The 70,639-nt window shown below is 33.1% G+C and overlaps 9 protein-coding genes, 1 long non-coding RNA gene and 1 other non-coding gene across 21 annotated transcripts; 6 read left to right on the top strand and 5 right to left on the bottom strand.

Annotated features, from left to right (window-relative positions):
• Positions 1–2,908: 2,908 nt before the first annotated feature.
• On the bottom strand, positions 2,909–4,168 carry LOC122608224 (dehydration-responsive element-binding protein 3-like). The gene is made up of 2 exons (XM_043781310.1): positions 3,758–4,168; positions 2,909–3,401 (listed from the first exon to the last, which is right to left on the bottom strand). The coding sequence occupies exons 1-2, from the start codon at positions 4,074–4,076 to the stop codon at positions 3,031–3,033; spliced, it is 690 nt and encodes a 229-aa protein (XP_043637245.1). The 5' UTR covers positions 4,077–4,168; the 3' UTR covers positions 2,909–3,030.
• Positions 4,169–17,938: 13,770 nt separating this feature from the next.
• Positions 17,939–25,519, bottom strand: LOC122607941 (A-kinase anchor protein 7). 5 transcript variants are annotated; one of them, XM_043781019.1, is made up of 14 exons: positions 25,269–25,519; positions 25,102–25,165; positions 24,122–24,263; positions 23,819–23,928; positions 23,433–23,470; positions 23,215–23,294; positions 22,860–22,927; positions 21,872–22,211; positions 21,195–21,310; positions 21,056–21,121; positions 20,298–20,388; positions 20,097–20,164; positions 18,962–18,999; positions 17,939–18,317 (listed from the first exon to the last, which is right to left on the bottom strand). In XM_043781019.1, exons 1-14 carry the CDS (start codon positions 25,283–25,285, stop codon positions 18,119–18,121), a joined length of 1,437 nt encoding a protein of 478 aa, XP_043636954.1. In that variant the 5' UTR covers positions 25,286–25,519; the 3' UTR covers positions 17,939–18,118. The 5 variants fall into 5 exon arrangements, with proteins under 5 accessions (XP_043636954.1, XP_043636955.1, XP_043636956.1 ...); XM_043781020.1 differs by having other exon boundaries at positions 21,195–21,307; XM_043781021.1 differs by lacking the exon at positions 25,269–25,519 and adding an exon at positions 24,907–24,953 and having other exon boundaries at positions 25,102–25,124.
• A 2,270-nt stretch (positions 25,520–27,789) lies between these two features.
• LOC122607223 lies at positions 27,790–32,527 on the top strand. The gene is made up of 4 exons (XM_043780159.1): positions 27,790–28,232; positions 30,695–31,139; positions 31,584–31,699; positions 31,985–32,527. Exons 1-4 carry the CDS (start codon positions 27,893–27,895, stop codon positions 32,404–32,406), a joined length of 1,323 nt encoding a protein of 440 aa, XP_043636094.1. The 5' UTR covers positions 27,790–27,892; the 3' UTR covers positions 32,407–32,527.
• Positions 32,528–33,645: 1,118 nt separating this feature from the next.
• TRNAS-CGA lies at positions 33,646–33,727 on the top strand. The gene has a single exon. It is a non-coding gene; the product is annotated as a tRNA-Ser (tRNA).
• An 81-nt stretch (positions 33,728–33,808) lies between these two features.
• LOC122607228 (protein THYLAKOID ASSEMBLY 8, chloroplastic) lies at positions 33,809–36,121 on the top strand. The gene is made up of 2 exons (XM_043780162.1): positions 33,809–34,251; positions 35,563–36,121. The coding sequence occupies exons 1-2, from the start codon at positions 33,849–33,851 to the stop codon at positions 35,865–35,867; spliced, it is 708 nt and encodes a 235-aa protein (XP_043636097.1). The 5' UTR covers positions 33,809–33,848; the 3' UTR covers positions 35,868–36,121.
• A 1,641-nt stretch (positions 36,122–37,762) lies between these two features.
• LOC122608718 (protein NRT1/ PTR FAMILY 1.2-like) lies at positions 37,763–40,694 on the top strand. The gene is made up of 4 exons (XM_043781812.1): positions 37,763–37,856; positions 38,381–38,598; positions 38,689–39,239; positions 39,821–40,694. The coding sequence occupies exons 1-4, from the start codon at positions 37,763–37,765 to the stop codon at positions 40,692–40,694; spliced, it is 1,737 nt and encodes a 578-aa protein (XP_043637747.1).
• Positions 40,695–41,154: 460 nt separating this feature from the next.
• On the bottom strand, positions 41,155–42,522 carry LOC122608412. The gene is made up of 3 exons (XM_043781518.1): positions 42,248–42,522; positions 41,727–41,867; positions 41,155–41,520 (listed from the first exon to the last, which is right to left on the bottom strand). Exons 1-3 carry the CDS (start codon positions 42,398–42,400, stop codon positions 41,356–41,358), a joined length of 459 nt encoding a protein of 152 aa, XP_043637453.1. The 5' UTR covers positions 42,401–42,522; the 3' UTR covers positions 41,155–41,355.
• A 664-nt stretch (positions 42,523–43,186) lies between these two features.
• On the bottom strand, positions 43,187–44,913 carry LOC122608375 (50S ribosomal protein L7/L12-like). 2 transcript variants are annotated; one of them, XM_043781472.1, is made up of 2 exons: positions 44,736–44,913; positions 43,187–44,003 (listed from the first exon to the last, which is right to left on the bottom strand). In XM_043781472.1, the coding sequence occupies exon 2, from the start codon at positions 43,894–43,896 to the stop codon at positions 43,354–43,356; it is 543 nt and encodes a 180-aa protein (XP_043637407.1). In that variant the 5' UTR covers positions 43,897–44,003; positions 44,736–44,913; the 3' UTR covers positions 43,187–43,353. The 2 variants fall into 2 exon arrangements, with proteins under 2 accessions (XP_043637407.1, XP_043637408.1); XM_043781473.1 differs by lacking the exon at positions 44,736–44,913 and adding an exon at positions 44,090–44,197.
• Positions 44,914–45,357: 444 nt separating this feature from the next.
• On the bottom strand, positions 45,358–54,015 carry LOC122606595. Of its 5 annotated transcripts, XM_043779438.1 has the most exons (10): positions 53,663–54,015; positions 52,229–52,415; positions 51,810–51,906; positions 50,749–50,906; positions 50,601–50,660; positions 49,477–49,536; positions 48,793–48,846; positions 47,798–47,857; positions 46,893–46,946; positions 45,358–46,143 (listed from the first exon to the last, which is right to left on the bottom strand). In XM_043779438.1, exons 3-10 carry the CDS (start codon positions 51,851–51,853, stop codon positions 45,476–45,478), a joined length of 1,158 nt encoding a protein of 385 aa, XP_043635373.1. In that variant the 5' UTR covers positions 51,854–51,906; positions 52,229–52,415; positions 53,663–54,015; the 3' UTR covers positions 45,358–45,475. The 5 variants fall into 5 exon arrangements, with proteins under 5 accessions (XP_043635373.1, XP_043635371.1, XP_043635376.1 ...); XM_043779436.1 differs by lacking the exon at positions 52,229–52,415; XM_043779441.1 differs by lacking the exon at positions 52,229–52,415 and having other exon boundaries at positions 50,749–50,838.
• Positions 54,016–59,394: 5,379 nt separating this feature from the next.
• On the top strand, positions 59,395–60,806 carry LOC122606554. Of its 2 annotated transcripts, XR_006324940.1 has the most exons (4): positions 59,395–59,427; positions 59,946–60,027; positions 60,146–60,281; positions 60,691–60,806. It is a non-coding gene; the product is annotated as an uncharacterized LOC122606554 (long non-coding RNA). The 2 variants fall into 2 exon arrangements; XR_006324941.1 differs by lacking the exons at positions 59,395–59,427; positions 59,946–60,027 and adding an exon at positions 60,036–60,052.
• A 2,086-nt stretch (positions 60,807–62,892) lies between these two features.
• Positions 62,893–63,381, top strand: LOC122607076. Its single transcript, XM_043779995.1, has 2 exons — positions 62,893–63,054; positions 63,130–63,381. The coding sequence occupies exons 1-2, from the start codon at positions 62,893–62,895 to the stop codon at positions 63,379–63,381; spliced, it is 414 nt and encodes a 137-aa protein (XP_043635930.1).
• The last annotated feature ends 7,258 nt before the right edge of the window (positions 63,382–70,639 follow it).

The following is a 70,639-nucleotide window of genomic DNA, read 5'->3' as shown; positions in this document are numbered from 1 at the left end:
CTACCTTTTTTGTGGTATTACCTTTGAATAAATATCTTTTCATATGTCAAAAGTTTTAACAAACATATATAACGACACATCATCAATAACAAAACATAATTGTTTTTAGGTTTTCAAACAATACATTAAAAACTTTTATTAATTTTTTTTGGGTATTATCTTTGAATAAGTATATATTTTTTATGTCAAAGTTTTTAGAAACATAAAATAGTACTAATTGAAACCGCACAATGCATAGACGGGAATTATTGTAATTTTGTTTTTAAATAAATTAGTTAAATATATATTTGATGTGATAAACTTTTAAACAAACATACCTATGACAGAATTTTTGTTAATTCAATGCAAGTATACTAAATAACACAATCATTTTAATATGACAATTGATATTCCGCAACGCGGGACCGAAAATTTCCTTATTAATAATAGTATTAATTAATAATCAAACACATTAAATTATTATGCAAAATATAAACCCACCAAAGGTGAAGGGTATAAAAAACCCATTCTCATTCCCTTTGAAAACCGAAACCCAGTGATATTAAGTTTAAGTGAAATGATAAATATAACCCTTGATTCTATGATTATTAGTTATTACGGTATCATTTTGACAAAATTAAACAAACATCCCTAAATCTTTGAAATGTTTCGAATCCAATGTTTTTTGCAACAACACACGTTATGCTGCCTTTACATTGCTTTATTATTATTGTATTTTTTTGTTCATTTCATCAAATGTTACATCACTAGGAGCCTTGTTTTAAATTTCATCAAATGTTTACATCAAAATGGAGCCTTTTTTCAAAAAAAAAAAAAAAGAGAAGAAAAAGTTAGTCATTAACTGTTACATCACTAGACATTGACGTTGAGTACATCACTAACACGAATTACAACTAAAGGTTGAAATATATTCTTTTAAAAGTGGTTGATATATATAAGAAAACATATTAAGGGGGAAAGAGTACAGACTCAGGTAAGGATCGGGTAGAAGGACTACAATTGGCTACACCATTTTCAGGCTTCGGCTAAGCTTCGGGTACTTCAAATCGGGTATGGATTTGATTAGTGAAACTGAGCTTGAATTCAAAAATTTTGAACGTTGGATGTGTGGGGCCCAGTTTTACAACGGCTACTTTGAACAATAATAAAAAAATTTACTTCCCTCCTAACTGCTTTCTTCTTCATATATATATATATATATATATATATAGGGGAACAATCAAATAAGAACAGTCTTAAAATAAGAACGGTGAGAACATTTAAAAAACATCATTTTGATGCATTAAAAGTCCATAAAACTAACATAGTGCATAACTAATTATCATTATTTAAGTGTTTAACAACACATTGATCCGTCAAAATCTAAAAAATCACATTTTTTGGTGGATGCATCGTTTTGAAAAATATGCATCCAAGATGGATGCACAAAACAAAAAACATGATTTTCTTGATTTTGACAGGCTAATGTGTTGTTAAACACTTAAATAATGATAATTAGTTATGCACTATGTTAGTTTATGGACTTTTAATGCATCAAAATGATATTTTTTAATGCATCAAAATGATAATTAGTTATGCACTGTTCTCACCGGAGTGTTACCCTATATATATATATATATATACATACGCATGTGTGTATATATATATATACAAAGCCACCACCACCCTCTATATACATACCAGCCACCACCATGAAACCACCTAGAGGTAACCAACGAAACCACCACCAAGGTTATCGTCAACCACCACCACCGAATCAAGGTTATCTTCAACCACCACCGAATCAAGTTATTTTAACTATATTTATGTAGTTAAAATTGATGGTTTTTTATTTTAAAAATGAAACGAAAATGAAATTAGGTAAATTTAATGAATTTTGTATGTATTGTCAGTAATTTGGGTAAAAATTGAGTAGTTATAAATTGAAGAGTTTTGATTTGGGTAAGTTTAACAATTAGTGTATCATCCCCTCCCCTAAGGTTGCTATGACTCTATGTCTCAATACTACTCATTACCGTACGTACCTTTTACCAAAGAAAATTGACATTTAATGACACATTTAAAAATATCTATATATTAAAATATTGGGGTTTGCTAAATACAGTTTTTAGGACTATATTTAAAGTGCATAATTTGTTTATACATTTATCATAAAATTTAAAGGATAAGCTTTTAATATGAAAAATACAAGTTTTCTATGTACGTTAAATATAGCCCTTAAGGCTACATTTATCATTTCCCTAAAATATTTTAAACACAACGAAATGTGAGGAAAAATCATTTACCCAATACATTGAATGGACATTCATTTGTTTTTTACTCGTATTTGTGATTGAAACTTAAATTTAGTGATATTTATGACATGTCGCCAAATCCATTATCATTTGGGCAGGACCCCCGGGTGTCTCTAGATGTTCACGTAAACCACATGGTTTTTGGTATAAACTTTTATACACATTCTGATTTTCATAAAATGTACCGAGTTTAAATACAGTGTATAAATATTGTATATTGTACTAGCTAATTACATGAATAACAGTAAGAAAATAGAAAATAACAAAATTTTAAATTAAATTTTTCATGTAGTGATTCAGAAAATAGCATACTAATATTCCGGGAAAAAAATAAAAATGATAAATAAATTTCAATTCATTTTAATTATATATATACTAGTCAGAAGTATCTTCTAAATCCACTATGTGAGCCCCGGGGGTGAGTTTACCCAAAGTCTCAAGCTCGAGTCTTGGGGTTCTCATCTCAAAGGAATTTTCCACGAAGAGTGGGTTGGAGGTCCAGAAAATCTCTTGGTTAAAATTGTCTCCAACACGTCTGAATCGAAACTCACATTACAAACAAGAAAAAAAATAATAATAATAATTACATACAAAATGGTGACAAATCATAAGAATGAAATCAAGGTCAAACTAATGTATATATTGTCATAATATATATTGACATAATGAAAAAAGTGTATATATATATGTATATGTATATAAACAATAAACAATATTATATAAAAGTAGTAACTAATTAACAATCCCATGTAAACGTATTACCACCATTATCCACCACTTGATCGGAAATATAATCAAGAAAACCATCAATGTCCGCCACTGCCCATGACGGATACACCCATTCATCCACTACCGAGTCAATCATCACTAACTCGGTAGACGACTCGGATGAGTCCAAACACCCTTCTAAACTTGGCAACTCAATAATCTCACCAAGTTCTTCTACCGTATTTGACTCGGCCAATGTTGCTGGTTGTGACAACGGTTTTGGTGGTGTTTGCATTGTCGCAGCTTTAGCTGCGGCTTCTTGAACGTCTCGTGGCGATAGAGACACGGGACGAGGTAATGTGTCTTTGAGTTCGGGGAAATTAAGAATAGCCGCATGACCTATTGCCGAACAAAGATTTTGTTTTGAATTATTATGATATGTCGAATAGTTATTTTCTAATACAGGTTTTGTTAACTGGTTTAAAATGTGTCCGCTTACAAAACCTGTATAGAACATTTAGTTATATATATATATATATATATATGAATAATGCAGGTTTTGTTAACGGGTTAAAATGTTTTAATATTTTAACCCATTAACAGAACTTGTATTCAACATTTTAGTTATATATGTGAATAACTAGGTACTTTTAGTTTTATTAAAATGTTTCATTTGAGAAAATATAAGTTTTGTGAGTTTATACAAAAGTGAAGTTACCTTTTATTGACAAGAGTTTTTACAAAAGTGAAGTTACCTTTTATTGACAAGGCAGCAACATCGTGAGCTCGAGCAGCCATTTCAGCAGTCGAAAACGTTCCAAGCCAAATGCGCGATTTTTTTCTAGGTTGTCTTATTTCGGACACCCATTTTCCCCAACTACGCATTCTAACTCCACGAAAAACAGGATGTTTGTAACTAACATCTTTACGATTTCTTTTATTCGTCTTACGTTCTTCACACGGTTTAGCCTCGGGTTCTAAAATGACCGGTGTACGAGATGCGAGAGAACCAGAATATGAAGTAGAAGAAGAAGATGATGAACCGGGTTCGGAAGCTTGAGGAATGGAAGCCATTGATGGAATACAATTTAATAGAATGCAAAAGCTTTTTTGGGGGTTATATGTAGGGAATGGGTTACTTACATAATTGTATGGAATATTCGTGAGTGAGGTTTTCTATGAAATTATTTGTAATGTGGTATTTATATTGGCTTTTATTATTGTTGTGGCACGTTCATATTTAAAAGTAAGTTCCCAATTTAGTTATTTTTGTATTAAACTTGGAAAAGTGTTTTATTTATGTCCCTTTTATGGATAAGAGAATGTATTTATATGAAATAACCATACAACTTTTCAAATTGAATATTTTGATTATATTCAGTAATTCATATCACTTTAATGTTAGTTTTTAACAATATTACTTATTATTATGTTAAAGTAGTTGGGAAAATCCAAATACATAGTGTTTTAATGTTTTTCATAAAATGAAACTTTTGTAAATGTAACTATAACTATAGGATTTATGATAGTGGGTGTTTTATACTCTAGATTTAAATGAACTAATTATTATTTGGTAACAACCGTTATGTGTCAATATGATGGAGATTTATGTGCAAAATTAAAAAAATATCTAGAAGGAATTTTGAACTATAAACACGGTTATTATTTGATTAGTATTATAAATATATATTTTGTATAAGTATTATTTGTATCTAGTAATGGATAAACTTTTGAATTAAAAAAATGTTGTTTGGTATAAAGTTAGCATTATAGGAAGTTTAACACGTGGCACAATCTAATGGGCTTTTCATATATATTGGAGCACCAATAATTCATATAAAAATCATATGTAGTGTGACTTTGTCTTTTATCAATTCAAAATAAATGGCCGTTGAGACAACCAACATCTTTTGTTTTATCCTTTTTTTTTTTTGCCCGTTACGCCGTTGAAACTTTCAGACGGGTTTAGATATCGTTAGGTAATGGCAAGGTGGGCTAGAAAGTTTAAAATACGGTTTTTTTTAATGATCTATTGACACTTCCCTTTCTCAAATACACCCTTTAGAAAACAAATAACTAGACTTGCATGCACATCATACAGATAAAATTTTACAAACACATTTAACATACTAACATATAATATATACCAATACCAATTAATAAAGAGAGAAAAAAAATTGAAAAACAACTTGATTTGATTGATATATGTATGATGTATTTCTAAAATTTTGTTTACTCTTAAAAAAATTAACTAGTCGTCTAATTGCACTAAATATATTCTTAAATGAAAGAGTATTTAGGAAAACGAGCATAGTCCCCGCGCGTTGCGGCGGCTAGAAAGTGATAACAATATAAAAGGGAGGCGGTAGTGGAAAGCGAGGGAGGCGGTGGAGAAAGGGGGCGGCAACGGAGGGTGATAGAAAGTCGATGAGAGTATGTAATGATTAAAGTGAATGGGGAAATGATGGTATATAAGGGTATTATGTTTAAGTAGGGGTATTTTAGAAGAAAAAAAATGTGTTGAATTAACATATCCAATACTTTTATAAGGAAGTATAGATAAAAATGACAATAGAGGCCCCCAAAATGGTTGCTAGGTTTAGTTGTATTCTTGAATCTATAAACCATTTGTTAAAAACGTAAGTAGTTCAAACCGTTAGATTTATCACCAAAATTGGCAATCGTTTTACAAATTTGCATGAATTCCATATATATATATATAGGCTAAAGATCCTGGAAGAAGGTGTCTTAAGGAGAGAAGGGAGAGAAGGTCCTATGAACCAATTAGAACGCGACATGTGTCAAAATGAAAAAAAATGAGTGGTGGCATTTTGGTAAATAAACCAAACTTTTCTTAAGTGATCAGTCTTGGTTCCGATTAGCTTGGGTCTGGGTCAGCTTAGGTTTTGATCAGCTTGGTTGGTCAGCTTGGTCAGCCTGGGTTCTGATCAGCTTGGGTCTGGGTCAGCTTGGTTGGTCAGCATAATCAGTTTGGTCAGGTTGGGGTCTGTTCAGGTTGGGTCAGCTTGACACAATTTACACATAATCTACACAAATGTAGATTGTGGGTTTTGGGTCAGCTTGGGTTCTGGGTTGGGTCAGCTTTGGGTCAGCTTGGGTTTCGATTAACTTGGTTGGTCAGCATGATCAGTTTGGTCAGATTGGGATCAGGGTCTGATTGGGTCAGCTTGGGGTTAGGTTGGGTCAGGTTGGGTTAGCTTGGGTTGGGTCAACTTGGGTTCTGATCAGCTTTGTTGATCAGCATGATCAGTTTGGTCAGCTTGGGGTCAGGTTGGGCCAGGTTCAGTTAGATTGGGGTTGGGTCAGCTTGACATAATCTACACAAATGTAAATTATGGGTTTTGGGCAGCTTGGGGTCAGGTTGGGTCAGCTTGGGCTTTGGTTCAGGTTGGGTCACGTTGGGTTGGGTCAGCTTGACACAATCTACACAAATGTAGATTAATCTACACAAATGTAGATTATGGGTTTTGGTCAACTTGGGGTCAGGTTGGGTCAGCTTGGGGTCTGGTTAAGGTTGGGTCAGCTTGGTTATCTTGGGTTGGGTCAGCTTGACACAATCTACACAAATATAGATTATGGGTTTTGGGTCAGCTTGGGGTTAGGTTGGGTCAGCTTGGGGTCTGGGTCAGGTTGGGTCAGCTTGGTTAGCTTGGCTTGACATAAAACTACACATAATCTACACAAATGTAGATCACAAGCTGACTCAGATTCCAAGCTGACCAAGCTGACCCATAACCCAGGCTGACCAAGCTGACCCAACAAAGCTGACAGACCAAGCTGATCATAACCGAAGCTGACCCAGACCCAAGCTGACCCAGAACCAGGCTGACAAAAGTTTGATTTATTTACAAAAATGCCACTGTGTTTTTTTTTAAATCCACATGTCACGTTCTGATTGGTTCATAAGACCTTCTCTTCTTAAGACACCTTTTTATTTGATCTCTCTTCTATATATATATATATATATATAATCACAACGGAGGGTTTAGATTATGTTGTGTTAATCGATCAACACTTTAAAAAGTCCCCTTACCTAATACATACTTAGTAAAAAGAAAACCACTTAATAGTCTGTCCAAAGACACGATAATATATTAGGAGAAAACTTCAAACATTCATAAAGGATAGTTTAAGTGGTTGTCCTCGTATCAAACACACGCTCCATCTTACCTACAGTTCCATTTGTTTCATAAATAAAGTTTCTTAGATTGGATGAACCAAATTTAGGTGGGTTTGCAAACATTAAAGCCATCTAGCTTAATTTTCCCACGATCAAACACATGTTAAATAAGTAAACTTATGTGAATGGTCCTTTTCTTTTACAAATATATATATATTTTTTAAAATGTTAGAAATTTTTTTTAAAAATGTTTTCTAAGTTTATTCATATGTAAAAAATCATTTGAGAACAAAAAAAAAAATCTGTTTATAAAATTACATATAGTTTGATATGTTTCTATATAAATGGTATATATATATATATGAACAAATTAATTTACATGTGAATATTTCAAGTTCAAGTTATACGTAATTTGATATTTAAGTTTATTTATTTTTGTTCATATGTCAACTTTTATGACTTTTACACATGAATGGACTTGAAATCTTAGTTATATCTAATACATCATTTAAAAAATTCTTATGATTCCTGTAAAAAAAAAAGTTTTATAAATATAGTGAGTCTATATATATATGGAGAATTTGATAACGGTAAGTGTTTCCTATTTATGTGTCTTGGTGACAATACATGAAAATATCATGTGAATTCAAAGGTGATAATTCAAACAATAACTTCAATTCGTCTGATCATAAACAACGTGACTTGCACTACATCTAACTAAATGAACTTTTATAGAAAGTTGAATAAAATGTTCATTTATTTGCAATACATATTATCCCCCTTGAGACATGACCATTCAATCAATCGACATGCATGAAGGACGTTGAAAGTTACTTATAAAAGAGTTTTTTTAACCAATCATAAAAATGACCTAAGTTAATTTTCATTTGTAAAAGAATATCATATCATATGTGTTATTGTTGTACAAGTGTGAAGGGTCATCATCATCATCCAATAATAGAAACTAAATAAAAAATCATTTTGAAAAGTCATGAGTTATGCAATAATCATTGAAAGATTTAAAATTAGGGCCTTTATTTTTTCAACGATTACTTTGATAAATTGAAAATAAATTGGGCCAAAGGGTACCAAACGAACTTAAATCAATCATTTTTAACCCCTTTTATTATAACAAATCTTGTTTATTAAGTTGGGCCAAACAAGCCAAATATAAAATTTAGCCCAGTGGGTTATCATTAATTACTAAACTAAATGAAAATTTCCAGATCTGTAATTAACAACAATTAAAAGTACATCTATAATAATCCTCACTTCAATCTTCCTCAACGAATGAAACATGATTATGTATAACATAAAATATTAAGGTTTTCTTACTTTGGTTAATTTTATTAAAGAGACCAATCCTTGAAACAGACGTATTTAATATTATTTTAAGATTATTATGTAGGTGTGTTGTAAATAACTTGTTAAAATATACAAAATTAATGATTATGGCTCCAATTAAAATAAGGTTTTTGCTGTTATATAATGTATCCATTAATACGATCACAATTATTGATTGCTTCTGAAATTAGTGAAGGTGTTAAAGTTGTTAACTTTCTTATGCCTAATTAGGAATCCTATTATAAGATCAAGTGCTTTGAATGTGGCTTATTAGTGTCACTTATGACTTATGAATTCAGCAGTAATTCAGTACACAATCAGGTCCCAATAATTTTATTTCTTTTAAAACTTGGACCTAATGCTTTCCAAGTTAGAGACGTAAATATGATGTTATTTTTAAGATGTTTAGCTCCATAAGATATCAAATATATTCAAACACATTTCAATTCTCATATGGCAATATATATCATCAAAGAAAGTGTCTGTTCATACCGAAAAAACATAACTACATTTACAAAATCCTCTCCCAAAAGAAAAAACTACGCGCGTGAGGATTCGTGTCAAAATTGTAGCATGCTGAGTTAAACCTTGATCTTTACAAGAAACTAGCCTACCTTTTTACGGTTAAGTTAATCATCATATGTCTACCTTTCCACAAATAAAATTTGCATTATACAACACAACACTGAATGCATTATACGACACTGGATACATTATACAATTATACAATACAATCTTATAATGCATATATTTATTGTGAATGACTAAAAGATGTAGTGTAAGGATCACTTCTTCAAAATTATATGTTACGGTTACTTCAACTCATAATAGTGAAATTTGCATACCCCGAAAAATGGCCTAAAACGAGGCGGGAGAAAAGGGGCACGTCTTAGTGAATTTAAAGATATAAACAGAGTTCCTAATGAATGAAGACTAATGTTTACAACAACAATAATTTATAATCATAACAAGTTCATAGAATGAGATTACTCATTATTATTATTGTAATTGTTATTTTAGGTCTAGAAGTGATTGAATATTTATTTACTTAAAAATGAGTTGGACATTATATTTTTTCTAAGGGTAATGATCAATCATCCCAAGTTATTAGTCTAAAAATCCTCTTAATTAATAAGATGGTGACATGTGGAAAATCAATGGGTAAGATTACGAAAGAGAATTAGTGAAATCCACATGTCATATTTATATAGTTTTAGGATGATTTTTAGGCTAATATTTAGGAGGATTAATCATTTTCCTTTTTTTAAACAGCAAACCTATCTATGTATCTTTTCTTACATCGAAAAATATCAATTATGTTTCCAAGCAAGTTTGACCTCCATCTACCCAAAAAGGATGTTTGGTTGGATAAAATGAAAATGAGAGAAAAAGAATGAGAAAGATTTTTTTTATTTGTTTATGATAAAGAATGGGAATTAAGAAGTTGTAATCAGTTTCATTCTCTTCATTCTCTATAAATTGTAGAGAATGGTTGAGAATGGAAAAAAAAAAATTAATGATGATATATGTATGAATATTATTATTGTTATTGAAAACTTTTTATATTTTTTATATTCATTATTTGTTCATACTAAATAGCATAATTCATTATCTTTTTAGATACTTATTATTTTTTCCACTATTTTCATTTTTTATTATATTTTCATTATCTATGATTCTCTCCTATCAAACATCCCCTCAAAGGTCTGGATATTGGACTTACATCATAATTGAACCATTTAAAGCTTAAAAAATAATTATGTTTACTGTTTATATAACTTTGAATCAAAATCATAATTTTTTTTTTCTTTTTTTACTTCCATAAATAGAATATAATAAATACAAATATATAAAGAATTTTGTTATAATTTTTGTGCCCAAAAAAATTTGTACACGAGACGGAGGTCGGGTTAGCTCCTCCCTAGAGTCACCCATGCTTTTGCTTCATATCCAAATGTTGCCTGAATATCAAAAATGACTGGTGTATCATTCCAAGCCACCAAGGAACCAAAGGAAGTATATGTTCCTAATACAATTAGTCAAACCAATCTTAAATGGGACTATCAGTTAGGTACGTTTAGTTGACCACAATGCACATAGTTCTTTTTGCTTTTGTTTGTTGTTTTATAATTAGGGACATGAAGTGCATTATTCCCATATAACAATCAATCATTTTCCTTTTGAGGTCTAACAATATTACTTTATAAACATCAAAATAAATTGATGGCCTCCTAATGTTTTTGGCAACTAGCTAGCTTCATTATCAATTGTTAGTTTATGAGATTTTGATCTTGAAAGTTCAATGATTTAGGATCTTGTTAAGATGACATTTTGGAATAACATGACTTTTCAGAACCCAAAAAAAGAAGTGAAACCTTTAATTTCCGAGTTTGCAAAAATACATCTTGTCATATCTTAGCCATGCATACACATGTATATTATTTTGGAATAACATAGTAAACATATTGGTCCAAAATTTGAGTCGACACATATATAGTTTTCTTGTTGAGGTCTTAAGGACGCGTTGTGTTACGTTGAGACGATTTCATCTAATGCTTATGTAATGCTGTAAGTATTATAGTATTATGTTTGTAGGTTGAAGCTCAGATGGCTCAGGCGGGCAAGGTAAACAGGCCAAAATGGGTTATCGACAAAATGGGTAAAAATTTGTTTGCCGGTAAGGCGGTAAAATCAGGTCGAGTTGGGCTGGGCCAGATTTTGTCCATTGCTTGGTATTTTGTGAATGATATATTAGAGAAAAGTAATAAGATAATTATTTTAGAAAAAACGACTTAGGAGATCTTATGTACCTTTTAAATAAGGGAGATGATATTAGTACCGCACAATTTGATAAATATAATACACAATTACACAGTATAATTTCTATAGTATGCATAATTGTCGTAAATTATATCCATTATCAATTCCCTTTGAATAAAAGTGAGATTGCTTTAGACACGTTTGATCAACTGCATTGTTAGCCATATGTTTTTTGATTGCTATAGTTTGACCCGAGCCCACAAACATCACAGACCCGATATGACCCATTAAGTATATATGGGGTGAACTTGAACCACCTCTAACTTATTAAGTCCTTGTTGCGTACACATTAATCTCAGTTTCGTATTATTATAAGGGAAGTAATAAATCTACAACAAGTTTTTGTCATATACAACAATGCACGCTTTATACAATAGTATACTGTGTAGTATAATATGTACATTTGTCTATTTGTTGTAAATGATAAAAATTTGATGTTGTTTATATGAGACGTTAGTTGATCCTTTCAAGGTGTACGGTTTCATCATTTGGAAGGAATAGAGTAGCACTCATTTTCCTTGTCGAATCATTGGAGCCTTGGAGGTGGCAATTTCAATGTATTCTATCGACGGGTCAATTCTAGCTATTTTTTTATCCTCATGAGTGAAATATAAGAAAATATAGCTATAGACGAAATGGGTCAGAAATTGGCCCGAATATATTTCTAATGCTTACACCCTACTATACTAGATTCTTACTGTGATGTGAAATGATAATTCCGTCTTTACCGTCCAAACAAAAAAAAAAATCTCTTACCGTGATAATACATAGTCTAGTTTTCATGTACAATATTAGTGAACATGTTTAAGAAAATAAATAAGTACTTATGATTTGTATGGGCTTTTTTTTTTTATATAATTAAGTACTATATCTACGATAACTTTTTTTTTTCTTTTTTTTGAAAATTATCTACGATAACTAAGCCAAGCTAAAGACCCATTTTGAAAAAGCAGTCTAACGTACACTTGTGAACTGTGATCATATATTCATACTTTCATGGTTTTTAACTTTTACCTTTACTAGTTGTATTTGGCCACCCGTTGCACACTTGCACAACGTCGATTTGTCTCAATTATCATTATTTATTAATGTGTTTGTTTTTTTTTTGTGCTAGTTATAAACTGAAGTTACATTTATTTGTAGAAAAATATAAATAAGCTATTCGCATGAAATACATTTTTAGAAAATATTTTACTACAAAAACAAAAAATAGTATATAATCTCTAAAAAAATGTAAATACATATTTTTATTATGCAAAATAAAAATGACATGCTTTGCACATATTTACAAAAACATAAGAGAAATTGCAACAAAAATCTACTATCTAATATGATTAGAAAGTGCAGCATAGTTACAAACAACATAATTAAAAATTATAAAAAAGAAAAAGAAAACAAAACAAAAAAAATACAAAAAAATTAAAACGAAATTTGGAGTTCATATAACTTAACATACATATAAAATCGAAAAAAGTTTTCTTTATATGAAGAAATTGGAGTTTTCTATTATAGAGGTATCTAAGATGGATGTGATGTCTCTTTGTCCTTTTCTCGTCTCCTTTTTTTCTTCGTCTCCCTTTTATATGTATACAGATGATGATGATGGATTCACAACATTTATCTGTTCATAGACCAATTTCATACAATGCATACAGAGTAAGAGAGACTCAAACCCCTTTGGCATATTACTACGCATATTAGGTGAAACCCGTGCGTTGTACCGGACTTTCTTATTTTCTATATAAGTCGTAAATCACGTGTAACAAAAAAAATATTATAACGAAAAATGAATACAATAATGTTGATATTAATTTGGATTGAACACCAAAATAGATTCAGTATTGAGATGTCTACAAAATGAAGGTATTGATATAAATTATACCGAAAGTATAGCGAAAGTGATTGAAACGAAACAAAAATTCAATATAAAAACATTGATCTACAATATATATTATATAAAAAAAAAATACTTGAAAGATATGTGATATATTCACTTAGCACCTCTTAAAATAGTTTCATTTACACTAACCCGTTAACATTAATGATTATATTACACTATCGATCATTTATCTTTTAAAATATCTCCATTAAACATTTAAATCAATTACTTTTACATCAATTATTTACACCGATTAACGCCTCATCTACCATCAACAGTCACCCTCAACACCAAATCGTCATCACCACGACCACCGCCGCATTGCCCGGGTAACGCGTTAGTATAATATGAGGTAAATAGTTATATATATAATAAATAAGATATTCTCCCGACTTGATTAATTTCTTTGTTGCCATATTGTAGATTGGATGAAAGCAAAAGTCTTGTAAATGCTGGTACTTTACATAGTTAATTTCTTTGTAATCATTGATTTCAATATTGAAAGCCCGCGAATATTTTTCATCCATAGTTACTTCAGGAACCTAACGTTTTTGAAAACATTATATAATTGATATCACTTCATGAAATAGTTAATTACTTTATATAGTTAATCCTTGATTTCAAAATTGAGAGCCCGCAAATATTTTTCAACAATAGTTACTTCATGAACCAAACATTTTGAAAACATTATATAATCGATATCACTTCTTGATGAGTTCATGAAATAGATACAACCTAATAAGGAGTGTAGTAATTGAATAGTTCATTTTTTAGATGTTAACAAAATCCTTCATTTGTGCTTCCCTCTGTTGGTGCTCAGATACAACCTAATAAATCTAAGTATATCCAGTTAAGCCTATTGACCAGCGTAACATGTCTTAGAATAAGGAGAATAAGGAGTGTAGTAATTGAATAGTTCATTTTTTATATAAAAAAAGTACCATTAGACAGTCCTTGAACTTCCACCATGTTAAGAATTATGTGGTGTTCCTTGATGTCCCTCCGGGTTCATGTATGATTTCTGCCCAAAAACTCCTAAGCACCTTCTAATAAACTGTAGGGTGCATTAGATGTTAACAAAAACTGATGAAATAGCTATTAAAGGATGTAGAAATTACCTTCTCGACATCATTTGCTGATAAACTTTTTCATAATCAAAAATGTTCCAAGACAACATGCCTCGATAATGAATTCACCCTTAGATTCACAATCTACATAAGTGTACAAATAAAAAATTTCAATGCAATGTTTAACTAAAAACAATCAGTAACTTCTAATTTAAATTAAAAACATCATATATTGAATTATTGAACTCAAAATATATAAAAAACAACCAACCAAATCAAGATATTTAACGATCTGCAACTCAAAGTTGGACTCTTTAATTTCTACACATAACCATAAACAATAGTATTCCATGAGAAATTTTGGTACATTCAATGCTTTCAAATTTGCAGCAAAACAAAGAAAAAACAACTAAATTAAAAATGACCAAAAAGATACTCGTTGAAGCATTTCATTAAACACCATAGTGCATTTGAAAATCTACATATATTTTGTCTTCAAATCAGTGCATAATCATTAAATACAAAAAGGTTTTTCCTTGAAAACATATATCATCAATAAATCCCTACACATTGGTGTCGAAACATAAAGAATCGAAAATATATGATTAACAGTGTAAATAGAAAACCTTTGAATGCGGATGATCGATATACATTGATTAGATCAATCCTATTTAAAACCCTAAAACCTTAAAGTTTAAGGATTTGAGGATATATTAGGAGCGAAATTTATGGATTCTAATTTGGGGGTTTATAAATAAACATCCGATTTAATTCATATTTAGAGCTTATGTGTTTGATGGGAATATGATATTAAAACAAATAAAACAAATAATAGCTCAATGGTTGGTGCGCATGCGTGAAAACCCGGAGGTCGTGGGTTCTATTCCCACTTCCGACAGTTTTTATTTAATTAAAATATGGCTTTGCGATAATATATCTGCTTAAGTGGACGATGACTCAGCAGAAAAATTGCCCATGTGGTTGCTTACGTGTCAATGGAATCGTTTTGGTGACGCCACGTCAGAAAAAGCTGACATGGCGGGCTCAGAGAGCACCACCCGAGCGCTTTCTGATAACCTTTTATATATATACTAGGTCTTTTACCCGCACGATGTGCGAATTTTTTTTAAAGCAGTATAATAATAAACTATATTATGAAACATGAAAAATATAGTGACATCTAATCCTTGGATGATAGATTATGTAATGTGAACTCCATGCATAATGTTTTAACATACAAATAGACCTAAATTCAGGTTGAAATTTGACATTGAGGACTTTGGCTATACTTTAAAGAATTGTTATAGTTGGTCGAATACCCGCAACATACAATTAGGTCAACAAAATAGAACAATAAAGTGTAGTGTAGACCAACATGTAAAGTTGAAACACGCGAATTTGATTTATTGGAGTGCCCAGAGTATATGATCAAGAATTAGGTGAAGATGTCTGAACTCTGAACCAACCTATTTTGATACATCTATTATCGTCTATTAGTTCATATAGAGTATATTATTTCCACATCTTGATGATTGAATCTTTTGACTACATAGAGCTTGATGAATGTTTAACTATTTGTTAAATAGCAATTATATACATACACAAAATAAAGCTTAAAAAAACCCTTTTTATAGAATTACTAATGTGATTAGATTATATTACCATTCATCCTAAATACATACAAATGAAATCAATAATAAATGAATTTATAATCGTAGGTACAATTCTAACAAATATAAGGATTTAGTAATATAGAATTTGTAATCGTACGTACAAAGTGACGATTTTATTAAAAATAAAAATAAAAATAAATAATAATAATAATAATAATAATAACAACAACAACAACAACAATAATAATAAAGGGTATGTAAGAATTTGTGGATTTGTAATATTCTTGCCAAATTAATGTTGACCAATCTCATAATTATATTGTTTTTCATATACGATAGATCCAATTTTATAGTTTTTATATTCTAATTTATACTATATTTTCTATAAAAAAAAAAGATTGATAATTTAAAAAAAAACATGGAGATGCCACATAGGATAAATCTTATGTGGCAACATTTAAACATAGCTTTGATTTAGAGAGGATGACTTAAAAGGCTAAGATTACATACAAATGGAATCAATAACAAATGAATTTGTAATCGTACGTACAATTCTAACAAATATAAGGATTTAGTAATATAGAATTTGTAATCGTACGTACAAAGTGACGATTTTATTAAAACTAAAAATAAAAATATATATATAAATAAATAAATAATAATAACAACAACAATAATAATAAAAGGTATGTAAGAATTTGTAGATTTGTAATATTTTTGCCAAATTAATGTTAATCAATCTCATAAATATATTGTTTTTCATATACGATATATCCAATTTTATAGTTTCTATATTCTAATTTATACTATATTTTCTATAAAAAAATGATAATTTAAAAAAAAACATGGAGATGCCACATAGGATAAATCTTATGTGGCAACATTTAAGCATAGCTTTGATTTAGGGAGGATGGCTTAAAAGGCTAGGATTCTTACTGTTTTAATATTTATATAGATATATATATATACTAGGTCTTTTACCCGCACGATGTGCGATTTTTAAAAAAAGTTGTTTTAGTTATATGAATATTTATAATAACTTTTAACAACTATACATTATTTAGGCATGTACATATAAATCTATATTATCATTAAATGGAAATTTTTACATTTATTGAAATAGATAAATTCAAAATATAACTCTTATTATTTATGAAAATCTTTGCATTTATATAAAAACATACGTTATCAAATATTCATATTAATTATCGCATATTATACTTCATTCAATACTAATAAACATAAAATGAAGTTAAAATGTAAATAAAATGTAAAATCATAATGATCTTTTATTTTTTGCAAAGTGATATGTGACTTATTAGAATTTCATCACACTCTTTCAAAGAAAATAGTTTCATAAAACTTACTTCATCAAATAATAAAATTTATAAAAGTTGAAAAGCTTTAATTAGATATAGTTAGAACCCAAATTCAAATTATAATTAGATTACAAAGAACAAACCTATTATTCAAATTACGTTGAATTCATCTAGTAATTGATAATAGTTTTTATAAAACTATATTACAATGTGATATATAATATTGGTTATATTGGATAGTAAAATTAAGAAATAAATAATTTGAAAACAATATTTTCCAATTTTAAAAATAGATTTTAAATTCATACGGTTTTTATTATGATATAAAATGTGATTTTTTACTTTTATTTTTGTAAGATTTTGTTTATATATAGATTTTATTTTTATTTAATTTAATAGTTTTAGATAATATAATTTTGTAGATTTATATATTGTAAAAAAATATAGAGATGCCACATAGGATAAAGACCTGTGTGGCAATTTTTAAAAATTGCTTTAAATTGTAGAAGTCTTTAAAATGCTATGATAACTATTGTTTTAATATATATATATATATATATATATATAGATTCTCAGGTCACCCAAGTTTCACAAGACCTTAAGACCATCCAAACAAGTGTCATTTCGTTTGTCATTTCCAGGCCATATAAAATGCTTGCCACAAACCACATTGACACTTGGATTGCCCTAAAGTATTGTTGTGAAATTTGGGGAGACATCTGCTTTGCTTTGATCATTACAATGAATCTCACATTAAAGCAAATGACCATGAAAATATACTAAAGCAAATAACAAACGAAAACGAATATTGTTTGGTAAAACACTTCACCTATATACAGACATACCAAGACTAAAGTTTAGGACACAATGTATATGAGATCAGCTGACCCACACGGCTGGTCACTTATTCATGGAAGTCTAGAAAACGGTGAACTAACAACATAAAGAACTAACTTCCACGTCCTTAGGGAGTGGCACTGAAGCACAACAATGGTAATAACCATTTTTATCGAACACAAACCTTTGTGAAAGATGAACTTCACGTATAAGATACTCTCCCCATTCTTCTGAACCATATTGCTCTACAATACCTCGAGCATCAAATGTATCAAACTTTTTTGTATTCATTGTCCTGGTCAATATCATCATATCAACTTCATACAGGTAGCAATTTGGACTCATTTACTTATGAATGGTTCGATAGGACTTACGTTATATCTTTAACATGTTAAAATAGATATGAGCTAAACAGGAATTGAATCAAATGAATAAGAAGTATAGAATGTCCACCAAAGTGTATATTTAGTGCATAAAACCTCCCATATCATTTTATCAGGTTCTTGAAATGATATCATAAATTCATAATCATATTGCAAATGCCAACACTTACTTTAATGTTACGAATTTATTAACAAAAAGGGTTTCCAATGCAAAAAAGAACAGTTTTGACTACTTTCCGAACCTGCCATTTTAGATGGATTTTTTTTTTGACAGGTGTACATCTTTCATGATGCCGACACACTCCCGGCGATCAAATGGGAGGGACCATCTCAGCGGTGGGTAATCGGTTGTCTAAACCGGGTCCCGTTACATCCACACTGAGTTGGCTGCCAGGGAGAAACTCCAGGAGGCTCCCGCAAGAGGGTCGATTCTGCACCTGGCAGGGATTGAACCCTCCACCTCAAGGATAAAACCCAGGTGACTCACCACTGCCATTTTAGATGGATAAGACTTGGAGCAATCAGAAAAGAATAAATGGAACTAAGAGTCTGTTACCTTTTCCTGTGCCTTGCATTCATAACTGTCGCATGCAACTGCATTGAAGTTGAAATTTGATTTATTAGATGTTAATATTCGAGAAACTTATACAAACAAAAAGGTAGGAAAAAGTGTGGACAAGGCTACAATCACACTAATAGTGTCTAGACTTTAGCGATATAGAGGCAAAAGCATCCATTGCGAAGATAAAACAATTGATCATGCTAAACATGATGAAAAGGTCTGCTGGTATGCGTTGTTAATATGGAGGAACACAATTCAGAAAGTGAGGCATTTACCCAAATACGGTTGGGTAAAAATTTGTTTTGCCGTGTGATAAGGAATTTCTTTCTAGAGCAAGTCTTTTAGAAAGGCAAATATCAACACCCAATAGAGAAGGATTAGGGGAACCATATCACCATGTTCAATTTTGATCTATGTTATCAATTTCGGTGAAATTTCGGTGGTATTTCGGTGGTATACCGGTTTTCGGTGGTAGGACATAATTTCGGTATTGAATTTCGGTTTTGATATTGTTTCCGAAATTTTTGGTGGTATTGACCGAAATACCACCGAAATTTCCGAAATTTGACCGAATTTTCGGTAAATTCTGTATCAGCACTTCCAGGTTTTATCTTTTACTCTTATTATATACATAATATTAGAATTACCGAAATACCACCGAAAAGAACGATATTTTGTATACCAGTCCGTGACCAAAACACCGAAATTTATGTCCTTGACTACTTAGATTTTGATAGAGAAAAAAGAAAACTGAACATCCCTGGAAAACTACTTAAACCAAGTTAATAAACAAGGCAGAGCTCCTCTATCAGGAATGAACATTTTGGTTTGTGATATAGTGTTTATATTATTCAATACTTATTTGGCTTGTATCACGATTATCCTCCAGATATCTAACCTTGGGAACCTAGTGGAGAAATTTGTATTTGTTGTTTCTTATGCATAAAAATATATATAAAAATGGTACATTCTATAATTTATGTTCAACTATAGCATGGTAAGTCAACCAACAGTCCAACACTACCCGTCTACCTATCATGAATGCCCTAGACCATAATTGTTGTAATTGAGATGATAGACGCATTATTGCAATAATAAAAACCAAAAGCTTGCGAGTGGTGTTCCATACCTTCAATGCATGTTTGGAATCTTTCTCAAGAACAAGGCCGCCTTTTGTAAAAGCATCAGTGATGATTTCTAAAAAAGCTTAAGGAAAAAAACGAACACTAAAACAATCTTCATAATTCCAGTAAGCATATCAAGATGCTTGTTTTCATTTACTGCCTTTTAGCAAACATATAATAAAGTGTTGCATATAAAATGTGGATACTGCAGGCATGCATCAGTCTATCCTCACCGCCTACTACTTCAACAGGAGCATAAAGAACACGAGCCTTAGCCAGAGAACCTCTCATGAGATCCTGAAAGATAAAGAAAAAACCTGAACAAAGAGCAGTAGCTGACATGCTAACACAAGAAGTATGGTAGTGTTTATCAATGGGCCAACTCAAAAAGTTTAGATAAAAAAGGAACCAACTTGAAAGTCACCGAAAGTCTATTTCTAGGGCACTTAATCTCCTAAATTGTTTCTATTTGAACATTTAGGTTATTATTGCGATAGTACTTTCTTCCTAATTATAATGGATGAATTAACAATTTTAGAATATATAATTATAATATGGACAAAAAAGTGTTCATGGGTCAACCCATCACCCAATACCCAGATTTATAAACGACCTGTTTCAAACCGAAGCCATTTTGACCCATAACCCAATTTGCCAGACACATCCACCTTTCCACCTCTACTGCGACTTGAAGACCCAGAATCAAATTTCACAGTCGGACAATCAGTTGTTTAAAGAGGGACTATAGGTAATTATACATTTATCTCAGTAAACAGTTTTCTTTGGCTTCTCGCCTAATTATCCAAATCTGATTATCTAATCTATTGTAAAGAATCCAGAATCATGATAAGTTCACATAAACACCTAAACCTGAGTATTGCAACTTCAGATCGCAATTCTCAGTTTAGATGCAGATATAATCATTCCCATGCATCCTACTTGTCAACTGCAGAAAGATTCTTACGAGCCCCTTGAGTCTAATATATACAGGTCGGGCATCTAATGCATCCATTACTTCAGCTTCAATTCCCTGCGTGGTAATAAAAGTTTGTTTCATCACAGGCAATTTTAGTCGATCGGGAAAGTTAAGTATTTGAACTGACCTTGAATATCCTAACAGCAGCATCGAGTCTCTCCTTGTTCCACAATTTCAGCATGAGCACAGTTAAGTGAAATGTTTTTGGATTAATGAATATGGATTTATCAATTCCCAGTTCTGCTGTAAACAACATATAAAAATCATAAATTGAGGTGCAATTTTGAACCATTTACGGTTATGTTTTGTCTCTAATGGGTCAAACAGGTAGAATTATATAGCTTAAAAGGAAACCAGTCGAAATTTCTCAAAGTGTAAAACTCATAAAAGCCCGTACGTCGTGTAATCAAAAAATGAGATTATCTATGAAATAACATAACTTTTGCAATTATGTTTGAAAACCCAACCTCGATAGCAAACTTATAACTTTTTGGCCAGAAACGTTCAGGTCAACCAAACAGGATCCATAGAAAAAAATAATGTTATGACCTAAACCTCCAATTGACTCATTACCCAGGCCACCCACCCATTATTCTATTTAAAGACGTAAACTACGCTCTAAACTTTAGAACCCTAGATATTTGGTTTTTTTGAAAAACAGTGCTAATCAAGTATATAATACACAAAGGAATAATCAACTCTAAGCGCCCTCCCTCCCGCACACAAGCCCCAAAGTTAAGAGATAACATAAAGAAAAATGGATTAACAGAACATCAATTATCGGGGGTAACTTTTTCTACATACCAGACAACGTAGAAGCCTTTGGCTTTGAGCTCGAGGCAGTTGAGGATTTAGCGGGATAACTTACAAGAGGTATCTTAGTGACATCCATATTGACATTTTGACTATCTTTTTGAGTTTTTAGTGTTACTGCAACTTGAGGCACTTTATCTAACTTTTTGCTGCCACCATCTCTACTTGTGGAATCTTTGTTGAAAGTATAATCTGGTACCTCATCTGGGTTTGCATAACTAATCCCTAATATTGAATTTTGAAAGTTGACAAGCTTATGAATCAACTGAGGATTGATAGCCAGCGGAAGTGATATAAAATGAGAGTAATCAAGAGCTGGACTTTTGACAGCCTGTGGACATCATATATGGTCAAATTACATGTCATTATGTTCTGTAAACTGGAAGTTAAAAGCATTATAAAACGTAGAGTAGCAATTTAAACCTATTTACACATGAATGGATCAACTCGCATGCATTAAACGGGTAAAATAAGATAGTAGGTTAAACGGAAATGTGCAAAATAGGTCAAACAGGTTAAGAGTTGGCCAACAAGTCTTCTAATGCATAACCTTCTAAACCATCTAATTCAAAAGAATAGATATAATATAACTTTTTTGGTCATACTTTACATGCTAGATTTTCATAGAAAGTTCAAACAATTTAGAGAAACAGTCCCTTTTTAAGCCATGTAAAAAGTTGCCTGTTTTGGACCGTTACTCAACCTGTATATTATGGCACCATTGTAAAAAAGAAATTTACTTAAGAGGCTTCCTCTACTTGATAAGAATAAGGCTAATATTGCGTCCAATAAGCAAGTTGGAATAGATATTACCAAACATAGGGGACAAGTGCAGAATTGCTGCAGGTTTTTCACATTTCAGTAAGAACCAATATAAAGCATACACAGAAGCTGAAACTTTTGTCCCATAACTTCTGTTAAACTGTGGGCTATTGAGTAACCACAAATTTACAAGTTCAGTCCTACGATCCGTACTGACCTCATCAATTATGAGTTGTATTCTTTCTGAAGCTCTGGCTAAGCTATCAGGAGAAGTGCCTTCAATGACTGCAAAACCGTGCCTTGTAATTAGTTTTGCACAATAAGCTGGGAATATATGTAATGACTGCAAAGGATACACGATCTATCTTAGAAGTAGTGAGCCATAGATAACGTTAACCCTGATACAATTGACCATTTATTTTCAACATGGAGTCAATTATAGGTGTTGCATAATGTCAATGACTACAGAAACAATATACGAGAAACTGAGAAAGCAGTCTTCAGATGAGATACAACAATTAGGGCCTGGAATAAGAAAACTGGAACAAAATGGCCAGAAAGAAATGACATACTTATCGATTCTTCGGTTCTTGATGATGGAAATATTATTCTAACCCCCATTTCTTCTTCAATATTTTGCTGCACAGATCCCCTGTGGAGGATATGAATAAAGTTTAACATATTTTGTGGTGACATATGTAAATGACCAAGTGAGGTCGTGAGGATACTTCTGCATGATTATGCTTGCAACGAAGTGAGAAAATAACAAGCGTAAATGTCAAAGCTGTACCCTTTTCCTTTGATGAAGCGAAACAAGGAAGGCCCTACCTGCATCATATGGAAGCCATTGAGAACATACGCACAACAGCAAAAAAATTAATTTTTTCCTCATGAACTTCTATGTAACCAACTAGCATGGAAGAACCAACTCTTCAGCTGTTTAGCTTTGAGTTGGGATGTGATTGACCCCAATTGCTACAAATGTAATTTACTAATTTTCATACAGTTTTATCACCATGCATATGGAGTATAGGATATTGTGATACATTTGGCAGGTAGAATTGTAGTTGCGATTCTATTTGAGCATATTATAATGCATATGAACAAAGATAGTATTTTTGGTTTAACTTAAAAAGAAAGATTGCGAGTTTAAAGAGAAGGAAAAAAATACATCACCTTCAAAGAGATTGAATGTTTTGCTCCACCATGTCCGTCTTGACTGTTTAAAACCCCACTAGAACTACCAGCATGGACTTTTACTTGACTTTCAACCTCAATGCCTTTCACTGAAAAATTCAACAACTTCGCATCAAAACAATATATGAAACTACTTGAATCTTTAGAGAGTTATAGTGAAGGTTGCCAACACATATGCTAGCTCATCCTAGCTCCATCATTGCTACAAAAGAAATCAAGAACATAACATAGAACACGCTAAGGAAGTATCTGCCGAGTCGCTAAATTAATATAAAACCTCACCATCTGCCGAGCAAGATTGCTTCGAAAAAGGCCTCCGTAAAGAAGTATCTGTGTTCTGTTTTTTCATATCTGCGGTTCTTTTGTTACTGTTTCCACCAACCACTTTATAGTTATTGTTCATACCACCACACGAATAGCATTTCTGAGATAAATTAAATCAACCGAGTTAGCATCTTCTCAAGAATCACCAAACCTCCATTCTTCTAAATATACTATTTACCATTTAAACACTACAATTAATACATAGATATATTTGAATATTTTGATTTGACAAAAAAAAATTAATACAAATGTTCTTTCCTTATTTTTTTTTCAAGTAAACATAATAATCAAACCGAACCAACTTAGTTGACCCAAGATCCATAAAACCCCCGCAAACCCATGGAACAGAACAAACCACCAGCCCTTCACGATTTTAGATCATTAAATTAATATTGGGATCTCTTTTGATTACTTGATTACATCATGATCTTTTTTTTTTTTTTTTGAACGGCATTCTGTTCTATTTCTACTCCTAAATTACACGTATGCCTGGAAACCAGGACTCTCGAAAAACCCCTATTACATCATGATCTAATATATATTTGTAACTTGACATCGTATAAAAGAACCTATGCCTAATTCATTCATAATATTCTTTCAGTTTTCTACCACTGTATGTAACTAACCTTCTACTGCAAGTAAAACGGTGGCAGTTTGTCACCGTTTTACCTGCCTTAATTTACTTAAATTAACAAAATACTTAAAATATATTGCATATTAAAGAAGAAGGCATGAGTTCTTACCTACAAGAAAATTATGTGAAAGTAAGTCAAATCTTGGTGCGACAAACCTTAAAACATATATATTATATAAGTTATGTTGTTCATTTAAAAAACCAAAACACAATCACATATACTTTCTAATTTAAATTAAATAAATGATTTCTAAAAACATTTAACCTAAATCAGAGTTTGTAGAGAGTGTTACTATGTTAGGACCTGAAAGTATGGCAGGGATTTTGATATCTGATATACAAGTGTGAAATTCAAAGCATTTTCTGCTCTGAAAACATAGAAATAACATGTCACTATGGAGTCAATATATGCATATATAGATATAGATATAGATACAGAACATATATATATCATCATAAGTACTGCAGTACCTGAACAAAGGCAACATTTAGTGTGTTTGTTCTCAGCACGGCCACAATTATACTTTTTTTTTTTTTAAACGTGGGCTCGCAATAGGGATCTATTGCTGACCGACAACACTCAACTAAACCGCTCAAAAAACGACATTCAATTATACAACTCAAACATGTTTCATTATTTATTTGGAAATTCTTAAAAATCTGGTGCTCTATTTATTTATCTTTTATTTTTGTTCCTTTTCTTTAATGTCAATACTTTTGAGTCCATTTTTTTTTTTTTTTTTTTTAAAACAAAGTCTAGTGGTCTAGCGGGGTATATCACACAATATGGTGATAACAATGATGGAATAACGCGATTGGTATAAACTCCCTCCGTCCCAATTTAAATGTCACGTTGACTAATTTTGATCGTAAATAATTTTGTTTGTACTATATAGTAGTTGATGAAACTTATATAAACGAAAAGTACATTAAAAACTCAATTCATTCATATATTTTATATCAAGTGTTACATGACACAAACAAAATTATTTACGGTCAAAGTTAGTCAACGTAACATTTAAATTGGGACGGAGGGAGTATATTTTAGTAGTAAGGATATGGACATGGATATTCCTTATTTCCTATAAAAGAATAAAGTTAAACATTATTGGTTATTTTAATTTTGAAAGTGTGTAAATGACTCGAAATTTATCAAATACAAACTTAAGTTGATACTTTATATATTACTCACAAAATTATATATAATATATATATATATATAACAATCCAAATTTTAACGTTGTGACTTAGTTGGTTTTTAATCAGCTTGGTTGGTTTATAAACTATTTAGTTGACTTTGTTATTTATTAAGGAAGTGTACATGTTAACATGTGTTCCTTTTTCATACATTCGACATTAAATCTTTTTTCACTGTCAAATTTAAAGTGGTTCTAGAATTAACTTTCAGTTATTTTTTCTCGTACATCCATCACCAAACAACTAAACTACTTCATCTCTTCCAAAATATTAATTCCAGACAAAATTGAAGTATCTCTTCAAGAACTATTTTATGAGGTAAAAACAGTATCATTTTTCTTTTAGTTTTAATATATTTGGCTTATTAGCGAATCATGCTAAACAATTAATGTATAATCTAAGTTGTCCAACCTCCTTATTAATTTTTCCTTTCTTTCATTAAGGTAAGTAAAGAAACAAAGATAAAAGGATTATTCTTTAGGCCATTTTATATTTTTATTATTATTCTTTAGGTTGCTTATAGCTTTTTAGACATATTTTATTTTAAAAAAGCTAATTAAAATGTTTGGATAAGGTTTTAAGCTTATGCTTTTAAATTTACATAAGGTACATTTTTGAAAAGCTATTCTTTGATAAGGTTATAAGCTTATGCTTTTAAATTTACATAAGGAACACTTTTGAAAAGCTATTTTTATAAATTTAACTGTTTGGACCTTTTCGAGCTTCTATTGAAATATTAAGGAGATTTCTTATAAAAAAATGCTTAATAAGTCAATTCAAACATTTAAAAACAATTTACAAATTTATGTAACACAAGTAATAATTTGAAAAGTTTTTTGCAAATCTCACTTTCAATATTCAAAACTTAGAAAGTCATCAAAAACACATACATCAATAACATACCTTACTTGTCATCATCACTATCACAACCAATCGCCACCCCCATTAAATCGCTGCATTGCGCAACCATAACTCTAGTTTTCTTGTACAAGAATTCCCTTTGTATTATTATTGGCGGCTGGTATCCCGACCAGACTTTTGGTAATTAATCCAGACTATTTGCAGCGATTATCGTTGCAAATAGTGGTGTTTTTGTCTATATCCAACTATTTGCAGCGATTATTGACAGGGGGCCCGCTATTTTTTTTGCCAGATTTGCAATTACAGACAGGGGGGCCCGCACTATTTGCAGCGACTATCGCTCCAAATAGTAGGTGTGGTCGAGATACCAAAAAAACTTGGTTGGGATAAGGCGGGCATTATTATATGCTAATGAATGAAATTTGCTAACACTGTATTCTCGAGTTTTTATTAAAAGAAAAAAAGTAGAAGATTGGATAGGAGAAAAAAGGATAAAAAATTACATAAAAAAGAGACATTCTCGAGTTGAAAGAAAAGAAAAGAAAGTTGATAGTTGAATGTATTGTTGAGTTAGAAAGGAAGTAAAAGAAAGGATAAAAAGATATAATTTTACATTTATAGCCTTGTAGTAATTAAAACCTTTATATAAGTTTGAGGGGTATAATAATAATTTCACCACTTTTCCTTTCAAATCTTACCAAAAGTGGCAAGAAAGTTTTAAGATCAAAACATCTTATTTTTTCCTTTCTTTCCCTTTTGTTTCTTTTAAAACAAAAACTCAAGAATACAAAAATTAAAAGTTTCTTACATTTTCTTTTCTAATCCCTTCAAAATAAAACTCAAACAATGGAAAAAACATATCCAATAAATTGCAACAAGCATGGAAAAAATTAAAATGCTATGTCACCCCTTCATTTAGAAACGATAAAAACCATAACACTAACACACAAAATTCAAGAAAAAAAATAAATAATAAAAACAACCAAAAGAGTGAGTGAGTACACCAGCAGAGCAAGTGTGCAAAATCCAAAGTAATAATGCTTGAAGAAAAAGCTCTCTCAATGAGAAGACCAACACCTCACACCGATGAAGAAGAAGTAGAAAACAATAACCACCACCATTTCACAGACGAATCCAAAACCAACAAAAAACACCACTTCCCGATCCGGATCTCAAACTACTTGACCCGAACCGGATACATTTGCCCTATCATTCTTCTCACTCTCATTATCCTCTTTCTCATCTCATCTTACTTCCTTCGATCTCGCGATTTGTTATGTGTTTCTTCTGTTTCCTCTTTCGATCGCCTTGCCAGAAATCGGTTTTTCGGATTGGATGGACTTGATTCCGATTTCGGTTCCCTTGGTGTTCCGTGGTGTAAGTTCATTCACCTATACATACACATTTTATATCTATATATATTTGTCTATATATGTATGTTTTTATTTAGTTTTTGTTAGATCTGTGAACTAATGTGATAGTGTGATTATGTTATATAGATCATATTGTTTTTTTTAGGTCTATTTGCTAGTAATATACTATATATATTGTTATTGTATGTATAGTCGTTAAGAACTAGGACTGTAGTAAATTAGAGCTATTGTTGTGCGATTCGAGTTGGCGTCGAGCTAGAATCTGAGCTCAAAATGAATCACGAGCTAAGCGTGAGCTTATATCAAGTATTTTGATTGTTAAAACCAGTCGAGTTTATGACGAGCAACTTGAGTTCGGCTCAACTTTGTATTGAATTAGAGTTCGAGGTTTTGAGGTGATGTGATTTTTGTTAGATCTGAAGTACCGTGATAGTGTGATTATCGAGATGTTTATGTTTTTATCATGTAGTATGTAATAGATCTTATTGTTTTCTTATTTCGTATATATAGTCTAGTTACTACTAATATAAAAGGCTAATGTACTGTTATTGTATGTGTACTTATAAGCTACGCCTACAAAGGAATTCGTTTCAGTTGAGCTTGTATTGAGTTAGAGTTTGGGCTTGAAATGCATCGTGAACTGAGTTTAAGCTTGTAAAGGATGTGTTTGAGCTTTTATTGAACCTTTTTGTGTGACAAGTGATATCGAGTTTAACATATTGTTAGTGTATGTAATGTGGTTATAAACTAGGACTGTAAATGAGTAGAGGTTTTATTGAATAGCTAGAGTTTGGCTAAGCTTTATATCAAGTTAGAGTTTGAGTTTGAAATGTGTCGCAAACTGATCCCAAGCTTATAAGGGCTTGGCTTGAGCTGTTATCAAACTTCTCAATTATATTGTAGGTAACATCTAGATTAACGTATTGTAAATCTATATAAAGATCGAAATGTGTCACAAGCTGAGCTGGAACTTACAAGGACTAGACTTGAGCTTTTCGATCTTTAAGTAATAGTTAGGTGCATATACAAATATACATTTTCTTCGTGCCAAACTATTAGACTGAGACACACTGTTTAAGAAAAGTTAATTATGACAGCTTACTTTTTATTACTTATTTTGGAATATGCATATGATGTTATTGTTGGATGTACAACCTGTCATCTCTAATTCAAAGTGTTTATTGTTGATTTGATTGGATCTGAATTGATCTTATAGTTTACTTACTAGATTTTAGTCCCGTGTCTAATACATGGGGCTTACGACGTTATCAATATTGGATGTTAATTTATTATAGTTTAATAGTTAATATACTATTTTGAGTAATAAAAAATTGATCTATATATCAACACTTTGAGCTTTCTACTGAAATATTTTATAAAAATGCGTTTATCGAATTTGTTTAATATTAAAATCTTAATATATTTACATTAATTTTATTTATTTTAATTAATTAATTTTATGTTCATATGATAGAACATACTATTGGATATATATTAGTTATTATTTTATTGGATAAATATTAGTTATCATTCTATTGGATATATTTTAACTATTGTTATTTATTTTTTGGGTAAAAAGTGTAAATTTGTGATGGAAAACTAAAAAGTGTAAGTTAAAGTCAAAATTGGAAACAAAAATCAACTTTAAAAAATCAAGAGCTGTGATTGGTTGATAAGTTATTAGAGCAACTGTGCTTTAGTATAATAAAAGATTAATATTCATGCTCTTCAAATGCTCATTTTTATTGTAGAATGTGAACTTCATGCTTTTCCGTGATTAAACTTCCATTGACTTGAATATTACAGAACTTGAGCTGAAATACTCTGTTTGATCTAAAGATGTGATGTTACTTTTAGTTTATAGTGTAGAGTTAGTGAGTTGTGTATTTGACACAACAAATAACTTCTTATTAACTAATTCAACTCGAAGGAAACTTTGTGATGTTATTTTCATCGAAAGTGGCTATCGGGAGATCTTTTTATGAGTTAAAACCGAGTTAAGTTGTGAAAATGAACACATAGAAGAAGTAAAATAGTATAAAATATTGAGCTAGACTGCTCGAAAGTATAAAGTTTGGTGGTTGCCTGGTTGTTTAGTGAGCTTGAGAAAGTTTAAACTTGAAAGTAGTATAATAGTGTTTAGGAGCATCCACGGTAAGGTTTAAGATTAGATCCTAATGCACATTTTGTCATCAGCACTTGAGTTTGAAGGTGATATCACTTGTTCATATGGGATTTACGGTGGATCTACAATTAAGATACGACTTTTTTTAGAAGCTCAGACTTTGTTGAGTGATATGGATCCAGTTTGCAAATTTTATGCCATTTCCAATTGCTAAATATGGTTAAACTCCTAATTTTGTCATGTGTATTTTATGCTGCTTATTCTTCTTGAAGACTGAGTTTGACTTAAATTGATCAAGTTCTCATAATCTGCATGCTTTTAATTTATCATCTTTATAAAAGGCAGATCGAAAGATGGAAAATCTGTCGAGTGGACATCTAAGGATTTGCTCCAAGGCCTTCAAGAGTTTGTACCAATATATGAAACACGCCCCATTAAGAATAACATGTATGGGATGGGTTTTGATCACAGCTTTGGCCTCTGGTTCATTGCACGATGGCTGAAGCCAGATCTAATGATTGAGAGTGGGGCTTTCAAGGGGCACTCGACCTGGGTTTTGAGGCAAGCAATGCCGAACACCCGAATTATCTCAGTTACTCCTCGCCATCCGGAGAAGTACCTTAAAAAGGGGCCGGCATATGTTGATGAAAATTGCACATATTTTGCTGGGAAAGACTTCAAAGATTTTGGGAGTGTTGATTGGGCAACTGTGATGAAGAAGCATGGTGTAATTGATCTCAGTCGAGTTCTTATATTTTTTGATGATCATCAAAATGAGTTAAAAAGGTAACAGCTGCACAGCTACTATTAACTCTTAGTTTATGTTTTGGTTCTCACTAGAGATGGGAAGTTATGTCCCATTTACTATTTGAATAGATTGCATCCCTCTTTAATCTCAACTGGCTAAATAGGCAAATATGACCCATTTTCCAATGAATGGCTCAAATTGTTTGAAGTTCACCGAAAGTGTATTTTTGATGCATAAAACTTTTTGCATCATATTGCTCAAATAGCTGTATTCTTATTGAAAGTTTGGTTTTCGTTTTCATGATTGATACACTGATCAATTAGAAGAGGTAAAACACTTTTGGATGAAAGTGTTTGTAGTCAACCCGGTCTGTTTTGACCCTCTACCTGACCCACCCATTTTGCCACCTCTAGCTCACTTCATCAAAATTACCCTCATGTGTTAATATATGATTGTTTCTTATAATAGATGTATTCATGCAGATTAAAGCAGGCACTGAAAGCTGGTTTCTCTAATCTTGTCTTTGAGGACAACTATGATACAGGAACCGGAGATCATTATTCCTTGAGACAAATTTGTGACCAGTTTTACATACAAGGTTAGCTCACTGCTCTTGTTCTCAAATTTTTACGTTAATGATTCTCAGTGTTTCCTGAATTCCCATTTTGCAATGGCGCTTCAAGATGCTTGTATATTGTGATTTTGTTGGTGATTGTTGTCAATCTGATGCAGTAATCCATTTACTTATGGGTCTGTTGATTTGGATTTTGGTTGTGTTCTATCTCAGATGGGTTGAAAGTCCTCCGAGTCAAACTTGAATGCATTATATACAGATTTAGATCATTATTGCAGTACTTCAATCTGTTGTTATCTATTATTACAGGAGGTGGTCATAGCTGCTTTGACGATAGTGATGAAGCTAGGATAAGGTCAAAAAGGACGAAGTTCTGGGAAAAGGCAGTGGATACTCGAGAACTATGTGGGCCTGGAGAAGCATGGTGGGGAGTTAGAGGATACATGCGAGATGACTTTAACCACACTAACAAGCCAATATCATTCACTCAACATTTTCAAAACAGTAGGTATGTAGAATCAATACTTGACCTTTATTGGGAACTTCCACCTGTAGCTGGCCCGTCACTTACTCATCAAACAAGATATGATCCAGCCCGTGCACCCAGTCCAATTGTTGAAGATGGAAGATATCGCCTGTTTCAAAGGCTTGGTTTATCTAAACTCGAGCCTTCTGTGTTTAATGGGTACACTCAAATGGTATACGTTAAGATATCCCCAAAAGAATCATAGCGTGCAGTTTTATGTTGTTTGCGCACAAGTTTAATAGGCTCGTATTGTGATAATACCCATGTATGTTGATATTATACACTTGTTACAGCATTTGTTCGCAAGTAGTGTGGTATTTAGATTAGTTCCATCTTATCTTCTTTTTCGAGGGTGACTCTAAATTTGCTTGTTGTGACTTCCCTTTATAGCCAATATGATTAATCATTTTACAGTTATGAAATGATCCCTCGTAAATTGATGTGGCTAAATGGATTGGGACATGTTCCAAGTGTATTCAAATCTATTAAACCTCTTAATTGTATTATTAAAAATTGATGATTATCATCATAACAAGTTAAGAACTAGAAAGGTGATCCTATGCATTATATTTTGGTAAACAACTTACCTGGTAAACAACTTCCATACACACCGGTAAATGTAACGTAATATTTATATAACATTTTTTTCCTGAATATTTTATTGAACACCAAAAATAGAAAAAACACCAACATATACTTAGATTACAGTTGCATTATCTATAAAAAAATTGTGAAAAACTTCCACTTGCCCAAGTCATAGTGACATCGCACAATTTTTCATCCAAAGGAACCCAATATATCGGATGTCCTACCCGTTGGCTTGACCAAGCCTTACCTTAAAATACCAACTCATTTCTCGCTTTCTAAATACACCAACAAGCTAACATTATAATCGCCTAGATCATCTTTTTTCCCACATCCCCCAAGTTAGACACCAGGTGAAATTCAAAGAGGTCACGTGTTGAGAAGACGAAAATTAATTGGCGGAACCTTACACCAACTCGCCATCCTTTGTCAAACCTCCCAAGAGGTTTCGATCTGCTCATTGCAAATAAAAGACCAACTATTACTTATATTTTTTTCAATATGCTATTACTACTTTTATTTTTTAATAAGTATAAAAACTTATATGTCAACTTAAATAACCAGAAATATTATTATATATACATGGGACTAAAATATAAAACATATATATACTTTATATTTGGTTTATGCATAAAACCCTTAATTAGAAAAGAAAATTAAAAAAACATAATGTTAAAGACAATATCAATACTCAATCATAGATCTTTATTTAAAGAAAATACAAAAATTTATTTACTATGTATAAGTGAAAAAAAATAAATAAAATCAACTAACAAACCACAACTATAAAAAGAATACGAGACAGTATGAAGTATGAATCATCGTTTAAAAATATAAAGAGCCATTAATTGACATAATCGTCAATATGTCCGAGTGGTTAAGGAGACAGACTCGAAATCTGTTGGGCTTTGCCTGCGCAGGTTCGAATCCTGCTGTTGACGATTCCTTTTTGTTTTTTCTTTCAAACTATATCTATCTATTTCTATATTTTTGTTGTTAGTATATGAACTCCCAGAAATCATTATCTTCATATTATTATTTTATTTTTTATATATAAATTTTATGGCAAATTCACTGCATTTCAATGTTCCATTTCATCAACCACATCACACTCTCACCACCAAAAATCAACTCAACAAGAATATTAAGAATAATAATCCAGTGCGATGCGGTCCACGAGATAACCGTGGACCTCTATACAAAGGCCGTACACTAAGTATTGAAGCAATCCAAGCTGTTCAATCTCTCAAAAGATCAAACCGTTTACAGAACAACAACAATAATCAAAACGACACCGTTTTGAACAGGCTTGTGAAATCTGATCTTTTTGCTGTTTTTAATGAACTAATTAGACAAGACCAGTTTGATTTGGCGGTTAAAGTGTTTAAGGTTATTAGGTGTGAAGATTGGTATAAAACTGATTTGAATCTTTATGCTAAACTTGTTACTGCTATGGCAAATAAAGGTACTTACTGGTTGGTTATTATAATGTACATATGATATTCTAAATTATTTGTTATGCCGTGTTCGTGTTTGGAAAAAAAATAAATATGACATGATAAGACACGTTAGCACGTTTCGTGTCGTTAATAGGTCGACCCGTTGGAATTGTTGTTGTCTTGTTGATCATTTTTATGGTTTTATTTTTTTTAAAGTATGGGCTCGTTTCTTTTTTTAGTCATTAAGTGCTAAGCGGCTGAATTCATAAATAATGTCTATATGTATTAAGTAAAATATAGTTTTTTTAGTAGGTCTTATTGTGTAACCTGTTAGTTATTGTGTCGTGTTTGTGTTTAGAAAAAATGACACGGTTAGTTATCAGCGTGTTTGTGTCCAACCCATGTAGGTGTTGTGTTTTGTCTTTTGTCTGACTTGTTATGCGAGCCCTAATTTTGTTGATGTTAGACCTAAAAAAAGAGGCATTTAAGTTAAGATCAAGTTTTGTATGCTTATTTAGAAAAAGGAGCTTGAAATGTAGAACGATCCGAGTTCATCTTGTAGACGATAAGTGATAGATATAAGCTTTTGTTGAGTTTATTTCAGTCTCGTATACTATGTAGTTGATAGATTGATATCTTTTAAGCGTGTAGCTTCTAGATTGATAGCTCTTAGGTATCTAGCTTATCTGGTTCTAATTAATGTTGGTCTGTGGAAGGCAGATGCTTAGAGCTTAAGGTAGTTTACATCGGGTGATAAGAGTTGTTGGACATCAATCTCTTAGAATAGGACGGGCAGGACAAAATTTGTAATTGTATATACACAACGCGTAGCAGACGCAAACGCTATACTCGTGCAACTCTACTATGCTTGATTTTGTTGTGTATAGCAAAATTATGCTGTGTTCATATTACTTCCTTTTAGGTAATATTTATTTTTTGTTAAAATTGGAATCTGCAAATGCTGTTATTCTGCTAATTCTGTTAATGATATTATTGCGTGACTTTGTTATTGTTTCTACCAAATTGGCATTTTTTTGGTCAAAATGGTGCTTTAACCTTCTTTATTTTTGTGTTGAACTGGTGTTTTTGTTGTAAAAATAGTCGTCCTGTGTTTTCAAATGTGGATTAGGACTTGATGACATTCTTCCAATTTATATATTCAAGCTGAGCTTACATCATGAAAAGCCTTTGAGTTATCGTGTCCAACATGGGCATAGAGATACGACTTAGAACATACAAAGAAACTTTCCTAGTTCAAAGTTAGTCAAATATTCTTGTGTAGCAAGCTACTCGATGGTGTGCAACATAAAAGTTTTTGGATCTCTTTGCATTATCAGGTATGAAGGATCAAATTGATCATTTACTGTCTGACATTCAAGTGGAGGATGTGAAATCGGCCGAGGGTAAAGGACTTGTGACGGTTATTAAGGCATTGCTTGCAGCAGATATGGCAGAATCAACAGTGAGGATTTATGAGATGATGAAGTCCAGTGGATGGACATGTGACTCGTCAACGGATGAATATGTAGGCAAGGTTTTGAGTAGGGGACTTAAAAGACTAGGGAAAAAGAAAGTAGCTGATGAGATCGACAGGGAAATCGACAGGGTGTCTGGTGGTGTTTTGGAAAAGATTGGGATTTGAATTGTAAAGATGTTATGTCGACTCAAGAACGTAAAGTTTGCATTTTAGCCACTTGAATTACCTTTTTAGATCTTGCAAACGTTACCCGATTCTGTCAAGGATGCCAACAAAACGATCACTGGATCTCATAGGCGGGATTTTTGCATAGATGTATCAAGTAGAGTTCTATTTTTCTCCTTGGATCTTACAAGATAGGTGTAAAATACAACATTTTTGGATGGTTATTACATATCTTTTTCATATTTTTAAACTTATATTCAAATGTTTGGTGTTAACATAATATTTTACCCGAGTATGGAGGATATGAACCGCATTGTGATCCTTTATATGAACCTCTCTTCTAAAAAGTTAGAAACTTAGAATCGATTTATGTTGAGAACTTTGATTTGCCTCAAAAAAAATACGAGTACTAAAAAAGTAACTCTCTATCTTCCACGGTTTTTGAGTCTCAATACCATTTTTGACGGTATATGGGAGAGGTTGAGATGTAGACAACCTTATCGCTACCAAAGGTGGAGAGGTTGTTTCCAAGTTCTATCAAAGGTAGAAAAATACCTTCAGCTTTGCTGGACATGAGAATCGAACCCATGAGCTCTATTTTCAGAGACAAGGACTCCAACCATTGATACAACCCAATTGGTTCAACCAAAGTTAGAAAAAGGTCTCTGCCTCAAAAAATACTCTACCTTGAATATATTAAGTGATATAAATCTTCAACAAAATTTCATACAGTGAATACAAAGTGACTGCTAATAGAATTACAAGGTGATGTTCACAATAAGACGAGGTGCTTGAGACGTTGCTCAACTATAATATTCGAGAACGTAAAAAACGATACCAAATCAACGTCTAGGTATGAGCCAAAAAATGACTAAAGCTGTAGAGTGTGGAACCTAAGACGTTGAACAAAAACAAGTAATGTTGTCCATATAATACAAAACCATATAAGCAATAACTAAGTGAGAATAACTGAAAGGCGATTCAAGCAAGTAAAGTTATCCATATAATACAAAACCATTCAAGCAATAACTAAGTCACAATCATACATTTGATTTTATTTTTATTTTTATGGTGTAGTGGTGTGTATGATTGTATGTTTATTTATATAATATAAGAGGAAGAAAGAAAGTTTTTAATATCCTGACTACCTGACTTAAAAATAAAAGATATTTAATCCTATCAAGATGAGGTGTGAAAAAAGTAAGATATAAATCTCTCTATTGGATGAACAGTAAAACTGCTTTCAGAAAGACCTTTGGTTAGAGGGTATACACTCATTTGTATTATCATTATTGTAAATACAAATAAAAAGTGATAACTTACTTGGCAACGGTTGTTATGTTCAAACAAGAATTACTTTTTAATACCACCTTTTTCCAAAGTCAATTAAAGTATTTGGCAAAACACAAGGCACCCATGTTGGCTAATTGATACCAAAAACAACAGCAAATCTCAGTTAAAACAAATGATCATTCCAAAATCACCAGTTCTATGACAAGACCAAGGTCTTTCTTTTGTCACATTTTTAACATCTAAACACATGTAACATATTTTATTTCTTTTGTTTTTTGAACGGCAACTTATAAGGAACAAACAAAAAAACATACTGTATTATTCTTGTTGCCGTCCCGTTCCTTGTTACTTAACAGTTCCCTGTCGACTATATATGCTTGCGAACCACATCGTACGCAAGAGATAAGCTTTCATTTCATGTCAAAATCATAAGTTTCATGTCACATGAAATTTATGGGCAAAACTTTAGTTAAAGCATCACTTGTTTAGCAGTTGAAGTTGCAGTTTTTCATATACTTTTATGGGATAAAGTTTTATTACATTTGTGTGTATTCTTGTTTATATCATATCATTACATATATATAGAGAGAAAGTATACACAAATGGAGGTTCCTTCAACAGAAGAGAGTGCAATTAAACAAGAAAAGTCATCAGGAATCCAAAAGGGTGGTCTAAGAACCATCCCATTCATCTTAGGTAAAACATACTTGATGATTGACATATCGATGAATTATCTGTATTTTGTTTAAGTTTCAAGATTTACAATTCTATTCTAAGGTTTTAATTCGCGACAAATGTATAGAAATGTATCAAACTATTGTTACATCTATTATTGTATTGTATGTATCAAACATTCAATTTATTTAAATTGTATGTTTAGTGGGTATAAGATGATATACATGTATCCAGTGACAAAATATGAAAGTTTGATACATACAATACAGGTTTTGACAATTGGATGTAGAACATAACAAGTTTAATACATTTTTGTCTACTTGTATCTTTTACTTCCATATACCCATATACTCAAAGTCTTGTGTCAATCACTTTATGTATAAACATATATGGTGACATATTTCATGGATTGTAGGTTCAGGTTTCTAGTTATGTATTCCAACTTTTTTACCTTCAAATTCATATACATAAAGTTTAAAGCCTTTAACCTTACATTCTTTACTACTGTAATTTCTTGACTGTTTACTTCTTATATATGGCTATAGCAAATGAATCAATTGAGAAGGTGGCAAGTTTTGGGTTACTTCCGAACATGGTTTTATACTTGATCTCGGATTACCATATGAGCGTTGCTCAAGGTTCAACCGTTATCTTAAGTTGGTCAGCCGCTACCAATTTCCTGACCTTCATTGGTGCTTTTCTCTCTGATTCCTTTCTTGGCCGATTCCTCACCATTTTTCTTGGATCTATCGTTAGTCTCCTGGTATGATGTTACTCTTTTTCATATAAGTTATACTCAAATCAACCTCTGATATAAAGTAACTGAGAAACCATTTGTTTGATGTGTTTGTAGGGGATGATCCTTCTGTGGTTAACAACAATGATTCATAGTGTAAAACCGCCCCATTGTGATCTAAGGGTGCCTCAGTCATGTGAATCACCGACATTCATTCAATATGCTTTTCTTTTTTTAGCCTTTGCTGTAATGTCCATTGGAGCTGGTGGTGTACGCCCGTGTTCCTTAGCATTTGGGGCAGATCAAATTGACTGCAAGGATAACCCTAAGAGAGAGCAGGTCCTAGAAAGCTTTTTTGGATGGTATTATGCCACTGCTCTTGTGGGAGTCCTGATTGGATTTACTGCGGTTGTTTATATTCAAGAACATAATGGATGGAGAGTCGGGTTTGGGATTCCTGTTATTCTTATGATCATTTCTACTCTATCCTTTGTTGTTGCTTATCCTTTGTATTACAAAATGAAGGTTAAGAAAAGTTTGTTTACTAGTTTATGTCAAGTGATAGCCGTGGCGTGGAAAAATAGAAAGCTCACACTACCCCGTTCAAGTGATGCAGCCTGGTACAATAAGAATGAGGCAACCGCGACTGTACCTACAAAGAGATTAAGGTAGTGAACACTTCTCTATAATTATGTGATTTCTAGTAGAGGTGGCAATTTCAATCCATTTACTTACATATGGGTTGATTTAGGTTGTGTATCATCTTTAAAAAGTCAAAATAAAACAAATGGCTATAAGGGGAACGGGTCAAACGGGTTGAAAGATGTCCAAAACCTATCTTCGCAATAGTTGTATCCAAAAGCAACCTCCTAAATAGTTGTATCCAAAAGCAAAGATTATCATTAACCTTTTGTAATCAAAATTAATAAATGGAAAAAAGTGATCATGTTAGGATGGGACGGGTCAAACGGATCAACAAGGAAGGAATTTTTTTTAATGAAACCAAACTTCCCAAATCATCTTTAAACTAAAAAACATTATGACTCATATTTGACATGCTAATTATTCATAATTTAACTAACATTTTAGTCCAACAGGTGTAATTGGTCAACCTGACCCATACCAAAAGTACCGGTTTTGACTTGTTACCCAACCCACCTGCTCTCCCATTTAGCTGCCTCTACTTTTTAGTTAAGATAACTACTACATTGATCTGATTGTGTTTATTGAATATTTTTTTGTCCATTAGGTTCTTGAATAAAGCTTGCATCCTCTGGAAACCCGAAGATGCAAGCAAAGACCAATGGAGCATCTGCAATGTAGAGCAAGTTGAAGAGCTAAAGGCGCTTGTTAGGGTGATACCATTATGGTCATCTAGTATAATGTTGTCTGCGGTGATGCACCAAGTTACATTTCCAGTCCTCCAAGCAAACACCATGGATAGACACATCACTAAAAGCTTTCAAATTCCGGCAGGCTCATTTTCTTTATTCACAATCATAACCATAATGGTCTGGGTTATACTATATGACCGAGTGATTCTCCCCTTATTGTCAAAAATTAAAGGGAAACCCGTATACATTAGTCCAAAACTAAGGATGGGGGCAGGTCTCTTTTTCTCAATTTTGGGTATGTTGGTATCTGGAATCGTAGAACATACACGAAAGAACAAAGCAATTCAAGAAGGGTTCTTGAATAATTCTAAAGCGTTGGTCAACATGTCAGCAATGTGGCTTGTTCCGCAGCATGTCTGTAACGGGCTAGCTGATGCTTTGAATATAATCGGTCAAAATGAGTTTTATTATTCTGAATTCCCGAAGAGTATGTCAAGCATTGCATCGTCTCTTTACATGTTTGGATCCGCTTTTGGAAGCTTGTTAGCTATATTAATACTAAACATTGTCGATGGACTTAGCAAAGGGAAGGGAAAAGAGAGTTGGGTTTCTACAGCTATAAATAAGGGTCACTATGACAACTATTATTGGCTTCTTGCTATATTGAGTTGTATAAACCTTTTGTATTATGTTGCATGTAGTTGGACTTATGGTCCGTGTGCAGATACAACGGCGATAAAGGTTGAGAATATCAACACTTCAGGCGAAGAAGAGGCCTCAAGAAGCTAAGTATCAGAAGTTTGATAAATCTCTCTGTTGCCATATTCATGTAGGTGTATTTGTATGACTTTAACAGTTTATTTTACTAAAAGACAGCCTATATCTACAAGTGTATCCAAGAATTTGAGTAGATCAGCTTTTCAACTTCGATTCTATATAAAAAAACAAAAAAAACTTCAATTGGTGGTATTTGTTTGGGACTTAATAAGTTCAGTCGTGACTTAATCAAAAATACTTAATCCATTAAGTCATCAAAAGTGTATGTTTTCTTGACTTAATAAACAAAAAACAACTAAATTGACTTAATCCATACAAATATTATTTATCCATTCAGTCACTTAATGTTTAAGAAAACAAACAGGCTTATATCTATATATGAATTCATAGCAAACATGGGCAAAATACCTATGCATGACTCTGATTGGAATAGGCTTTCAAAGAAATTTGTAGGAGAAAGTACAAGTACAACTAAGAAACCAGAAAATTATGATAAAAAGTTCTCTGTAATAAACTACAGTTGACTTTAAAACTAGTTTACAACAGTAATGTGGGTTTAAGTTCTTTCACTTCCAATGCTAATGTAATATATAACTCGTGTACTAAACTGTAAAACGTAACGTGGGAATGCAAACAAACTGTTACGAAAAATGAATACACACCGAGTGGTTAGTCAAAGCTTGCTTTTAGCAGCCTGTGATGTTTTGATAGGAGTGGCTTGCATCCATTGTTTCCCGACAACAACCTTCTCTCCCGTGCCTTTTTTTCTAATATCAGTTACCACTGAAAATAGATTGCCCGTTTCTCCAACAACACTTGCTTCAATCTCGACCTCCTCCTATGGTTTTTTTGGAACAGCGAAGTTTGTTGTTAACAACACAAAGTGTCAAATCATAATATATATAACATTTGCCATAGTAGATATCCATTTGGGCTTTTCTGAGACCAAAATTATCATAAACACTCAAGAAATCTTTTAGAAAACGGAATAAGCAGAAAAACCGTGAAAATAACCAAAAAGATAGAGATGGCGAAACGACCTACATTGACCTTAGCCGTTGAATAAAACGACATAGTGAAATCAACAGTGGCTAGGTGCCCTCCAGTAATAGAGAACACAGCACCTGCAGTAATGTCGTCTATCAAAACTGACATCGCTCCGGCTTTCCAGTTTCCATCTACATCCTAAAACAAATCAAACCTTAACAATAAATAGGTTGTGTGTATGTATGGATAATCGTCTTTCCAAACAACAAAAAACTATAATAATTTATAAATATGTGCCTGTGGCCTGTTGAAAAGGCATTTTGTGGCTTTCAAAAAATTTTATTTTCTCATTTAAACATAACTTTTGACATCTGAATGAACTTAATCACATATGTACAACTGATAATCATATAACAAAGTCTAAACATGGACTACATCGGTTAGGCCGGGTATATCAAATCCAAAGGCTCGACTTTTTCCAGATAGCCTAACGGTCTCTAAAACTAAGCATCACTTCATAAAGTGTGTGTGTGTATATATATGTGTGTGTGTATATATATACATAGATTAATACTTACAGATAAATGATTTGGAATGACCAAACTGCATTTTATAAAACCTTGTTCCACAATATATATATTCATTCCTTCAAGTGCAAGACCATCTAGTTCAAACTTTGAACTGTTTTCTAGCCATTTTCTTGCTAGTTTTGTATAATCTCCTTTTTTCATTTGTTATATTTTTTGGTTTCCTATGTACCTTTTTTCTTCGAATTTGAGGTGGTTATGACTAGCGTGTTCGATTATACCCTCTTGGAGTGCATGAAATCTTTGACTTTGTGCTGCCATAACTTTTGACTTTGTAGTTGTGGCGAAGGGATGACCAGTTATAAAGTCTTTAATAACATTTAATATTTGTAGACTGCTATAAGTTGTAGTTTTAGTACTTGTGGTTTGTAATTGTCCTTTAAGAATAAAACTTGTCATGTTGGTGTCTCAACTTCTTAAATCTGGTAAGGAAGTTGTATGAAACACGTGCGCATAGATTTTAAGACAACTACAGCCTCCTCATATGGATAGTCGTGTCCTAGTACCGTAATGAAATGTGTAAATCAAGCTCATCTAGCGACCTACTTAGCTGGCGGTCAAACAAAGTGACCCGCTTTACTCCAAAAGAATTATGATAACTCATATTACCTTTTGGACTCTCGTAAAGTAATCAGGAAGTTGAGCATCGTCAAGAATTTTCAAGCTTTATGTAAAGTATCCCAACCCATATTTTTAGTTGAACACATTTCAACTGGTTACAAGACTCCCGCCCCACCCATTTTGCCAGATCTACACAAGGTGAACCATTGAAGAAGCGCCTACATTATGGTCGCTACCAAAATTATTTTGTTATAAATTAACCCACCATTCCTTCTAATTAGAAAATAAATAACGCAAGTGGGTCAAGAATAAAAGACATACAAATCAAGCAAACAAAGCATTTTCATCTCGAACCTCAATTTCCTCAAAAACTTCAGGTTCAGAATCTGTAAAAATAAAGCAAATACAATTTTATCGATCTAAAATTATATATACATTGATGCATCCAAGATTCACATAACAAATCACAAGGGTATTGGCCACATATAAATCTAAAATGCTATCTACATTGATTGACAAAGTAGCAGACATTAACATTACGAAAACGTGGTCTCATAACTACACATCACAGCAACACCGCCGGCAGCTTTGATCTTCTCTATCATTTCATCCGCCTCGTCTTTATAAACACCCTGTTTGATTACAATAGGAACACTGTCCACCATATCTTTAACTTCCTTTAAATTAAGACTAGTTAAAGCACGAACCTCTTTGATTACCTTAATTCTATCAGCTGCGTCATATTTCTCCAACTTGATATCAAAAGTCGTTATCTTCTCGACCTTCTGTTCAACTGGAGTTGACTGCATTTTAGGGTGCCCTAGTATCTCTCTAAGAACAGGACTTATTTGTCTACGCTCTTCAGGGGGAAGGGCTGCGATTTTTTCAGCAAGTTGGATGATTTTATCGGAAGGTGGAGGTCTTGGGCCATAAGGATCATAAGTTGCAGGTAATTTGTACTTTTTGGGTTTGGGATCTGCTGGAACAAGTTTGGGTCGAAAACGAGACTGCAGAGGCCCAGTTATGTCATAATGAGTAGGTAGTCGACGAATAGACCTAGCTAATGTAAGATATCTCATGACTGAGCCGGTTTTTAGAGAGATACAAGAAACAATGATCAAGCAATGGTGTCTCCAGTTCTAGAATTCAGTTGAATTGCGTGACACTGGTCTCGGCCTTCTTAGACCTGAAAAAAAAAGGCAGGTTTCAGGTATGATGAACTCGTAACAATAATGCTGTCATCATAGCTAAAAGTGATCATAGATATCGTACATGAGTAAACGGATAGAGGTTTTTCTGATTCAGGTTACCCAGTTAAGGCAAGTCAACAAGTGTTTTTGACTCAAATATACGTGACCTACGGTACACCAAGTTTTTACCAAGCGGTATTAGAGCCTGGAACCTCTTGTAAAGATATCAGAATGTTAACTATACACTAGAAAGGGACCCGCACAATGCGGCTAAGGTGGCGGCGACGGCGATCTGGTGGCGGCAGAGACGGGTGGTAATGGCGGCGACTATTGGTGGACGTGGCGTACTGGCGTCTAGTGGTGCAAGTTAATATAAATGTAATTAATGTAAAGACGACATTGGAGATATTCAAGGAACTGAGGTTGTAAATTAATTCATTAAACGGAAATTTGGTAATTTGGTCATGTGTGTTCAGATATTATTGTACTTTGTCTTTAGGTTTGTCCTAACTCTTTAGTATGGTACCAAACAGGCTAACAATAAGTGAACTTTGTCTTTAGGTCACTTGGTATTTTACACGGGGTCAAAAAATTTTCCGCTACTTAAACTTTTATTGAACTAATTTATGCTAACAATAATTAATAATACGAGTAATAAAAAATGTCCAAAAGCATTTTATTCTATGATTTTTATTTTATACAATATTTTTTATAAAAACAGTACGTACCATTTAATAATGCAAAGTAAGAAAAGCAAAAGAGCTTAGCGTGGTGAAGGTGGCCGGAGACAATGGTGCCGGCGGCGGTGACCCTGATCTTGAAAGACAGCAGCAGTGGTTGTTTTATATCAACAAGACAACAATATTGTGTATTACTCGTATTAGACAACATTTGGGTTTAAGTTGGGTATCGTGTCCGTCAAGGATTTTTATTGCCTTTTTTTTTCATTGCCTAATCTTTTATTGAAAAGATTGTATCATGGAAAACATACATAAAAATTATTATTACATCCGACCTATATTTACGGTCTATAACTCTATTTTATTTTTTTTGAACCTTTGTTTTTTTTGTCGTTCACCTCATATGTTTATACCCACCAGGCCGCGGTACTTTACAAGGAAAATTCCAGGATAAATCGACAAACGACACAACATTTACAGCATTAAATGTCATTTGGGGTATTTAAATATCATTTACCAATGACAACCTTTTTTGGGCAGTTTGTTCTTGTGTATTTATCTTTTTGGATATCGTGGCTCGTCCATCCGTTGGGTGATCTTTCTTTGGTCTCACATCGCCAACTTTTAATGAACATTTATAGGACTCCAGAATGATGATACAACAAGGTAATAAGAAAGAAACATATCCCACTAAACTCATCATACATTATCATTATTCTGATCAGAGCATATATATTTGTCGAAAGAATCTATATAAAAAGGTGTCTCCATGCTCATCTCAGAAGAATCTATATTATTCTTCTGAAATTTCTAGCACTTTCCGTGCAAAATTCAGAAGGATTCATGTTCAACATGCAATTCAGGACCTCATGGTCCAATGGCTTACCCTGTGCTAATGCAAGACCCACACATGCATCACCAGCTTGAGCCACCATGGTCTCTGAACCAGATGGTTCGCATTCATCTACCCCGCCACACACACCAGACCCTATACACTTACCCGCCTCTATCCTATCAGACATATGGCGAGACTTCACTAAGTTTTTGTTAGCAAACTCTGACTTCAAGCCTTCAAGTATACGGCTTAATGGTTTGGTCATAACAAGTCGCCTCGGCACTTGGGTTTTAAGTGCCTCTTGGTCCTTTGCTCCACCAGTTCGATCCATCACAAACCCTGAGCCGGATGGCCTACAGCAACCTGGCCTGCTACCTGATTCAAACCCTTTCCTCCTGCCCCCTGACATCTCCTCATCACCCAAATTAAGAGCCTTGTCAAAGTCGTTAAGTAATTCAGCATGCAAGCCGGAAAATTCACAGTTGAACGCATCTGCATCATCGAAGCGTAGTTTTTTGGCTTGAAGTGCCATCTGCTTCTTGTTAGCCTTACGTTTTCTCAGCCAGTCCCAAGATTTGTCATCAGACTCATGGTCACTATCCAGATCCATGAGCACGATCTCTGTGTAAAAACCCAGAAAAAAAGAAACAGTAAATTTCAATAAATATGAGGACTTGTACACGCTGTAAGGAAGTTTGGACTTTGGACATAGTGTATCAACTTTTACAAGTTTCTTAATTTTTTTATATATTTTGATTCCATAACGTTGGTGGAAGAGCGAGAGTTAGAGAGGTCTTATGCTACAAAGTTAATTTTTTTATTATTAAATGTATTGAAATGTTGAATTTCTACTTTTTAAAATAAAAGTAAAATTTATGTTTATGAATTTACTTGACTAAATGGTTTCACATTGAATATTTTCTTTAATCGTTAAACTCTTATAAAGCATATGCCATGTTTATTTTTTTTAACTTATAAGCCTTTGAAAGTCATAAACACCCTTAAAACCCATTTGTATAAAGATTGGCAGAATTAGATTTAGAATATTTCGCATATATAAATATTTATTATAATGATCAGGACATTCTATGATTCGAAAGTCATGTAAGCTATTCAAATACATTTTTACTTGAACCTGTTTTTAGCTGGTTAGTAGCTCACCCGCCCACCCATTTTGCTACCTCTACACAAGTTGATAAATCATCTACACTTATGGTTGTTGCTAAAATTCTTAAGTTATTATTTAATTGCCATTCCTTCTAATTCACGAAATCAAGAACACAAATGGGTCGAGAATAAACACAAATAAGTTAAGCACACCTCCACAACTAGATATCCAACATTTAATCGTTATAAGTGATGATTAATACCTTTATCAGTTTCACCTCCAGTCTCATTTCCCTTGGAAACTTCAGGTTCAGAATCTAGAAAAAAAAAGCAAATTTAGTTTATCAGCATGTATAATTGCTGTATCAACATAAATTAAGAACACAGCGGAGAAATAAAGTAAAAACCAATTTAACAATATGATTTAGAGCCGAATGAATCATAGACAATGTAGCTATAAAAAGAAGTGGAAGTGGAAGTTGCGTTAGGGTTGCGGGTTGGCGTGTCCATACCTCAACCCGACCCATTTGATAATCAAGTCAAAAAGTTGAACCAAAACCCAACCCAGCTAGATCAAAAGCTACATGATAAAGATTATAAAAGAATCTCGATATTTTTAATGAACGTGATAATTAATATGACACAAGTAAAAAGAACCATAAAACAAATTGAAGATACACACTACAGATTGAGGGAGATACATAAGATAACAAAAACTTGTAATCTTTTTGGAACTAAATAAAATGAATTTATAATATTTTACTTTCCTATTGGTAGATTTAAAAAGGTTAGCACGTAGCAAGGTGTAAACGGGTTTGGAAGGCAAACCCAAACTCAATCTGTATTAAACATGTTAGTTGTGTCAACCTGTTTATGACCCAAATTCATTTGACCCCAACCCAAACCCGCTTAATTCTATGTCAATTCAGTTGTGGTGTCTGATATGTCAGCTCTAGATTCAAACACCCTGTCTAAACTCCAAACTTGCTACAGAATGAAAATGATTGTTTTGTGTGTATTATGAAGGATGGTCACAAAACCTTACATGTAACCATTCTAACCATCTGTATGACTTTGAATGATTTGGAGTTAGAACTAGAATGAAATATAAACAAAAAAGTATATGAGAGACAAATGAAAATCCATATACTAGAGTTAATCGTCGTACCTGTAGCAGTTTCACTATTAGATATGGTCTCGTAATGCATTGCAGTTTTAAGTTCAATTACTATTAAAGCAGACAAAAATAGCGTTGATCAGAAAAAAAAGACGTGTACAATCAACATAGCAGGATCTATTGTTGGAGAATACTGACAAATGAAAAATTTTCATAGGCTGTTAGAATCTTTTTCATATAACAGAATTATTATGGAAATGAACAGCTTTTGTAACACGTCATTTTTTGATAAGCTAAAAAAAGAAATGATTTTCCTACTAAGATATCCTCATATTCACCAATAGAAGATGATCTATTATTGTAATCGCATATCAAAATAGACTACAAGTCTACAACATATCAAAAACATAGTATTTAACGTGATTCAGTTTTCCTACGTTTATGATCTTCATAACTTAGTCCGGTAGTATATAAAAAACAAAATAAGTTCGATCGTTGTAAACTTTAAGAATCCAGATGGACCAAAATCAACTTATGTAAGACGTTAAGTGTCCCATCCCTTTTTTTACGGGAACCCATTTCAACTGGTTACTAGCCCGCCCAAGCCACCCATTTTGCCACCTCTAAACAAATTAATTGCCATTCCAAAACGTAGAAGGATAAAGTCAAACCCTTTCTAAGCACCAACAATGAATGAATATTAAGCAATTTTACAAGAACTCGTGAAATGAATGACAATAACAGAACAGCCCCAATTGTGTCCTAATTGGTTAAGAACAGCTTAAGAGCAAAAGGTTGAATCTTTATTGATGAGTGATTAATTGATTTGGTTAGAGACTTAGAGACTTCTTGACCTTTTTTACTATCTTGATCTCTAACTCGCCTACTTAAACTGACCATGTACATAAGAACACAGACTACAGTTGTAACTAATTTGACTATGGTTGACACTAGAAACTAACTTAACATTCGTTGACCAATCCCAATTGCTTTATAACATAGACCAAAATATCCAACAATTAATCGCTATAAGATATAGCTCATACCTTTATCAATATCAACCCCCGTCTCATTTCCCCTAGGATCTTCAGGTTCAATATCTGTAAAATTCAAGCAATCACGATCAATAAAAAAAAATGACATATACAATCAATGTATCAAAATCTATTAATGGCAGAAATGATAAATCAAGAACATGTCAGACCAATAATTTGCCAAATTCAAAGATTATGCCAAAATCTTGTCATATAATTATAAACAACTTAACAATATGACTTAGTGACGAATGAAGCACATATGTTAACAACTTAAAAAAGGCCCTGTCCAAATCCAAATTTGGTTCAGGGTGAATTGGGATTGTTTTGTAAGTATCATAAAATAAAAAATTATCATTTCGACCATCTGTAGGCTTTTTAATGCTTTAGTGTTGAATATAATATAACTGTTTGATGTGTTTCCTATAATTGAGTTCAACTTAATTCAAACATAAAGGCGTATTTATAAACTATAATACAAATATACAATATAAAACATTTAGGCGTATGTCTGAAGTCTCTTAATATTTTAGTACAAATTCTTATGTATATGGTACAGATACTTGTAGCACATCTATTTAATACATGACACGTTAAAGCCCCCACGAAAAGATCCTATTCAACCCTGGTCGCATTATATGGGCACAAGGCTAGTGATAAACAAAATCAAAATCCATATCCAGAATATATATGTACCTGCTGCAGTTTCACTGTCAGATATGATCACGTATTGCACTGAAGTTCCCATTCTGATGGCTATTAAAATGAAGATGCCAATATTTCATTATACAACTTAACACCCAGAATGATTAAAAGGCTTTGTTTGACATAATTCTGAATGAAAAATGATTGTTTGATGAGTTTTATGAATGGTTCAGTGACATAAAAATTGCCTTTCTAATCTTCACTATGACTTTGACTTATGGAGTCCATGTCTCTCAGGTTTATGATGAGGTCTACCGATATTGTGATCCCTTTGTGTATCACGAGTTTCTTAGAAACCGCTTACTTCGAAGCAGCAATTTTTTTTGTTAATAGCTATTTCCAGATTAGGTTATTGCATTTTGTGGTTTGTGAGCTGCTTGAAGATCTATATCGCTCCCACCGAGGGTTTTGAGTACGTTTATGCTTAGTAAAATATTTCCGCTTATCTATATGATTTTGTTTTTGAGCTACAACCCAGAAGAATATATACGTAATTGACCTTAAACTAAGTAATGGCATTATTTTTAAATTAGGTGCCAAGCACCAAGGCATTGCCACCTTGGTCATGTAAATGAGAAACACATTTATAAGATCGACAAATATAAACTATTTGAATCACTTTATATAAAAATATATATTATGAATAATATACATTTGTAATATTATTTGCGATACTAAATTACTAATTCTCAATGAAAAATGTGAAAATATTTTGGGACAAGTGTTTCCAGAAACAATTGAAAATTAAATACTAATTGCCAACCGATACCAACTTACACTGGGTCATAAATAAAATAAAAATTACCAACCTAAACCATGTAGACTCATTCATGATCTTACCTTTTTGACCCATTACCCCGCTCATCCGAGCTGCTCACTTTGCCACCTCTAACAGTTGGTATCAAAGCAAAATGATCTTTGTATGCATAAAATGGAATTTATCTATGACTATAATCGCATATCACTATATAGGTGACAACATATCAAAAACATAGTATTTACCGAGGATCAACATTTTTGTTATATATGTGATCTTTATAACTAAATTCAGTAGTATATAATGACGAAATTAGTTAGATCGGAAAACAGTAAGTCGTTGATCTATTCTCGAATACCTGCAGGATCCTCGTATTCGACAACTGCTTTTCCCTTTCTCCGCCTTTTTGCTTCACTGGCTGTCAGAAACCCAAACAAAATGAATGCAATTACAAAACATATATTTAATCATATCATGCACTAGTAAAAATTTACTTCTTCACTTACTCTCGAAAGGCTCAGTGTCTTCAGAAGCTTGAATATCTTCAGGAGCTTGGATACCTTCAATAGCTTGAGTTCTTTCAGAAGCTTGAGCACCTTCATTGTTGAAATTAAAGAGCAAGCACTTTTCAGGATTCTCTTCTTTATAGTATGCAAAATACTGCCTGTTTTCTCAATTAGTTTAGTGACTCCTAATAAAATTCATAGCTGTAGACTTGTAGAGGTAGCAAAATGGATGGGTTGGGTAACAGGTCAAGTTGTGATCAAGTCAAAACAAGTAGCTTCTTTCAAAAATAGGTTGACAATGGTCAGGCAGGGTCTCAAACACCTTTTTGTGTGTTTTCTAAAATTGTTTATACATGATCAGAGCGACAGAGCATTAAGTACTTAAAATTGATTACAAGACTATACGATTACAATAACAATCTTACTTGTTTATTAGAGCAATTTAAATAGTTTTTAAAATAAAAATAAACTCTAGGCATCTTTTGACCCCTTTGACATGTTTGCTTTTCAGCTTTACTTATGATTAACAGGCTTTCAATATCACACCCTGTAATTTTCCTTCCCTTATTAAGTAAAATACTGTGATGTCCAAGCCCTTCGTAAAAAGCTGACCTACTGACCTCCAAATAACTGTTGGAAGTTAGTAGTAGCCCTACTAAGGACTTGTAACAAGCTCCTAACTCTAACTCAACATATGGGACAAGTTGTCAAGATTCCTAATGTCATTGTGAGCTTTAGACGAAAACCATAACAGTCTTGGAATAAATATGTAGAGAGCCATCAAAAAATGCTCACTAGATCTATACATCAATTGTACCAACAATATCATAGAATTTAGCTAATCAAAATTTTATGCAGCAAATTAATAATCAGAGATCTATACATCAAATCACACTAACAATGGCGTAGATTTTAGCTGATCAGAATTTTATGCAGCAAATTAATACCCAAAAGATATTATTCACCAAATAATATCAACAAAGGTCCCTGTTTTTCGTTACTAATATGTATAAATAAAAATGAAAACATAGCGAAAATGCCAATATCGAATCCAGACTTACCTAATATGGAATTGTCTGAATGAAAACATTGTACCATCCGCCATTGAAGCGAGTGAACTGATGGTGATTGGACTCAACCGCTAGAAACTTGAAAACCCTAAATTACAATCGGAGCAAAAAAGATATCGCTATTAACTAACCAAAAAACAAGTGTATTGGTTGATTGTAAACACGTTAACAAGATATACGATCAAAATTATCAAACAATCTAACAGCAACACAGAAATGGAAAACACTAATGGTACAACTTATTAAACTTTTGATTTTGTACTCTTAACGATTTCTACAAGAAGCTTCTTTAATTAACCTTCCATTCTTGATCAACTTTAACAATTGATCGAAGACGAGTACCAACATCAAGTAAGTAAATGAAATTAATGCAATGAACACACACCACGACACACGATTCGTAGATATACCCTAGATCGGAAGGCTGCGAAGTTGGAGAGATTGGAGCTCGCCTTTTCTCAGAAGCGGAAATTTCGAGGTTCGGCCGGTAGGGTCCCGAGATACACGAGACTGCAAAAATTTTATTTGCTCTGTCGATACAAAAGGCCTCTAGCTTATAAAGAGAAAGTTGGGGATTGCAAGGAAGACTGACTTCACCTACAGAAGAAGGGTTGGGGCATAAATCTCAATCAAACCGCTGACCTTGGTTTGACTTTCTATAAACCAAATTAGGCAAGTCATTGTTTTTTGTCAAATTAAACCAAATTGATCAAAACTATTTTGGACCTTTGGTTAAGCCAATTTGCCATTTTGGGCCAACTTATTCACATTAGATAAAATGAAATCAGCATTACCATGTAAACAACTATGTATAGAGACAATTACAGAAAGAGAAACGGGTTTCAAGCTGTTGTCCCTTTATACAACGACGCTTACCTTAAGTAATTATACTACACATACATACATACATACATACATACATACATACATACATACATATGTGAAATTATCATATATTAAGTATAAATATAAATGGTTCAATTCAGCAAAAAGACCAGTTTAATGCTATAAGTTATAAACGAAATGCATATGATGTTTCCCACTCACCGGCATTGTGATGAAAGATTAACAGCCAAATTGCTGTGGTATGACGTGTATAATCGAATTTGACCAAACCGTGAAAACCTATGCCTGTGAGAAGGCTAAAGTGCTAGTACAAGAGTTTTTGACACTCACAAATGACATACTCAAGAAGACTATACAAGCATGGTGAACCAAGTTTAAAAGTAGGTTATGTATGTGCGTACGATAGCTTTTTATTACCCTAACTTCTTATGTTGGGTGCATAACGTGGTTGAAACATCCAAGATCAACCACTTTTTTGAAGGCTATTGTATATACCACGCCACATATTAGATCCACACAGCACATAGTCGAATACATTTTCCTATTTTTAGTAGACACAACAACACGAGCAAGTTGGACGGTCTTGGCAAGGAACACAGCTTCAAGCCAAAAATGACAGTTTCAGAAACTGGTTCAGTCAAAGCAGGTTCTAGTCAATACGGGTTCAGGCCAAAACGGGTGGTCTAAATAATGGATCATTATCGATGCCGGTCAAAACAGGCACTTTTTTTCTATATATTTCCCTTCCTAATCTATATCATTTAAATGCAATAACATATACTAGTGACTAAAAAGAAGAACAATATGAAAAAGATAGGAACTTTTAAACTAAAAACAAAATCTTTAACTGTTATAGAATCAACCAATTATACACATTAACAACATTATTCAAAATCAATACAAATATACAGATTAAGCTCAAATCCATCATGTTTATAGGCATATATAAGCATATCAAATAGAAATATATATATATATATTCAAAAAAAAAAGCCCACCTCATGGTTGAAAGGTATTCCAGTAACCAGATGAGGTTTTAAGTTTCTTCATTTTTGACTCAGATGTACGCGGCCTAACTGAGATATCATAGTGGCCGTTTTCGAACGATTTTCGGAAATTATGGTTGAAGGGTTTTGTGAAGAATGAAAAACAATGCAAAACCCTTGAAGGGTATTGAAAATTTTATTACAAAATTTTGAATCTTTGGGTGAATATTTGGAAATGGGTGTCATTTTGGTGAAAGAAATAAATCATAATCTGCACTGCAGACTCCCCTCACACGTGCTTAAATTGACGAAGAAAACATATGTGATCTGTTTTCGCTGCTAAGCTAGCCACCAACAAGCACACCTCTTCTATATCTTTTTTCTTTTTTCTTATTTAAAAGAAAATCTTGTTTTATAAAACACTGAAAGTAAGTCCATTACAAATTTACAATGCCAGGTAGTCGTCGGATAATAAGGCATTGGGTAACACTATCAGGTCAACGGTCAACCCCACCAGGATATTAACGGGGACGTCGCCGCTAATAGTGGGACCCCCGACACAGAATGACCAGCGTTGCAGACTAACGTGACCGCCTGGCACCATTAGCGGCGACGTCGCCGCAAATGGTGATGACGTGGCACTGCCACGTCAAGCGGTCACGTTAGTATGCAACGCTGGTCAGTCTGTGTATATCGGGAATTGACATATCGGGAATGGTTCTTTGTATTTGTTTCAATAAGATCAACATTTGTTTCAATAAGATCAACAGATGTAGCGCATAGGAATTATCGATGCGATACTTTTAGACTATATATATATATGGAATGTCTAATTATCTATCATATACTTGAAAACCAATATTCATGTAATAAGATACAGAATACCATTAAGTCGTGGTTTTCATACTGAATCTTTGTCTATTTCGGAAAAAAAATTGGGTACATAGGAATCATCGTTTTCATTACATATTTGTAGTTGCTGGTATTGTGTATCTTTTCCTTTTCAATCTTATTGTTTATATATATATATATATGTATTATGAATATAGATATAGATATTATACGTATGTGTAAATATATATACATACATAAATAGGAATCATCGTTTTCATTACATATTTGTAGTTGCTGGTTTTGTGTATCTTTTCCTTTTCAAGCTTATTGTTTATATATATATATATATATATATGTATGTATTATGAATATAGATATAGATATTATACGTATGTGTAAATATATATACATATATATATAGTATGGACATCATTAATAGTTAATGAGGTTGATGTTTACTTGAATTGTTTCAGATGGATAGTTTGGAGGATATTTGGGCAGACCCAGAAAACGTACGTATTGAAGTGTCAGATAATGTGTTCAATCTGATGCAGACGGTGAATATGAATGCGAAGCTGGGGACTTTGAAACTGATGAGGTGTTCGGTTCCTTTGAAGAATTAACGGAGTGGGCTCAAAGAACAGCAATGGATTTGGGTTATGTTCTAGTTATACGGCGGACGAACAAAAACTCAAAAGAGGTGGTCAATAAAGTGACACTTATATGTCACCACGGTGGAGCGCGCGATGCAAGGTTAATTGGCCCACCTAAACGGTCAAGTAAGATAGGTTGTCCTTTCACTTTAATAGGCCGCTCTGGGCGTGATGGTGGTTGGAGGTTAACTGTCAAGGATTGGAGACACAATCATGATCCAACTACTAATCTGCAAGGGAATGCATACGCCAGACGGATGACGGATGAAGAAAAGGAATTTGTGGGGACCCAATCGGATCGCGGTTTGTACCCACATCAGTTGCGGGCTACCATGTGCCTACAAGATTGCCGAGTACATGCAGCGCGGTTAGTACGATTTATTACTTGTATTTTTTCATCAAAAGCACATAATTTCGTACACTTATTTATATCAAAAAAATGCAGGGACTCGTATACAGCCTCATGTCATAGACCCGTTTTGGAAAAAGTTTGACTTAACACCGTGGACATGCGTAGAAGACGAAAACGAAGAAGACGATGTCCATAAAGTCGTTGATGGTCTTACGAATTTCTTGGAACAGCAACCCAAGGCCCAAAAGAAGCATTGGTTGTCAAAAATTAAAGACATGTTTAAGCCTGGTAAGACACAAATGAATGACCCTCTTGTTCAAAAGACCACACGCGGAAGACCAGTCGGCTCGAAACAAAAGCCGCCAAAGGTATACATAATACATCTAAAAAAATATTTGTCTTATTCAATAAATACAGTATATATAACTACCTCAGTTAAGGAAACTGATTCTTACTAATGGTCCAGGTGCCGGATCTCAACACCAACCCACCTGGGCTACGAAAATCCAAGTCCAGTCGACCGAGGGAATACAAGGTGCCAGATTTGAACAAACCCCCACCTGCAAATGTTTGGGCAAACAGAGGGCAACCGAATGTTGTCGGCGCTGCGAACCTCTTATTATGGAAGAAGCCGGCCCAGAGATCATTGGATGAGTAAAGTGTGGTTCCATATCCTCCTGGCCAATAAGCTGGGTATAATAGTCAACTGCGTTAGCCTACGTGACCCCCGCACAGTATTTCCGATGCATCACGGCTTAGATCAGCTGTTATTCAAACAACCGATAAGTATTGCTCTGATAAACGACGAAACCCATTTTGTTGCAGTGAAATTAGCAGGCGACTACCCAATGGCCTACAAGAATCCGGAATGGGAATTTCACGCAACCGATCCTGCACGTCGACTAGCATTAACGTACGCAAATCAAGAAGATGCGTATCAAAATTGGTTGTACGCAAACATGCCAAGAGTACCACCAGACCCTCCTATTGTAATAAATGATTAAATTCGTTCAATGTTTTATATAGGTTGTTTGTATGTATACTTTTTTTATTGTATATATTTTTTATGTATTTAAGTTGTTGTTGTTCCAAAACAAGTTTCAATCAATAATTTTTCATACTTTTCTGTTGTACATACATTGATTTTATAATACTTTTCTAAAGTTGATTCCAATTATTTTTTTATCAACAAATGTATAAAAACATAAAAAATACAAATGATTATATCACGCAAATCAAGATTACAAAAGGAAATCACATTTCAGTTAAACGATGAATAAAAACAATAAAAAACTCAGAAAACTAATCACTTTCATCATCACTATCACTATCACTATCACTACCCAAACGCTGTGTGGGGCCCGTGACGTGCTAGGCCCAGCATGGGATGATGACGTGCTAGGCCCTTCTTGGAATGATGGCTGGCTCCAAGGGCTACCCTGGGCGAACATATCATTGACGTTAAAGGACGGTGACTGCTGGGCTGGGAAGGGTTGCTCTATATCATCTGGGAGGGGGACATTCAGTCCACGTGTTCCCCTAACCACACGCCCAACCACACGAGTATGTCCCGATCGGGTCCCTAAAGCGTCCACATATGTCTGCGTGGGCGGGGTATTGGGCACTTGGGAAAGTCTTTGGTGGGTATCAAGAAGCCGATCCTGTATCACATGAAAATTAAGTTATTAGCAAATAAAATTTATTTATACTTAATATAAATAAACCAAAAAAATATCTTTTTTCCGGATTTGTGCAAGATCTTACATAAATGGGCCTAACTGCGTCATGCACCATCCCATCTCGTCTCGTGTGGGCCCGCAAATAAAACTCGGGCGACTCCTCACGTCGCCCGTCATTATCTTCCTGTATATACATTAATCAAAGTTATATATTTGTATGTGTATGTCTGTATAGATATATGTTTACATACGTGGATATAAATAATTACGTATAACTTACAGCGTAACGCCATTCACGCTGAACGTATGACTGCCGACCGTGAGTACTGACAAAATTATTTTGTTGTTTCCTGTTTGTCGTGTTTCTTTGGGTAGCAATCATCCGGGGCTCGCTGGTCCAGTAACCTAGTAGATAACTCCACACCTGTGGAGGCATCCCATACGGAGGTTGACCCTCCAGTTCTGCCAGCCTCTGTGACCCACCCCTGTCAGTGAACCAAGTCTTCTTGAATTTTGCTTTTTTATCCCTGTAGATCTTCAGGGCATCCTGACGAATCATCCTGGTCACGGCCTCTCGTAACGGGTGATTTTCTGGGTGACCTAGATATGGTTCTAAGTAGAACCGTCTCTGCAATAGTACCAAGTAATAGTTAGCATACACCATATTTTTTAAATGACGTATTTAAATAGTAAAAAAAGATAGTTTTATACCATAAGCCAGTCAGTAAGTCCATCCTTGATGGGCTGGGGCACCTGATCCCACGACTCGTAATTATGTGGGACGGTAGCGACACAGGTCCCCAAATAGCTCTTGTACCACTTGGCGTGGTCCCCGATTGTCTGCCACCTACTGAGATCGTTATTTAACATAAGCGAGATTCGGCGTCCCGAATTCTGAAACTCGCGCTCCAGATCGTTGTTAGCAGCAGCAGCTCTCCCTGTGCTAATACCTGCAAAACAAAATAAAATAACAAATATATATATATACATATGTACCATATATTTATATGCAACGTACATTAATATATACTTACCACTCGTACGCCTACAACCCCATTCGGGATTCCACCCCCAATTTGGAGGGTCGTTGCCACCATCTCCGCCGTGAAATGCAGCCATTTTAACCTACATCAGCCGTCCCAATTTATAAAATAACATAAACAAACATAAAAGTCATAAAAAAGGTGCGACCTAAATTAACATATTTTGGACACAAAATTGTTTTCCAAAATTATTATACCTAAAATGACCACTTTTTTGCAACTTTTTTTCAAACCTTCGTTTATAACATTAATACTAACCTAATAACAACTATATTAACAATTACAATCATACTAAAAGTGTTTTCTAACTAAGAATCATACTTTGAACTATAATAAACAATAATTATAACTACAAATGTTTTCTTAAATATTATGAATTTCTAAAAATCATATCATTCCTAACTATAATAACATAAGTAATCTTTCCTAACTATAAAACTATAACATTTCTATAACTAATACTTTCTAACATATATTTACTAACACTTGTTCCTAACATATATTTTATATAACATTAAACTATAACATTTATATAACTAATATTTTCTAACACATATTTTTTCTAACTTTTTTTTTCAACATATATTTTCTAACAAAAATATATAACAATTCTATAACTAATAATTTCTATAAGAAATAAATATTTGATAACATTATTATATATTAAAATAAAAACAAGTATTTAAAAGGTAAATGAGTGTTACCTCGTCTAAAAAATGGTTTACCGGAAAAAAGAGTAGAACAAATAACGGATGGCTGGCCGGTAAAAATATTAGTCGCCGGAAAACAATATCGCCGGAGTAAACCGGAAAAGTTTCAAATCTGTTTTCCCGTATATCAATGGTGGAAAATAGGTTCTCCGCAAAACTGGTACGCCGGAAAAATGTCGCCGCTAAAAAAACGCCTGAAAATGGACTCCGGGAGGCCGGAAAACGTAGGTGGTGTAAAAAAGAACGTTGATAATGATGATGAGGGGATAGATGGTCGGATTTGTGAGTTATACTAATGGAGAAGAATGGATTTAATGGAGAAATTAAAAGTTCTTTTTAAGTGAATTTTTTCAGAAACGTTGGAATTTCTACAGCAACGAAACCCCTGTTTAGTAATTGCCATTAATATATTTATCGACATTTTCAGAATGTTTGTGGATGCATTGGATGCGCAAGTATACGATGAGCACCATCAGAGTGGTCTCTGTTACCTAAGTTTATCGAAGGTAAGCATTGACTTTCATGATGCTTGTTTCTATAGAATGCTAGTGAAGAGGAATGATAGAAGTTGATGATGATACTAATAGAATGTACGAATATTAGCTATATATACTTCCCTTCCTCAATTTTTGGCATCATTTTATTAGTCATCATTTCAGTAGAACAACAACTTAATTTTTCTTACTTGATGATCAACCATTGCATAAAGTGATAGCGTTACGTAAACAACAAACACCACCAGTCATATGTTTTGTTTTGTTTTGTTGTGGTAGTTTAGTATACCGTATTATTTGAAGTGAATTCACCTTTTCGTATCAACTTTGGTTGTATTAGAGCTTATAATTTGTGTTGGTATTTAAAGGGTTAGATATAAGTTGCTCTTTTATCTTGTTTGTATGAGTTAAACATGTTTGTTGTATGTGTAGTTAATTATCTTTGTGCTTATATATCGAATTCTATATTTGACCAACTAGTCATAGCTTTGAAAATGCTGTTCTAATGCTGCCAAACACCTCCATTGCAGGATGGATTGAAGAGAATGGAACCGCGCCTGTGAAACCAGGCACGGGACTTACGGTTGCTGTTAAAACTCTCAATCATGACGGGTTTCAAGGCCATAAAGAGTGGCTGGTTGGACTCTATTTATTCATTTCCTTTGCTTAATTATTATTATTTGTGCTATCATGTAACTTTGGTTTATAATAAATGTGATATTATTGGCAGGCAGAAGTAAATTACTAAGGTGATCTCATTCATCCAAATTTGGTTAAATTGATTGGTTACTGCATTGAAGATGATCAACGTCTGCTAGCATATGAGTTCATGCCTCGAGGGAGCTTGGAGAATCATTTATTTAGAAGTAAGTTGGTTGCTTCATCTTCATTTAAGTGATGTCAATTGATGCAAAAAGGGTAAAATAATGGATATATGTATGATACATTCTGGATGTTCTATGAATATTGCAATGTTTGACACTGCACAATTTAGTGAAAATGTCTGAATTTTTTTTTAAGTTGATAGATATGGATATTATATTTCCAAATTTAAATAGTATAAGTATACGGGAACCTACCTTTGTGTTTATTTATGTTGATTTAATGATGCCTACTGATATAAGATACATGGTTTGAACAAGGAGACTCTGTATCAACTAAAATCTACGTATCAAGTTTTGACTTGCCTAACGGATAAGCATATGTTGTCATTACAACATGCTTTTATTAGTAAAATCAGTTGCGGTGATCTTAAATTTGTGCCTAATTTTGTAGGGTCTTTGCCTCTTCCATGGTCCATCAGAATGAAAATTGCATTTGGAGCTGCAAAGGGTCTTGCTTTTCTTCACGAAGAAGCATTAAAACCTGTGATATATCGTGAATTCAAAACCTCCAACATTTTGTTAGATGTAGTCGAGCCTACATCATAATCTATAGTTGCATGAGTCCTCTTTTTACATCATAATTTGTTTACTTCTTAGTTTATGTGACTCTAGACTAAAAGTGTGTTGACAGTTTCTTAGTAATTGTTCATATTTTCCTACTTTTTAGCTACCGAAGATAAAACACTTTGTTTCCACGTGAAGTATTTGTGTAAGTATTGTAAGGCATGACCGAAAAGATATGTTTTCGAATCAATATCTTGGGTTATTGATTATACCATTGCTAATTTGCTATAATTGCTGTTATTTTTGCACCAGAAGTAAATTGTAGTTATGACAAACCTTAATCTGCAAAAGGCTATAGATGCAAATCTAACAATTTATTGAAAAGACCATCATCTACTTGTAGGTAACATTACGAGAATGCAAATGATATTGTTAATCACCAAATTGGTTACTAAATATAAAAGAACACATTCAACTACTCAAACAACCTTTTAGAGCAAGAAGCTTTTTCCTGTCTAGTTTTGATTGGGAATTTGAATGGAGGGTCGGGAGTTTTTTCAACATTTTCAGTCAACTCCACCTGCGAGACGTAAACATCGACTTCTCTCACCTTTGTTCCTCCGTCTCCAATATGCTTGAACATGTTTGACCTATCTCCAAGATCATTACTCAATCGACGTAGTCCATTATCCAAGTCCCCTTTGGGATTTCTAAAATAGTAGTACTTGGATGACTTTGGATCATAACCTAGTTTTGTTATCATTTGATCCATTTGAGCAATGCAAAAAGTATTTGTGCTAATACAATCTACATAAGTTATTACACCGCCATCATAACTTCTTTCAGGTGGAGATGTAAAACTTCCATAGTGGTGCAATTTGATAGTGAACAACCAAGGAACATCATCGGTGAATATTCATGTCATTATATATAGCAAGAATTATTTCAAGTATCATGTCATTATATATAGAAAACTTACCATACATCTCGTCGGTAATATTTTGTTCACCAGGAGATCTAAAATACCAATCATACCACTCATGATCCATGTTGTTTTGTTTGTCAATGTTATAGCTCCATATAGCCCGTATTTATATAGACTAATTTTTCAGTTGTCATTTCACTCAATAGTACACCTATCTGGCATAAAGTATATTTAAACCTTTTTTTTTACTGTTTGATTCCCTTTTGATGGTGCTAGAAACAATTAATAGATAATTAAACAAAGAAAGTTTAACCTTTATTAATATATAAATAACAAGATGATCATTATTACATAAACCTAATTCTTTTTATTAAGCTGATCGAGACCCCATATAGCTTTTTCGACATCTGCAATGCGATAACCCAGTGAGAACATAGCATTCGATACTTGTAAAATTAAATTATCTGTCCTTGTACACTTTTCTTGTAGGTACCCAACATAAATTTCAAGTGGGGAAGTCGACCTTCCCTTTCTTAGTCTCTCGATTTCACGTTGGCTAGCAATTTTCGACGCCATAAGTTTGTGTACAGTATCATACATGTCTTCCTTATACTCGTTTCCTCTTTCAAATCTGCAATCATTGCAGATTTTACTTCATCAACTGTCATATGCTTAGTATATGACGAAGAGGCATCCATTTTCGTGATTTTAAAAAAACTAAAAATTTATAAATCCTGTTATGATATGATTAGATGGTTAGAAAAGATATCCCTATATATAGGACAATTGTCAGGGTCTTGCAAGCTAAAGAATTACCGACATCTACAGTAAAAGTCCGTGTTAAAGTTGTTTAGTCACCTCGATGTACAGTATAATTCCGTGTTAAAGTTGATATGTCATTTTGATGAACAGTCGTTTCCCGTGGTAAAGTGTCCTTCTGACATCTACAATATTTAATTCTGTGGTAAAGTTGATTAGTCATTTTGATGAATAGTTTAATTCCATGTTAAAGTTGACAAATCTTTTAATGAATAATATAATTCCGTGTTAAAGTTGACTAGTCATTTCATGACTAAGTATAACTTTGTGGTAAAAGGTTTTTGCTTATAAATGACTTATAATTATGAACACATGGGTGCAACGAAAGTAACTTAACACCTAAACATGTCTTCAGCCTCATCTTCTTCGACAAACAGGCATAGTTCTAGTTCACGAAGAATTAGAAGTGTTGTATGTTATTGTAACCCTCCACAAAGAGCCAAAGAATTTACGTCTTGGACTAGGAAGAACCCTAACAAAAGATTCTTAGGTTGCCGTAGTTATAATGTAAGTCATTTTGATGTATAAGAGAAGACAATATCTATAATGTGTTAGTTAAATTAACTTAAACACATAATGCAGGGTTCTGGAGTTGGTTATTGTGACTACTTTGATTGGGTTGATCCAGAACTACCCGATGAAAGATACAAAGAAGCAATGTATGAGCTTCATCAAGTTTCTGAAGGTGTTAGAGAGGCGGAATTCACAAGAGAGTCTGAGATTGTGAGTTCGTTAAAACAAGATTTGGCGGAGCAAAGGAAAAAGACTACTCTTTATCAAACATGCTTGATTGTGATATTGTTTTTAATTGCGATTTACGTTTTTTTAATGTAATTGTTTCCAACGAGGATCAATAATAAGGCGTAATCTTGTTTTTATGAAAATTAAAAACGTAGTTGATCTTAATATATTAATATAAGCACATACTACAATGATTCAACTAAAATAAAATCATAACTAATACATAAAGCAGGGCACTTCAAGCATATTGATTGCAGTTCTTATATGTCATCCAAATCAACTGAATCATTTGTTGAAGATTGACTACAAATTGATCGAGGGGGCTTCTGTGGTCTCGCCTTAGACTCAGATGGGAAAGGCGCCTGGCATTGAGATCGCTTATGTCCAGGTTGATGGCAACGAGTGCAACCTCTCTTGATCGGCACTTCACCTTGAGACGGTATACGATCTTTGTTTTTGGGTCTTCCTGCTTGCCGTTTCTCCATTAGTGGTGGATACAATGGTTCAACATCTTCTAGAATTTCCCACTCTTCGGTATCCCCAACAGGAAAAATTGAGTCTCTGTATGTCGCTTGATAAACTGATTTTTTAAACCATTCTTTAGCGAAAGCCACACAGCTGGTTTGTTTTAGAAATTTCGAGACTGCAATAGCATGACCACAAGGTAACCCAGAAAGTTGCCATTTACGACATCCATACATTTGATTCTCCAAATCAACAATATATCTATGTTTCCTATCATCAACTTCATAATGGGTGTCATCAATGCCATAAGTTTTCCATGTGGCTGATTTTAAAACTCTATCTTCAACTTTGGCAGCTGCCCATTCTGTAAGCTCCCCTTGAAGGGACTCTGCACATACGATTTCAAAATACATTACATTATAATTTTGAGCAATGCAAAACCATTCCATGCATTTAGATCTTCCACCAATCTTAGTAAATACTTTGAGACGACACATGTATGCTCTCGCCCGGTAAATATCAATTCTAAACATATGATCAGACATACACGTATAGCATCTTCGTCTCGAAGATCAGCAAACCGGTCACTATGAAACAAGTTTGTAAAGTCTCTTAGGGTAACTGACTTTGACTCGAAAGATCTAAAAACTCGGTCTTTAAATGGAATATCACCACGTGAATACGGCAACCAATTCATTGGTCCAAAGAGCAGACCAGTAATTAAACAAAATTGCTCACGGCCAAACTCAAGTTCAAAGCCACGAACATTGTACACCAACGGGTGGTATTCCTCATGAAGATTCTGGTCAACAGGGATTTGAGTCTGAAGAATGAGGTTTACTAAACCGGGTCCATTATCCGTATACGGGATATCCAACCAATGCCCAAAACATGTTTCTCTAAACATGTTTTCTCTGTTCTCATTTTCGCTCAATTTACTCTTTATAAGGGTAAGAAAACCCATCTTACTCCTAATCGATAAATCAGCTTCATAAAACTGTGTTGACAAAACGCAACGCTGGATCATATTGCATTTCATATATACATTTGAAAGCAAATACTTATGAAAATATAAGCACCAAAAAAAAAATACAAAAATAACATTTTCAGCGTTAAACATGTCGTTTTCATATCTTTTTGTTAGGGTATACAAACTTCAAACATGTCGTTTTCGTATATTGACTATATATTATGATATTATTTAAAAGAATAAGACAATTTGGGAATATTACCTCATTTGCACCTGACTCCATGTTGTTCTCTTATTATTACTATTATTATTATTATGGGTATTATTATTTAATAGCCACTAGCCTGAAAAATACAAATAAAAAAAAAATCAGTAATATATACTACAATATAGATTAGTAATCAGAAAAGCAACAAAACACAAACCTTGTGAATCATATTGTCGTATCCCGCCATTAAAGTTTTGAAAAAAAACCTAAAATTTCCATTACACCACGAGCAGCATTATGGTTAAACATTTTTAGGGTTTTGTGACAAAAGTTAGAGCACGAGCAGCATAATCTTCGTGAGAGCAGCATTAGGGTTTTGTAATTATGTGAAATAGGATCATGATTGATGAAGATTAAGATAGTTAGGGTTTTTCTTTTGGGATCCCTTTTCTTTCTTTTTACTGAAGAGTGGAAAAATGGAGGGGGGAAAGAATGGGAAAAGTGGGAGGATTGTTGACGTGTATAATTCTTATTGGGTAGAAAGTGTTCCGTGAGTTTTGCCACTGTAGGCCACGGCTTTTGTGACCAAATTGGTCTTTTTTTTTAAGTTGTCTAATGTAAGGCAACACCTCTCTAATTTGACCAAAGAGGTAATTTTCTCTTATTTTAAACAATTACATATCTTTAATAAAAGAAACCAAACTTAATGTAAACTCTTGCTATTTTCGAAAGGCCGATTTAACAATATTTAAGAAAGAAACCAAATATGATTGGTTTAAGAATTCTTGGTCGATGAAACACATAAACCAAAACAATACTTTTAGTTTTCCTTTTCTCCATTCGAACATGATAATGAAAAGCAAAGTTAGGATTCTTGATTTTTGTTGATTCAAGATCTATTAATCTTTGGTTATTTTTGAACATGCTCGTGTGAACTATCTGCAGAGGTATTCATGTTTTTAAATATTTGTCTCATTCTTTCAGTATTCTTGAATTCGTTATTAATTCAATCTGCAATGGTTAGAGGTAATCAAACATATCTATTTGTTATATATCTATACTCCTTATTAAAAATTATGTACTAATACACCCCCCTCAAAATGAAAAGTGTTACCAAAATGTCACATGCGAAATTACCAAAATGTCCTTAATAAACACCTCACCATGGAAGAGTTTTTATAAATTACCAAATTTGCCCTTGATGAATTAATTTACATCCTAAACCCTTATCTTGCTAATTTACATGCTAAGTCCTTATCTTATAAAATAGTTTTATTATCTTATTATCTTAACATCAACTTACACCACTCGACACCAATTGTCGATGTTATCACCACGCGTCACCAACCCCACTATACCGTCGTCGCCGCATTGCGCGGGTACCATGCTTATGCTAACTTAATTATTGTATGTTATACATGATCTATTTTTCTATTGTGTTTACTCGTTACCTAACAACTAATTGACTAATAACAATTCTCAGTTCCTAAAAAAAGTTATATACTAAAAGACAGTTGTTTTAATAAATTATCGTCTACTCACAACTTTCGATTATCTCAAATTCACTTTTGCTTTTAATTTTGACTTTTATTGTCTTTTTTAATACTAAAAGACAGTTGTTTTAATAACTTATCATTCAATAAAATCTCTCAATTTCCATAAATTGATTTTTGCTTTAAAATGTATTCACTGTAAAATGCAGCTTACGAAGTCTCTTGGTGTCATGATTTGCTCATTAATTTGTCTAATTGCATAGAACAAATGAAAGTAAGAAAAAGAAGATTTGTTTTATACGAGTATTTATTAAGTCTTAAGGTTACCAATATTATTATTTATAAAATGGGTAAATACGAGAAATTTAAGGTTTAGATTAGGTATATATGATATTAGGGGATTTAAGTGGGTAAATATGTTATTTTCATGTTTAGTAAGGGTAAATATGATGTTCTTCTAAAAGGAACCCAAATACTATTATATTATATTTAAATATAGATGAGATGGAATGTTTATCTATACTTCTATACTCCTATATAAAAATTATACCCATATGTTGAAAAGTTTAAAATTTTGGGACATGCAAAATTATCATTTTACCCTTATTTAATTAACTTACACAATCATTCCATAATCTTTTAAAAGATATTCACTATCCCAAAAAATCAAATATTTTTGGATCAATTACCTAAACCACTTGGCGCCGACGCCATCACCATCCGTCGACGCCAACACATCGCAACTAATGTCATCACCGCCACATTACGGTGGTACCATGCTCGTTTTCATAAAAAAGATTCAGAATTTTCAACCTATTCATAAAAAAAAAATCATATTTTTCAATAGAAAAAACTTTGGAAAGACTTTTTTCTAAAAAAAAAAAAGCTTGAAATTATCTCCCCAGACCCCATTGTCTAAGCTCGCATTGACTAGCTAAACTTTCACCCAAGAAGTTAAAATTAATAACTTATTATTTATCAATCAAACAACCGAGAGAGACATTAAGTTGATTAAACAAACATACTTGAATTGTTACTCCATATCGCTAGCACAAATAATCAAACACAAAACATATAAATATGCAAATCATGTTAATAATTAACAAACATAAAGGTGGCGATTAAAACTTACAGATAGAAAACAGTTAATGGATAATTATGAAACTATCTTTTTAGACAAGAAAAATGTCAGGTTTTATTTTTAGAATAAAGATGGATGATGGTGATTTAGTGTGGATGAAAGAGGATTTGCTAGATTTGGGTGTTTGATTGAGGCTATGATAATTAGAGATGAGTACAGTTTGGATTTAGCTAAAATCGAAACCAGACCGAAATAATAAAACCAACAGTTTTTAGTTTTAAATGGTTGATTTTTTCGCTTTGGACCTATTTCAATTCGATTATCGTTTTTTAGTCTGTTTTTAACCACTTGTGGTTTGGTACAACTTGAGCTAGAAACATTTTATGTTTTTGCGTTACAACTTCAACAAATTTTTCAACAATATCCGTTGACACAACACATTATAACAGTGACGATAAATCTATTAAAATAAGTTGAACACACTTTATGTAAGTTTCATACAAACTTCATATATAACTATATAATTTCTTTATCCATTGATCCAATATGATAGAATCTAAATTTGATGTAGATTTCTATCTAAAACATATAATTGATGTTATATTATACACTTAAAACGCAAATATATTAACATATCATAAGTAATAAAACCATAAAATATAAATTACACTAGACAATATATATTTTTGCATTATGGATTTGTTTTTCATACAAACCGAAATTTCCATTTTCGAAAATCATCAGTATGGTATTTTTAGTATTGTGGTATTTCAAGATGACTTGTCCTGATTTTGTTCCAACACAGTGATAATCCTTTAAGTGTATGTCCTCCTCTGTTGTGCTCGACACTGTCTACTGATAAAAAAAACAAGGAACCCTCAAACAAAAAAGTTTCTCGTGCCTTTCCTTTTTTTTTTTTTTTTTTTGCTCGCTGATTATCTCCAAAAGACCAAGACAAAAATGTGTTATGTTTCACTCGGCCCAGCAAGCCCACCAAGAAAAAAGACAATGAAAAATGGAAAATTGAATGTTGGGGCTTGGAGTTCGTCTAAATAGAATGCTGAACTCAACAAAAACAAAGTCTATCCAACCTAAATAAAAAGTTGGCTATTTGTGAGCTGTTGTGCACTTCTTGTTGATTCCCAAGAGGCCCCACCCATCAACAACAATAAGATGCAATATAAATGAGGGTTAGGTGTCAAACCATGAATGGCTATTCAAAGTCTAACAAACAAAATGAAAATGGATTTTGGCTTTTGGGCTTTTGGGCTTTTGATGTCCCTCCAGCAGCAATATTAACACACATATATATTTATATATAATCAAAATGTAAAACAACGGTACCCAATCTCGGCATAAGTTGGGGTACGAGGGAGGTATGCCCCTACATAAAGTAGATGGGCTGTTTCCAGATCCACCGAAGTGGAAGGGATCTTCGACCCAAAGAGTGTAAAAAATACGGTTAGATCTACCGGAGTGGAAGCTTTAACCGGATGAGAATAATCTCGATATCAAACTCTCAATCTCAAATACACGATCTGAATCTCGAAATCATAGGCTCAATCTCCGATCCAAAATCCAGAAGAAAGATCCGTTAGAGGTAGGGTTGTGCAAATGACCCGACCCGTGAAAACCCGGCCCGGCCCGCGACCCGCAAGTGCGCAAAAATAGGAACCGTGACCCGCCCCGTGAAGGTACGGTTCGGGTCAGTTCGGGCCGGGTTCAGGCGGGTTACGGGCGGGTCACGGGTTTCCTTCACTTTTTTTTGGTTTTTGGCTTGACCCAGCCCGACCCGCGCGACCCGTGACCCGAAAATGTCACAAAAGCTTGACCCGTGACCCGGCCCCGTTAGCCCTACGAGCGGGTCGGTTCGGGCCGGTTCCGGGTCGGGTCACGGTTTTTTTTCTCATCTCTAGTTAGAGGTGAGAGGGTGGAGAAAGAGAGAAGAGAAAGAAACTTTTTTTTTTTTAAGACAAAAAAACATGCGAGCAGCTCAAAAAAAATGGAATGGGAAAATGGAGTGGTGTGTGCTGCGTGGGAGGTTTGGCCGTTTGAGCATACAACTTGCCAAAAAATTTTAACCGCTTTATCTGTATGCATTCACAATCAAGTTCTCAATAATCAATATCATTTTTAGCTCCAAATTGTTTCACATAATTATACCTACAAAATAGCTTATACAAATACTAAGTTCTCATTCTATGAAGAATATTGATTAAAAATGCATACAAATAAAGGATATTAGCCACTGAAGCTATAACTAAATAAATATAATTAAGCTTATATCATTATGTATGTTAGTAATGCTAGCATGTGGTTGACATTTATCAGATCAGGATTAATAGATCATCAAATTAGAGATTATGAAGGATGTATTGGTGATTGACATGGTTAATTTATGCGAAGGAAACTAAATCTTATTATGATTGTGTTGATATGAGTGTTTTGAACAAACATGTTTCGGAGAGCAAAATGACGTACTACTTACAGGTTGGAACAATTAACTCATTTTTATTATTCATCTAACCTTTTTACACAAGTATTGGAGGTGACAAAGACATAAAGTTTTGATCTTCTATTTTTATAAACTTAAACCATATCGTGTGAAGTTATTATGTAGATTTGTAGAATTTGGTTTGGAAACATGCCTCTAAATCAAGTTGTAGCAGCACATGCTATCTTAAAAAGAGATTGCTTTTCTAACGGTTATTATTGTCTATTGAAGACATACTCAAAGTTTGCAAAACTGTTGAGTCCAATAGGGTTTTGGATTGACATAAAGTGTCAAAAAGTAGGCGGAAAAATGTTTACAAAAGACAAATCTAAAGACTCTAGATCAACGCTAGGAAATGGTTGCATTCAATTCAACTCTAATTTTCTTCATTTTTATCTTAAAATCCTTGAAACTGATTGGCTAATGTATATAATCAACCGCCTTTTAAGTCCTTCAACAAAACAGGGAAGAGTTTGAGACCTTTTGGTAGCCATAATAGTCTACTATCTCTTTCTATCGAATGGCTTAAAAGACGAATGATTATCTACATTAGACAAACAATTTCAAAGATTTTAACATACAAAATTAAGAAATCAGGTCCGAATGGAATGCAATCATTTGTTTTGTGTTGATTTAGAGT

Source organism: Erigeron canadensis, chromosome 7 (genome assembly GCF_010389155.1).
Source record: "Erigeron canadensis isolate Cc75 chromosome 7, C_canadensis_v1, whole genome shotgun sequence".
NCBI classification, from domain to species: Eukaryota; Viridiplantae; Streptophyta; class Magnoliopsida; order Asterales; family Asteraceae; genus Erigeron; species Erigeron canadensis.
This window is presented reverse-complemented; position numbering and strand designations above follow the sequence as displayed.

Excerpts from the sequence above, each read along its gene's own strand:
- LOC122608224 (XM_043781310.1), bottom strand. The coding sequence starts at position 4,076 with ATGGCTTCCATTCCTCAAGCTTCCGAACCCGGTTCATCATCTTCTTCT. Across the intron at positions 3,402-3,757 it reads TGCTGCCTTGTCAATAAAAG|GTCATGCGGCTATTCTTAAT; the intron begins GTAACTTCACTT and ends GTTCGGCAATAG.
- LOC122607941 (XM_043781019.1), bottom strand. Across the intron at positions 21,122-21,194 it reads CTGCTGTTAGGATATTCAAG|GGAATTGAAGCTGAAGTAAT; the intron begins GTCAGTTCAAAT and ends ATTACCACGCAG. Across the intron at positions 20,165-20,297 it reads TAGACTGATGCATGCCTGCA|AAATCATCACTGATGCTTTT; the intron begins GTATCCACATTT and ends AAGCTTTTTTAG.
- LOC122607223 (XM_043780159.1), top strand. The coding sequence starts at position 27,893 with ATGCTTGAAGAAAAAGCTCTCTCAATGAGAAGACCAACACCTCACACC. Across the intron at positions 31,140-31,583 it reads CATCAAAATGAGTTAAAAAG|ATTAAAGCAGGCACTGAAAG; the intron begins GTAACAGCTGCA and ends GTATTCATGCAG. Across the intron at positions 31,700-31,984 it reads TGACCAGTTTTACATACAAG|GAGGTGGTCATAGCTGCTTT; the intron begins GTTAGCTCACTG and ends CTATTATTACAG.
- LOC122607228 (XM_043780162.1), top strand. The coding sequence starts at position 33,849 with ATGGCAAATTCACTGCATTTCAATGTTCCATTTCATCAACCACATCAC. Across the intron at positions 34,252-35,562 it reads TACTGCTATGGCAAATAAAG|GTATGAAGGATCAAATTGAT; the intron begins GTACTTACTGGT and ends TTGCATTATCAG.
- LOC122608718 (XM_043781812.1), top strand. The coding sequence starts at position 37,763 with ATGGAGGTTCCTTCAACAGAAGAGAGTGCAATTAAACAAGAAAAGTCA. Across the intron at positions 37,857-38,380 it reads AACCATCCCATTCATCTTAG|CAAATGAATCAATTGAGAAG; the intron begins GTAAAACATACT and ends ATATGGCTATAG. Across the intron at positions 39,240-39,820 it reads GTACCTACAAAGAGATTAAG|GTTCTTGAATAAAGCTTGCA; the intron begins GTAGTGAACACT and ends TTTGTCCATTAG.
- LOC122608412 (XM_043781518.1), bottom strand. The coding sequence starts at position 42,400 with ATGAAAAAAGGAGATTATACAAAACTAGCAAGAAAATGGCTAGAAAAC. Across the intron at positions 41,868-42,247 it reads TCATTCCAAATCATTTATCT|GATGTAGATGGAAACTGGAA; the intron begins GTAAGTATTAAT and ends GATTTGTTTTAG. Across the intron at positions 41,521-41,726 it reads ATTCAACGGCTAAGGTCAAT|GAGGAGGTCGAGATTGAAGC; the intron begins GTAGGTCGTTTC and ends AAAAAACCATAG.
- LOC122608375 (XM_043781472.1), bottom strand. The coding sequence starts at position 43,896 with ATGAGATATCTTACATTAGCTAGGTCTATTCGTCGACTACCTACTCAT.
- LOC122606595 (XM_043779438.1), bottom strand. The coding sequence starts at position 51,853 with ATGGCGGATGGTACAATGTTTTCATTCAGACAATTCCATATTAG. Across the intron at positions 48,847-49,476 it reads TGACAGTGAAACTGCAGCAG|ATATTGAACCTGAAGATCCT; the intron begins GTACATATATAT and ends TGAATTTTACAG. Across the intron at positions 46,144-46,892 it reads TGGAGGTGAAACTGATAAAG|AGATCGTGCTCATGGATCTG; the intron begins GTATTAATCATC and ends GTTTTTACACAG.
- LOC122607076 (XM_043779995.1), top strand. The coding sequence starts at position 62,893 with ATGTCTTCAGCCTCATCTTCTTCGACAAACAGGCATAGTTCTAGTTCA. Across the intron at positions 63,055-63,129 it reads TAGGTTGCCGTAGTTATAAT|GGTTCTGGAGTTGGTTATTG; the intron begins GTAAGTCATTTT and ends CACATAATGCAG.